At 48.0% G+C, this 56,266-nt stretch overlaps 1 protein-coding gene across 4 annotated transcripts; it reads right to left on the bottom strand.

Moving 5' to 3' along the window:
- Window positions 1-1,498: 1,498 nt before the first annotated feature.
- Window positions 1,499-47,605, bottom strand: LOC138924258 (neuroblastoma breakpoint family member 6-like). Of its 4 annotated transcripts, XM_070267935.1 has the most exons (24): window positions 47,271-47,605; window positions 47,044-47,192; window positions 44,873-46,145; window positions 44,079-44,198; window positions 43,358-43,528; window positions 42,806-42,978; window positions 42,580-42,724; window positions 38,412-38,466; window positions 24,122-24,331; window positions 22,042-22,144; window positions 21,023-21,237; window positions 19,903-19,954; window positions 18,231-18,406; window positions 17,125-17,179; window positions 15,907-16,082; window positions 14,801-14,855; window positions 13,585-13,760; window positions 12,479-12,533; window positions 11,263-11,438; window positions 10,157-10,211; window positions 9,112-9,284; window positions 5,519-5,755; window positions 5,040-5,214; window positions 1,499-2,681 (listed from the first exon to the last, which is right to left on the bottom strand). In XM_070267935.1, the coding sequence occupies exons 9-24, from the start codon at window positions 24,297-24,299 to the stop codon at window positions 2,660-2,662; spliced, it is 2,079 nt and encodes a 692-aa protein (XP_070124036.1). In that variant the 5' UTR covers window positions 24,300-24,331; window positions 38,412-38,466; window positions 42,580-42,724; window positions 42,806-42,978; window positions 43,358-43,528; window positions 44,079-44,198; window positions 44,873-46,145; window positions 47,044-47,192; window positions 47,271-47,605; the 3' UTR covers window positions 1,499-2,659. The 4 variants fall into 4 exon arrangements, with proteins under 4 accessions (XP_070124036.1, XP_070124035.1, XP_070124034.1 ...); XM_070267934.1 differs by lacking the exons at window positions 38,412-38,466; window positions 42,580-42,724; window positions 42,806-42,978; ... (3 more) ...; window positions 47,044-47,192; window positions 47,271-47,605 and adding an exon at window positions 24,432-30,891; XM_070267933.1 differs by lacking the exons at window positions 38,412-38,466; window positions 42,580-42,724; window positions 42,806-42,978; ... (3 more) ...; window positions 47,044-47,192; window positions 47,271-47,605 and having other exon boundaries at window positions 24,122-30,886.
- Between the last annotated feature and the right edge of the window lie 8,661 nt (window positions 47,606-56,266).

The raw sequence follows: 56,266 nt of genomic DNA, 5'->3' as shown, positions 1-56,266 counted from the left end.
ATCCCCCCAGACCTTATGTCCCTTAGAATCGCCCCAAAGAGAGAGACCCAGACCTGAGAAATCAACTTAGCCACTCAAAGCACCCAACCTTCCTACATAGACCTTTGGTTTCTCGTTCAGGGAAACTTAGGCATGTTGACATGCAAATCACACAGCAGACATGTGTTCCAAGGTGACAGAAGAGAAGAACAGAAATAGAGAGTCAAAAATTTCAGCTCATGAAAGGATTTCTCTCCAGATCAATCACACAGCATAGGAAAACTCTAAAATGACATACAATGAATCTGAGTTAAACGTGCCCAACAAAGCATTTGTACACACGAACAAAACAAAACCACATAAGAAATACACAACTCAAAAGAGAAGTGGACAAGAAACAGAAAATGAGAAATTAGACTTGGCAGAAATTAGGGAAAAATGGGAGAAAAAGAAAATTCTCTGAAAAATAGGCTAAATGACAAGGTTCATAAGGGCAACATATTTGTCTAAAAATACTATAAGGGACACAGAATAAAGAAATGGAAGCATCAAACAGAAGAGAAATGAAGAAAAGATGCTGCAAAAGGATCAGAGAGAAAGTCTAGATCCGGGGAGAAACAGAACTGGGGTGGTCAACGCTAAGACCTCGCCTCCTGGAACTGACAGATTTAAAGTAAAGGAAACAACTTCCTGCGAAGCTCCAGACCCCTCTGCTCCTCAAAGAAGCCAATTCACATACAATAGAGAGAAAATCAATCTATGTTTACACCTCAACAGAACAACAATGCGGGACAATATCCTATAAAAACTCAGGGACAGTCATCGTGGGCAAGTACTTCATAGTCACCCAGCTGTCCCTGTGTCAAGGCAGCAGAAAAGAGTGTGGCACATACAACACTCAGGGAGTCCTGCTTCCATCTTGAGGAGTCTTTTCAGGATGAACTCCACCCAACAAGAGAGGACTGAGGAAATTGGGACTTTTGAACAGCTGGTCGTCACTGAATGCATTTAACTGTAGATCTAAAGCAGAAATCTGGAAGGGGCCAAGGGGAGAAAAGCAGTGTGTCAATGGTATACCTTTAACTGGGTTGAAACAATTCTATGAGAAGTGGCCAGGAAGGATGGAAGAAAAGAGAAAAACAGAACAAATGTCCTGGATGGTCACAGTGGTAAAAGTTTGCAGTTGAAAGATGTCATTTCAAACTCGTAAAACAATTATTAGAAGTTTGACAAGTTAGTAAGGGACTAAGATATCAAAAACACTTAGTGAAATATACAGCACTAGCTACACAGTTCTTAAATATCAAATGAAACACACACACAGAAACATGGAAACAGAAAATAGTAAATACCATCTACTACAGGTGGGTAATACAGCCTAAAACGTATGGGAGACTGTAGGACGTAACTATGAAGGAGAGAGAGAAGAATGTTTATATTAATTTATATTTATATCCACCCAGTCAGTCATGATGATGCTGATTATAACACTGAATTTAAAAAATTCATGAGTCCACAGTGACAGTCAAAACAAAAATTTTAATAGCATAGAAGGGGAAGGAATGTTCTTTTTCATGGCACAATGCCAACAAATACAAGGCTATAGGTATGAACGGATTAGAAAATTTCCAATGTATAAATGCAAATATGTTAATCGACATACATCAGGGATCATTAAGGATGGTAAAATATTTAGAGAAAGATCTTTAGAAAAGAGGATGTTCACACACTCTCAAAGTACCACTCACCAAATTACTTACTCATTATAGAAAGGAAAAAATGTGCCCTTACAATGAACAGATCTCGTAGGCCCCTCCATGACAACGTGACCCATGCTAGTACGGCAGTCACAGTGATGGACACACCGGACATTCTTAGTCTCCAGGTGGGCTCCACTAGGAAGCACCCAGCACTAACTACGTAGGGCTCTTGGCAAGAGGGTCGGCCTGAGTTAGTCATGAGGAAGTGGTCAGACCAGTACACAATGTAGACCATTGAACCAGACAACTGTCCTGACCTCTACAAACAAGGCAATGTCACCGCCACCAAAAACAACAAAAGGTGAGGAGAGGTTTTTGGATCCAAAGGACTAAAGAAATCTTTTTAGTCGTTTAGAACCCCAAAAGTCTCTTCTCCTTTTTGTTATCTTACTTGTGGTGACGTTGCCTTGTTTGTTGAGGCGAGGCCAGTTGTCTTGTGCAGTGGTCTAGATTCTGCACTTGTCTCAGGACTACCTCATGACTGAATTCAGGCTAAACGTTGTCACCATAGCACTGCATAGTTAGTGCTGTCTGCTCCTCGCACAGCCCAGCTGGTGGCACAGAACGCCCGGTCTGTCATGTTGTCTTTTGCCAGTTGCTCCTGATTCTGCTGATGTGCAGGACGGGAACTGAGAGCAGCAAGGGTTAAGGTCTCTCATAACCGTGTGTGGGTCTAGGCGGTGGTCTCCTCAGTGACTTAGCGCAGTTGGAGGCCAAAGGGCTGGGATTTTTCCCATCAAAGCAGGCTTTGCAGTAAAAACCTTGGAGAGTGCTTTGTGGTTGTGATGTTGATCTTCAGCATAGGATCCCTTCACTGTTCTGTTTGGGTTTTAAATTGATTTGCTGTTTCAGATTTTTTTCATCAAGTGAAAACGGTACTTTTTGTGATGCGGTTTCTTTCAGATCAGTAATATCTTTCCTTAGATCCAGAGATCTTGGTATCTGAGAGACAGAAAGAGAAAATAAAAATGAAATGTGAGTCTTTGCAGGTCCCAATGATAGCTGAGCCTGGAGGGATGGCTATGTGGTGACAGAGGCCAGCAGGAAGCTGAGCTCCTGTTGAGGGGAGGAGCTGAAGGAGGAGCACAGGCCGCTGAAGGGGAAAGTGAGAGCCACAAGGTAGAAGAAACACCTCCCTGCACTTCCATCCAGGCTGTGGTGCAGCATCGAGGGACACCCTGTCCTCACCCCACCAGGAGCCTGGTGACATCCCAGCTCACAGCGGCTGCAGAGCCTTAGCCAGAGCCCTACCAGCCTTTCCTCAGCAGCCACTTCACTCCTGAAGCCCCTCAGTCTGGAGCAAAGTGATGGCTTTCCCACCCCTCCCAGGGAGGGATGTGCTTAGCATCCACCCCCCACATTCAGAAACAGACTGCTGTTGGAACGAGAGGACCCTGGGCAGAGAAGCACACCCTCTTTAACTCCACATCCCAGTGCTCTGAGGAGGAGGGGCACAACGCTTGAACTGGAACCCAGGCCTCAGGCCCTTTCCATAATTTGTGGAAGGTGAGAGGAAGGGCTCCGATCTGGAGGTGTCCACAGACCACAGACACTGTTGCATCACTTTGGCTCAACGGGAAAAAAGGTTTTACAGAGAAATTCTTCTCCAAAGAGACTGAGGAAAGAACCAAAGAAGGAGAAACTCAAAATGGAATTAACAAAAAGAGAGCAGGGACGGTAACCATGGCCCCATGCATTTTCCTTCATTCTTTAGCGTTGATTCCACACCAGGATACACCTTAGGGCATTTCTAGGAATATTCTCAACATCTAGACCAAAAACTCCGAAGGGGAAGCATGAGGCACCTGGTTTGACTATGTTCTCTCCCACCCCACCCCTTTATTCCCCACAAAGCACTGCATAGAGAAATATTCTCCTTTAGTCTTTTATGCCAGTGGAAAGAATGGCATAAGAAGCATAAACATGCAATCTTTTCCTGACTTTCAGCTGTTACTTACTATTATGTTCTCTTTAAGGGAATGAGCATAAAGATTCTCTTTGGGGCTTTTACTTAACGACAAAAATTGATCAATACTAAAATTCTCAAACTGTAGTGCTGAACGCATGGGACTTGAAATCAATTGGATGGAATAGGAACTTCTAGTTTTATATGAAAAATATTAAAGAAAATACTAAATTTTATGATGTGTAATAAGGGAGGTATGGTTTTCTGTGCACTGTTTTTCAATGAAATGCTCGTTTGCTGTTTTATCTTGTCTTCAGAAAAGTGGGGGAAACTCTCCTCAAAGAAGGGAGGTCAGAAGTCTAATCCATTCATCTACCTCTTTTATCTTCTCACTTTTTTCCACGTTGTACAAAGAGTGCTGTTGAGAGAGGCATACAAATCCCCTCAATGGCTGATGGATATTCAGGCTTTTTAATGAAGCAGCCACACATTCTGGGCATTTCTATTCTGAACCTGAGATCATCGTAGAGGAATGGTCCTTGTCAAGTCTAGCTGCATGTTAGAATCCCTGGGGAGCTTTTGAAATCTACTGAAGCCCAAACCCCACTCCTGACAATTTAAATGAGAATCGCCAGCTGGGAGGTCAAGGCACTGATCTTAATTAAATTTTCACCAGGTGCTTATTACAGGGCAGTGTTAATGCCAGCTCCAATGAGGCCCTGAGGTGAGGATGCTGAGTCCCTGGAAGCCCCATGCACATTAGCACAGGCCTGCACATGTGGGCCGAGGAGAAAGCTGGCTCCAGGCCAGTCCAGCACTCCCACCTGTGACCCAGGTTCTCATTTGGTTTTTGTCATCTGGGCTCTTTGTCCTCAGTTTTAACACTTCTTCTTCTTCTTCACATGGAGAAGTCCACGGTTAAGGGTTGTCCTGGGTCAGATTCCCAAAATGACTCAGGAGGAAGATCCATGTGTGAGTGATTCATTGAGAAGAAAGAGGCAGTGGAGTTGGGGAAGCTGGGAAGGGAAGGCAAAGAAATGAAGAAAGTGTGTGATTTCAGGCAAAGTGCCTTGTGTTCAGCGGCATCAATGATGCTCTTGTGATGAGGAGGACCATGGGCTCAGGCTTCCCCGTGGCTAAGATGAAAGCAGAGAGGGAATATCAGGACAGCAGCGGCAGGAACACAGCAGAGTTCAGAGAGCAAACGAGATGGAGCTGGAAGGGCCTGGCAGGGTGGCAGCCCCCATGGAAAACAGAGGGAAGGCCAGACAGAGGTCGCATCAGCTGTTGGAGTGAACAAATGAGGAAGAGAAGACACAGCGGGAGATTTAGCTAGAATCTTAGCTAGAGAGCCATGAGGCATAAGTGCATCTAAGAGCCACCGATGTGATTACCTCAGTACCCTCAGCTGAAGGCTGGGGAAATTGCATGTTATCCTCCACTTGTTGAAGAGCAGTTTTCTTTTGATAATCTTCTGTTTCTGGGCACTTAAGGCAGCTGAGCCCTCAAGAGCATCACCCTCCAGCTTGGGAGGTTTCTTTCCTCTGAGGGAAGCATCGAAACCCAGTCCTGAAAAATAAAACCACAGCCAACAGGATCCATTGTCATTCATGATCGTACTGGGACTTAATCCTCCACCCAGGAGGGACATCAAATAAGCAGAGTGGCCAGAACAAGAAAGGCCACTGAAAGTCCATGGGTGAGGTAAGGCCAATGGCGACACTTTCATATTTTCTCTTTCTTTGATCTTACTCACACTACCCAGTAGTGATGAGATTGCCAGGAGGTGTGGGAGAGGCCCATCACCTCCCGGCTCCCACCCTCTGACGACTAACAATGGACCAGAGCTTCATATTCCCCTTTTCTCTCTCACCTTGGAAGAGCGGCCACTGATTTCTGAAGGGATCGTGGGCTCTAAAGCTCCAGGTGGTGGAGCAAAGGCCAAGCCTGGCTTTGCCGGCACCACAGTCCAACTGGTCCAGCTGCAGCAGCAGATAACTGGTCACCTGGGTGCCTGGCTGCAGCTGTGTCTGTGAAGCTTGCAGCTCTGGCCTTTGGAAACTCCAGTTTGTCCTCAAAGGCCCTCGGTGACCGGCCTCCAGGGTGGGAGCTGAAAGGAGAAGAGGGCTCAGTGAGACCAATCCCAGCTTTCCTTTCCTCAGCCCTGGGAACCCACCCATTTCTAATGTCCATGCCTGTCAGGGAGACCACCCAGTGTCCCAAAGAAAAAAGGCAGACCTCATGTACATGAAGGAGCTGTCAGCTTCACATGTGTCCCTGGGGATGCTGAGATGGCAGGTGACAGGATGCAGTGTCCCAGAAGTGAGAAACCCACTGAGTCCAGAGGACTTTGGATGCAAGGATGAAGTCATGCCTGTGAATCTGTTGTCATTAACTTAGTCCTATAGCTTAGAGAGAAGGTTCTAGAGAGGCCTTAGGACATGGGGGAGAAAGCGATGTTGATGTGTACCCACAGTAGAAAAGAACAGGGAGAGAAGGACGGCCACAAGTCTTCAGGGCCGGTAGAAGACACAGTTGGGAAACCGTAGAACAGGGACCGAGTTATCCGAAGTTTTGTAAAGTTCTGCGGCCTTTTGAGCAGCTTTGTCTGTAATTTTTGACTGCCCTCCACCCACCCACACATGTAAATATCTATAGCCACGCAGGGCACCGGCAGCTACAGGACATGTAGTAGAGGTCTGAGTCCCCAATTGGAAACTTAGGGACAGAGAAGTGCTACAGAGTCAGACTTTGTGGTTCTTCAGGGAGGTAAGAGAGCGCTCAATCCTGTGTCCCACACCCCTCGGTGGGGGCTGGGCAGTTCTCCCTAATAAACGTGTATATTTTGACTGTGAAATGAACACATACTCTCAGAAAGGGGGCTAACAAAGACTTCAAATAGCCTCAGGCCAGTCCAGGTCAGACTCAGGCGGGCTCCTGGCCCGCAGGGCCTGCTCTGCACTGCGAGGGCTCCCCTCTCTCCTGCCCTCTAGCCATCCTCATTCTCACCAAGGGTTCACTGTTCCATAGAAATGTCTCTGTGTGTCTGTTGCCATTTCGTCTTCCAGATCACAGACTCTCCTGACTCCTGTCCGTGCTCCATCCAGCCTCCCTCAAGGTGCGTTCCCTGGTTCCATCCTCTCTCACCGGCAAATGTCTCACCCGCCTTCTTACCCCAGATCCTGCCCCATCCTGTGCCTGCTCTGCTGGGGGAACTTCCTCTCCCCTCTCTGCTACACACTCTCAACTCTGCACCTCCTTTGCACTCCCTCCTTCTCTCTTCTGGCCCCTCTTTCTTCTACAGCATCGCTTCCCACACCTCCCTTAGATAAATCCTCTGGAATCAGCCTGCCCTCCAGCCCCCACCCCAGCCCTGCGCCACATGCCTCTTCTGGCTTCCAGGTCTTTTTCCACAAGGACTTCTCTCGGGCTGTACCCTGTACTGCCTGTAGCCCCTCTGCTGCCATACACACTGTTTACATGTTGTCATCAGCGAACCCCAACACAGGACGGGTCCGTGTAGAATTTAGGTGATCTCTTCACTTATCTCAGCCCATCTGCATGGGGCAATTTGTCCTTTCCTGCTGCATTTTGAACGATGGCCTGGCAAGGCCGTGCCCCATCACACACATCTCACTTCTGAGGTGTGTCTGAGCATTTCCCATCCTCCTCATGGGGACCGAGACCTGGCTGTCAGGGTAACCGAGACAGAGCTATGCAGCTTTACAACGGCGGCAGGACAACTCTAAGTGAGAGCAGAAAAGCCCCGAGGGCAGGGGCTGGGGAGACAGATCTCTCAGCCCTGGCTGATTTTCCACGGAGAGAGCTCCTCATGGAGCTGCAGCTCCCCTGGGAGGGCCTGGGTGAGCCGCTGGCTCTGCTCACAGGACGGAGTGCTCTGAGAGGGTAGGAGCTGGCAGATCGGCATGAGTGGAAACAGGAGTTCTTTGGATGTCTTCCAACTTTTCTGTTTAAGTTTAAAATTGTTTGACATAGTTTGGAACAAAGCACAAGGAAGAGGGTGAGCACCATCCCCGCTTAGTCCCTGATGTTCTGACTGCTGAGAGCAGGAGACAGAGCCTGAGCAGGGGAGTCAGGCCAAACGGGGGCCACAGTCCCACTGTGCACTGACTGGGGGTCTGGGGCTAGCAAAGTGACCTTGCTGAGCCTCAGTGCCCTCGGCTCCAACATGAGATACCTCACCTATTGAGAGCGGCGCTGTGAGGACCGAATGGGTTATAGTGTCCACGGAGCTCACTTGCTGAGGGGCGTGGCACACAACAGACACAAAAGACCTGTGTGACATTTTCAGTCATGAATTGTTGTGATCCTCAGAAAGCCTTCGATTCTCTGCACCTCGGGAAGAACGGGAAACAGGAAAGAGGACGGTCCAGTGTGAAAAGGCCCTTACTGACCCGAAAAGGTTGAAGGACAAGTTGTTCATGGTCGATTTCACTATAAAATAGTCAGAGAGAGTCAGGAACACCACAGAGTTCCTGGCTCTTCCTACAAGATGATTTCATGAGTAAAGGCTCCTAACAATCCAACCACCTCGCCCAGAAGAGAAGTCCGGAAGATCGCCTCTGGGAGAGGAGATGAAAACTGTGTTTGAATCTCCCGGCTTGAGGAAATGGCGGCCCCAGTGGGATCTTGCTCACCAGGGAGGACTTTTCTGGAGATAATGGATAGGGAAGCTTGTGTGCTTTGCTCATAAATTAGGCCAATACCCCCATCAGGTACACAGGCTGTTGATAGTTTACATGAGATGATACCGCAGAGACTAGACACGTGATTGAAACTACAACCTCCACATGGAATAAATCAATGGTGTTGCACAAAGGATGAAACCCATGGCCATTGGTGGAGGATGAAAAATCAGAATGAGAGCTTTGGCTTCATTGAAAACACAGAAACAGGCAGGATTTGGTGCTCAGGATCTCGTATCCAAATGCTTCAGAAGCGGGTAGGCAACCCAGGGGAAAAACTTTGAGCTCCGGAACCATGTAACACATGTTGCAAATATAGAGCAGAAAGCAAATCTGTGTGGAAAGCCAGAGAGTTTGTACAAAACTACTGAGGAAATACAAGTAGCAACATCATTCCATGAGTATGAGAATTCTTAGGGTGAAAAAGAGAGGTTTTTCACAAATTCCTCCAGGTAACAAAATGATGGCTGAGACTTTTCCATTATCCCTCTATTTCCCCTCTTGAACCTGACTTGATAGGAACAGTCTGCAGTTGTGAGAAATGCCAGGTGACAGCAGTTGAGACTAGAAGAAGAAAATTATCCGACCACAGGATGCTTCTTAAAATTAACTGCAGGAGCACAACTCAAACTAGAAGGAGTCTACAGAACCCATTGGCAGGGATGCACCTCTCAGCCAATGCAGGGTGCTGGATTCAAAGAACATAGACATTACCAGAAAACCACAAGGAATTTGTGCCATTTACAATGGGAGTACTCACCCTCTGCATCCAGGGTTTGGAAGATTTCGTGTCTGTCAAATGACAATGAAGAATCACTGTAAGGTCTGTAGGAGGAGGACAGGTCATGTTCAATGCAACGAGAAAAAAAATATTTATTCACGGCGTCCTTGGGGAATCCATTATCTTTCATATAGAGCAGATTGCTGCTGAGGCTGTTGGGGTAGAGATGAGTGAAGATAAAAAAGGCATTAGGAAAGACAAAAAACAAGGGACGGTTTGGATGGGAAGGATGAGAGTGGGATCACCTAAAACAGAGTTAAGGCACCCATCAGGAGAGAAAAAGGAAACTGGTCCTGTCTAGGAAGAGAGTGTGGTTGGAAAGTGAACAGGAGAGAGAGGGAGATCATTAGGGAGAAAAGGAGAAAGAGGGAAAGAAAGTGGAAAAAGGACCCAGCAGAGATAGCTTAGAGGATGGAGGAAAAGAAAAGATCATGAGAAAGAGGGAAAAAATGTGATGAGAGAGAGGATTGAGTATACCAGGAGACGAGAGACATGAAAAAGGTAAACTCAGAAAAGAAGAAGGGTGGCACGAATAGTATTGAATAGAGTGGGCAGGAACATGAACGAAGCACAAAAGGGTAAACTGACTCTGGCATGAGGGTAAACTCAGAGAAAGCTGGGCTTTCGGGTGTATTTTATTCCGAATTGTGGCATGATGCGGACTTGGGTCACGAAGGACCGTCTTGGCCGGGAAATAGCCGCCACCGTGGGAACGGCAACCGGGCAGAGGCAGACATGCGTCCCCCGCTGGGTGACAGAAGAAAGAGAGAACGGGAGAGCGCACGCCATCCGCCGACAGATGAGCACACCTCCGGCATCTGACCGCACGTGACCACACTGGAGAGAGATCACGGAATTGGCCCATCCGAGGACCACGGTGAGAAACACAGAGCACTCTGGGAAAGGGACACTTGGCGGTTGCGTGCGTGGGGGAAACGGGGATAGTCAGCGCTCGCTGAACTCCCTCGATCGGAGATGCCCAGATGGCCCCTTCCAATGGAGTCCCGGGATTCTTCCGAGTTACCTGCAACACAGGCCGTCTTGGACGCCCCCGTCGTCCTCCGGATCGGTGTGTTGGCCTGGAAAGAAATTCGCACGGGGCCAGTCACACTAAGCAGATCCCCACTCGACCCTTGGGAATCCAGTGTCCAGTCCCAGCCCAGGGACCTCCACATCCTCAGTGTGACAACGGCAGACGGGAAGAGCAATCTGCCAGGAGACCTCAGGCGGTGTCTCGTGAAAGCGCCGGCCTGGCTTTGCTGAGCCAGCGGGCCGCGTCTCCCCGATCGGGGAGGCCCTCAGCCCAGGATGCTCTCCCGAGTCTGGGAAAACAGCCAAAGAGGCGTGGGGCTCACACCTTCTGGGGCACCAGCCTAAGTGCCCGCTCGCACAAGTGCCGCGCTACTCAGCCTTCTCTGCGCGGGGACGCTAGTTGTGGAGGCTCGAGTCGAACTCATCGCCTGAGGGGAGAAGGCCGGCTGCACTCTACAAACCCTGGCATCCAGAGGCATCGTCGCCCCCTGCTCCGCAGAAACACTGGCCACCCTGTGGGCTGGGAGAAGGCCAAGGCCTAGGCTCGCACGGGGGAAACACGGGAGCACGGGAAACGGGACAGGTGGCTAGGGGCGTTCTTCCGAGGACTGCTTCGGAAGAGAGGCCAACGTGACGGAGACGGAGAGTGGGGCCCACAAGAGTGAAGCCCGGGAGGCGTCTCGGAGGCAGATGTCCACAAGGAGGCCAGGCGCACGGGGTGGGCCTAGAATCTGGAGGGACACGCCTCAGGCGTGAAAGTTAGAGCACTGAAGGTGCGAGGAGACATTTCACGCCAGCGGGGATGTTTGACAGACACCTGCCCTGGCGCTACGTGCGGCACAGGGGAGCTGAGTTTGTCCTGCCGGCTTTGGGTCCCGTGATGGGTCACTGGGGCCAGGGGCACCTGGGCGCATCCTGGCAAGAAGGAAGGGAGCGCAGCTCCCTCAAGCGTCTCCCGTCTGTGCTTCCAACTCTGTCCTCCAGCCTGATTCCCTTCAATGTGTCTGTCTGCACAGCCCGAGGGCTGGCATGCCAAGGACACGGACCGCCCAGGGAGTCCAGCTGGAGCCTTATCCCCTGCACAGCGGCAATACTCACTGGGGGTGTCTGCCAGGGAGGAGACGGCCAGGCCCTGGAAGCAGAAGACGGCACTGCTCGACTGAGTCCAGCAGGACTCGGACTGGCCGACGTCCGTGGCGCAGGTCCAGGAGTATTCCTCCAGGCACGCTCTCGGGAGCGGAGGCTCGACCGTGGGCGGCACATCCCTGCCGAGCCTGTGGGCGGAGGGAGGGCTCAAGTGGAGACAAGCGGCTTTGGGAAACACACATTCCTAGAGCTGCTTTCCCTGGAAGGTGGAAGGGTCTGCTCACAGAAGAGCAATGGGAAGGGCTCAGCCAGGGAGATCACACAATCCTCCTCTGGCTGGGGCCAGGCCGCAGTTGAAGTGGGAACAGGAGAGAGAGCTGGAAAAAGACAGAGACAGAGGCAGAGAGGGCCGGGGGGGTGGGGCGCGCAGGGAGAGAGACAGAGAGCGCGAGAGAGCGAGCGATCCAGCGTGAGCCGACGAGAGACAGACAGACAGACACAGACACAGAGACAGAGACAGAGACAGAGACAGAGAGACAGACAGAGAGAGACACAGAGAGAGAGAGGGAGAGAGACAGACACACAGACAGAGACAGAGGAGGAGAGAGCGAGCAGAGCTTGCTCAGAGCACCGAGCAGAAAATGAGCTCTTGAGCAAGGAGGACGAGCGCCTCCACTCCACAAGAGTCATCACACACCCACACACTCAGAGGACCCTAAAGGCGGCGTCAACACTCTTGCATCCAGTTGGTGGAAATGCACAGACAGCTGCCAAGTGAACCCTGCCTGGCTCTGGCACCACTGTCGACTCCCAGAAATCTGGAAGCTGCAAGGTCTGCCTCTCTCCCTACTGGGGCATGATGCGGACTTGGGTCACGAAGGACCGTCTTGGCCGGGAAATAGCCGCCACCGTGGGAACGGCAACCGGGCAGAGGCAGACATGCGTCCCCCGCTGGGTGACAGAAGAAAGAGAGAACGGGAGAGCGCACGCCATCCGCCGACAGATGAGCACACCTCCGGCATCTGACCGCACGTGACCACACTGGAGAGAGATCACGGAATTGGCCCATCCGAGGACCACGGTGAGAAACACAGAGCACTCTGGGAAAGGGACACTTGGCGGTTGCGTGCGTGGGGGAAACGGGGATAGTCAGCGCTCGCTGAACTCCCTCGATCGGAGATGCCCAGATGGCCCCTTCCAATGGAGTCCCGGGATTCTTCCGAGTTACCTGCAACACAGGCCGTCTTGGACGCCCCCGTCGTCCTCCGGATCGGTGTGTTGGCCTGGAAAGAAATTCGCACGGGGCCAGTCACACTAAGCAGATCCCCACTCGACCCTTGGGAATCCAGTGTCCAGTCCCAGCCCAGGGACCTCCACATCCTCAGTGTGACAACGGCAGACGGGAAGAGCAATCTGCCAGGAGACCTCAGGCGGTGTCTCGTGAAAGCGCCGGCCTGGCTTTGCTGAGCCAGCGGGCCGCGTCTCCCCGATCGGGGAGGCCCTCAGCCCAGGATGCTCTCCCGAGTCTGGGAAAACAGCCAAAGAGGCGTGGGGCTCACACCTTCTGGGGCACCAGCCTAAGTGCCCGCTCGCACAAGTGCCGCGCTACTCAGCCTTCTCTGCGCGGGGACGCTAGTTGTGGAGGCTCGAGTCGAACTCATCGCCTGAGGGGAGAAGGCCGGCTGCACTCTACAAACCCTGGCATCCAGAGGCATCGTCGCCCCCTGCTCCGCAGAAACACTGGCCACCCTGTGGGCTGGGAGAAGGCCAAGGCCTAGGCTCGCACGCGGGAAACACGGGAGCACGGGAAACGGGACAGGTGGCTAGGGGCGTTCTTCCGAGGACTGCTTCGGAAGAGAGGCCAACGTGACGGAGACGGAGAGTGGGGCCCACAAGAGTGAAGCCCGGGAGGCGTCTCGGAGGCAGATGTCCACAAGGAGGCCAGGCGCACGGGGTGGGCCTAGAATCTGGAGGGACACGCCTCAGGCGTGAAAGTTAGAGCACTGAAGGTGCGAGGAGACATTTCACGCCAGCGGGGATGTTTGACAGACACCTGCCCTGGCGCTACGTGCGGCACAGGGGAGCTGAGTTTGTCCTGCCGGCTTTGGGTCCCGTGATGGGTCACTGGGGCCAGGGGCACCTGGGCGCATCCTGGCAAGAAGGAAGGGAGCGCAGCTCCCTCAAGCGTCTCCCGTCTGTGCTTCCAACTCTGTCCTCCAGCCTGATTCCCTTCAATGTGTCTGTCTGCACAGCCCGAGGGCTGGCATGCCAAGGACACGGACCGCCCAGGGAGTCCAGCTGGAGCCTTATCCCCTGCACAGCGGCAATACTCACTGGGGGTGTCTGCCAGGGAGGAGACGGCCAGGCCCTGGAAGCAGAAGACGGCACTGCTCGACTGAGTCCAGCAGGACTCGGACTGGCCGACGTCCGTGGCGCAGGTCCAGGAGTATTCCTCCAGGCACGCTCTCGGGAGCGGAGGCTCGACCGTGGGCGGCACATCCCTGCCGAGCCTGTGGGCGGAGGGAGGGCTCAAGTGGAGACAAGCGGCTTTGGGAAACACACATTCCTAGAGCTGCTTTCCCTGGAAGGTGGAAGGGTCTGCTCACAGAAGAGCAATGGGAAGGGCTCAGCCAGGGAGATCACACAATCCTCCTCTGGCTGGGGCCAGGCCGCAGTTGAAGTGGGAACAGGAGAGAGAGCTGGAAAAAGACAGAGACAGAGGCAGAGAGGGCCGGGGGGGTGGGGCGCGCAGGGAGAGAGACAGAGAGCGCGAGAGAGCGAGCAATCCAGCGTGAGCCGACGAGAGACAGACAGACAGACACATACACAGAGACAGAGACAGAGACAGAGACAGAGAGACAGACAGAGAGAGACACAGAGAGAGAGAGGGAGAGAGACAGACACACAGACAGAGACAGAGGAGGAGAGAGCGAGCAGAGCTTGCTCAGAGCACCGAGCAGAAAATGAGCTCTTGAGCAAGGAGGACGAGCGCCTCCACTCCACAAGAGTCATCACACACCCACACACTCAGAGGACCCTAAAGGCGGCGTCAACACTCTTGCATCCAGTTGGTGGAAATGCACAGACAGCTGCCAAGTGAACCCTGCCTGGCTCTGGCACCACTGTCGACTCCCAGAAATCTGGAAGCTGCAAGGTCTGCCTCTCTCCCTACTGGGGCATGATGCGGACTTGGGTCACGAAGGACCGTCTTGGCCGGGAAATAGCCGCCACCGTGGGAACGGCAACCGGGCAGAGGCAGACATGCGTCCCCCGCTGGGTGACAGAAGAAAGAGAGAACGGGAGAGCGCACGCCATCCGCCGACAGATGAGCACACCTCCGGCATCTGACCGCACGTGACCACACTGGAGAGAGATCACGGAATTGGCCCATCCGAGGACCACGGTGAGAAACACAGAGCACTCTGGGAAAGGGACACTTGGCGGTTGCGTGCGTGGGGGAAACGGGGATAGTCAGCGCTCGCTGAACTCCCTCGATCGGAGATGCCCAGATGGCCCCTTCCAATGGAGTCCCGGGATTCTTCCGAGTTACCTGCAACACAGGCCGTCTTGGACGCCCCCGTCGTCCTCCGGATCGGTGTGTTGGCCTGGAAAGAAATTCGCACGGGGCCAGTCACACTAAGCAGATCCCCACTCGACCCTTGGGAATCCAGTGTCCAGTCCCAGCCCAGGGACCTCCACATCCTCAGTGTGACAACGGCAGACGGGAAGAGCAATCTGCCAGGAGACCTCAGGCGGTGTCTCGTGAAAGCGCCGGCCTGGCTTTGCTGAGCCAGCGGGCCGCGTCTCCCCGATCGGGGAGGCCCTCAGCCCAGGATGCTCTCCCGAGTCTGGGAAAACAGCCAAAGAGGCGTGGGGCTCACACCTTCTGGGGCACCAGCCTAAGTGCCCGCTCGCACAAGTGCCACGCTACTCAGCCTTCTCTGCGCGGGGACGCTAGTTGTGGAGGCTCGAGTCGAACTCATCGCCTGAGGGGAGAAGGCCGGCTGCACTCTACAAACCCTGGCATCCAGAGGCATCGTCGCCCCCTGCTCCGCAGAAACACTGGCCACCCTGTGGGCTGGGAGAAGGCCAAGGCCTAGGCTCGCACGCGGGAAACACGGGAGCACGGGAAACGGGACAGGTGGCTAGGGGCGTTCTTCCGAGGACTGCTTCGGAAGAGAGGCCAACGTGACGGAGACGGAGAGTGGGGCCCACAAGAGTGAAGCCCGGGAGGCGTCTCGGAGGCAGATGTCCACAAGGAGGCCAGGCGCACGGGGTGGGCCTAGAATCTGGAGGGACACGCCTCAGGCGTGAAAGTTAGAGCACTGAAGGTGCGAGGAGACATTTCACGCCAGCGGGGATGTTTGACAGACACCTGCCCTGGCGCTACGTGCGGCACAGGGGAGCTGAGTTTGTCCTGCCGGCTTTGGGTCCCGTGATGGGTCACTGGGGCCAGGGGCACCTGGGCGCATCCTGGCAAGAAGGAAGGGAGCGCAGCTCCCTCAAGCGTCTCCCGTCTGTGCTTCCAACTCTGTCCTCCAGCCTGATTCCCTTCAATGTGTCTGTCTGCACAGCCCGAGGGCTGGCATGCCAAGGACACGGACCGCCCAGGGAGTCCAGCTGGAGCCTTATCCCCTGCACAGCGGCAATACTCACTGGGGGTGTCTGCCAGGGAGGAGACGGCCAGGCCCTGGAAGCAGAAGACGGCACTGCTCGACTGAGTCCAGCAGGACTCGGACTGGCCGACGTCCGTGGCGCAGGTCCAGGAGTATTCCTCCAGGCACGCTCTCGGGAGCGGAGGCTCGACCGTGGGCGGCACATCCCTGCCGAGCCTGTGGGCGGAGGGAGGGCTCAAGTGGAGACAAGCGGCTTTGGGAAACACACATTCCTAGAGCTGCTTTCCCTGGAAGGTGGAAGGGTCTGCTCACAGAAGAGCAATGGGAAGGGCTCAGCCAGGGAGATCACACAATCCTCCTCTGGCTGGGGCCAGGCCGCAGTTGAAGTGGGAACAGGAGAGAGAGCTGGAAAAAGACAGAGACAGAGGCAGAGAGGGCCGGGGGGGGGTGGGGCGCGCAGGGAGAGAGACAGAGAGCGCGAGAGAGCGAGCGATCCAGCGTGAGCCGACGAGAGACAGACAGACAGACACAGACACAGAGACAGAGACAGAGACAGAGACAGAGAGACAGACAGAGAGAGACACAGAGAGAGAGAGGGAGAGAGACAGACACACAGACAGAGACAGAGGAGGAGAGAGCGAGCAGAGCTTGCTCAGAGCACCGAGCAGAAAATGAGCTCTTGAGCAAGGAGGACGAGCGCCTCCACTCCACAAGAGTCATCACACACCCACACACTCAGAGGACCCTAAAGGCGGCGTCAACACTCTTGCATCCAGTTGGTGGAAATGCACAGACAGCTGCCAAGTGAACCCTGCCTGGCTCTGGCACCACTGTCGACTCCCAGAAATCTGGAAGCTGCAAGGTCTGCCTCTCTCCCTACTGGGGCATGATGCGGACTTGGGTCACGAAGGACCGTCTTGGCCGGGAAATAGCCGCCACCGTGGGAACGGCAACCGGGCAGAGGCAGACATGCGTCCCCCGCTGGGTGACAGAAGAAAGAGAGAACGGGAGAGCGCACGCCATCCGCCGACAGATGAGCACACCTCCGGCATCTGACCGCACGTGACCACACTGGAGAGAGATCACGGAATTGGCCCATCCGAGGACCACGGTGAGAAACACAGAGCACTCTGGGAAAGGGACACTTGGCGGTTGCGTGCGTGGGGGAAACGGGGATAGTCAGCGCTCGCTGAACTCCCTCGATCGGAGATGCCCAGATGGCCCCTTCCAATGGAGTCCCGGGATTCTTCCGAGTTACCTGCAACACAGGCCGTCTTGGACGCCCCCGTCGTCCTCCGGATCGGTGTGTTGGCCTGGAAAGAAATTCGCACGGGGCCAGTCACACTAAGCAGATCCCCACTCGACCCTTGGGAATCCAGTGTCCAGTCCCAGCCCAGGGACCTCCACATCCTCAGTGTGACAACGGCAGACGGGAAGAGCAATCTGCCAGGAGACCTCAGGCGGTGTCTCGTGAAAGCGCCGGCCTGGCTTTGCTGAGCCAGCGGGCCGCGTCTCCCCGATCGGGGAGGCCCTCAGCCCAGGATGCTCTCCCGAGTCTGGGAAAACAGCCAAAGAGGCGTGGGGCTCACACCTTCTGGGGCACCAGCCTAAGTGCCCGCTCGCACAAGTGCCGCGCTACTCAGCCTTCTCTGCGCGGGGACGCTAGTTGTGGAGGCTCGAGTCGAACTCATCGCCTGAGGGGAGAAGGCCGGCTGCACTCTACAAACCCTGGCATCCAGAGGCATCGTCGCCCCCTGCTCCGCAGAAACACTGGCCACCCTGTGGGCTGGGAGAAGGCCAAGGCCTAGGCTCGCACGCGGGAAACACGGGAGCACGGGAAACGGGACAGGTGGCTAGGGGCGTTCTTCCGAGGACTGCTTCGGAAGAGAGGCCAACGTGACGGAGACGGAGAGTGGGGCCCACAAGAGTGAAGCCCGGGAGGCGTCTCGGAGGCAGATGTCCACAAGGAGGCCAGGCGCACGGGGTGGGCCTAGAATCTGGAGGGACACGCCTCAGGCGTGAAAGTTAGAGCACTGAAGGTGCGAGGAGACATTTCACGCCAGCGGGGATGTTTGACAGACACCTGCCCTGGCGCTACGTGCGGCACAGGGGAGCTGAGTTTGTCCTGCCGGCTTTGGGTCCCGTGATGGGTCACTGGGGCCAGGGGCACCTGGGCGCATCCTGGCAAGAAGGAAGGGAGCGCAGCTCCCTCAAGCGTCTCCCGTCTGTGCTTCCAACTCTGTCCTCCAGCCTGATTCCCTTCAATGTGTCTGTCTGCACAGCCCGAGGGCTGGCATGCCAAGGACACGGACCGCCCAGGGAGTCCAGCTGGAGCCTTATCCCCTGCACAGCGGCAATACTCACTGGGGGTGTCTGCCAGGGAGGAGACGGCCAGGCCCTGGAAGCAGAAGACGGCACTGCTCGACTGAGTCCAGCAGGACTCGGACTGGCCGACGTCCGTGGCGCAGGTCCAGGAGTATTCCTCCAGGCACGCTCTCGGGAGCGGAGGCTCGACCGTGGGCGGCACATCCCTGCCGAGCCTGTGGGCGGAGGGAGGGCTCAAGTGGAGACAAGCGGCTTTGGGAAACACACATTCCTAGAGCTGCTTTCCCTGGAAGGTGGAAGGGTCTGCTCACAGAAGAGCAATGGGAAGGGCTCAGCCAGGGAGATCACACAATCCTCCTCTGGCTGGGGCCAGGCCGCAGTTGAAGTGGGAACAGGAGAGAGAGCTGGAAAAAGACAGAGACAGAGGCAGAGAGGGCCGGGGGGGTGGGGCGCGCAGGGAGAGAGACAGAGAGCGCGAGAGAGCGAGCGATCCAGCGTGAGCCGACGAGAGACAGACAGACAGACACAGACACAGAGACAGAGACAGAGACAGAGAGACAGACAGAGAGAGACACAGAGAGAGAGAGGGAGAGAGACAGACACACAGACAGAGACAGAGGAGGAGAGAGCGAGCAGAGCTTGCTCAGAGCACCGAGCAGAAAATGAGCTCTTGAGCAAGGAGGACGAGCGCCTCCACTCCACAAGAGTCATCACACACCCACACACTCAGAGGACCCTAAAGGCGGCATCAACACTCTTGCATCCAGTTGGAAATGCACAGACAGCTGCCAAGTGAACCCTGCCTGGCTCTGGCACCACTGTCGACTCCCAGAAATCTGGAAGCTGCAAGGTCTGCCTCTCTCCCTACTGGGGCATGATGCGGACTTGGGTCACGAAGGACCGTCTTGGCCGGGAAATAGCCGCCACCGTGGGAACGGCAACCGGGCAGAGGCAGACATGCGTCCCCCGCTGGGTGACAGAAGAAAGAGAGAACGGGAGAGCGCACGCCATCCGCCGACAGATGAGCACACCTCCGGCATCTGACCGCACGTGACCACACTGGAGAGAGATCACGGAATTGGCCCATCCGAGGACCACGGTGAGAAACACAGAGCACTCTGGGAAAGGGACACTTGGCGGTTGTCTACATGGGGAAACGGGGATAGCGAGCACTTCCTGATGTCCCTATATCTGAGATTGTCACATTTCCCCTTCAAATGAAGTCCCTTCTTGTTTCATTGTATAATCTCCATGATGGTCTGCATTCTATGCTTCCTTCTCTGACTGTTTACAGAACAGGTACATTTTTCTCATCTCACTGCATTTTTGTTGTTTAATGCGGTTTATCATCCCTTTAGTTTTTGCACTGCTAGTTTACTTCCTTCCAGAGACCATCATTAATGTGTAGCAGTTAGATATGCGTCTCACCCTGATTTTTGTTGCAGGAGAAAATAGACCTTTTCTCTATGTGCATGATGTCCTAAGGGTGTTGCGTTCTCTTGTGTCACACTTACAGGTCCATAAAGATGAGTGACATTGAAGTTAACAGAGCCTTTTCCTTGTTGGTTGAGTGAATTAAATCATTACAACCTCCACGTTTCCTTCTCTTGCCTCTGGCATTTGTGACTTTGTTCCCCTCACTTACTCTTCTTTCTGATACTGTCTCCACATTTTCCCTGCCCATTACCGGCACCAGATTATTCATTGTCACCTGTGAGTGAGTGTGCCTTGTGTCTTTTCGTCTTCCTTGTCTTCGTTATTCCCTGCAAATAAATTCAGAAATGTCCAGTTAGCACTTTCCCACTTTAACCTCTATAAACGCAGTGACTTCAACAGCCATAGAGACATAAATATCTATGCAGGAGTCCGTATGGTCTTGAAGTCCTAGTGCATTGTCTTGAAAGCATTGCCCCAGCATGGGTTTCTGATTCATCAGGCGGTGTGTCTGTGATCCACTGGATCTCCATCATTGCAGACTCTGCCTGAAATTGGGCAAAAGTTTAAGCTGTCTTTTGTTCCTCATATCACTGGATACTTGTCCAGCTTCCATCTTGAATTTTGTGACTGCGTGCTCCATTCTGCCACAAATCCTGCCAAAGGCACAGGCCCTATATCCCTTCCCAGCTCTCACAGAGAACCTCGTCCTTTCTCTAAGGAGACAAGAAAGAACCCAAGCCAACATCCCTCATCTGGGGACTTTAAGGGCCCTCCAAGTTGGCTTCTGTGTGTTGTGGAGGGAAATTCTCTCTACGGAAAGGTCTCCAGTCTAAACTCTCTACCACCAAGTTCTACCACATCCAGTACCTTGCCCAACCCCACAGAGCGAGGGGCTTGCTTTGTTCGGAAGTGTATTCATAGACATTCCTGCGTTTGATGACTACAGCTACCGTGAACAGATTATTGGATCCATTTTACTGCTGAGGCGATTGATACGGATGAAGTAAAAATCAATCTCTCACCCAGTGTTAGTACCATCAGCTCTCAGGCTGGAGCCTGGGAATGGCCACCCTTAGTCCAAGGCTCTTTTCACTCAAACAAGCTGCCTCCTGTCACGTCCTCTTTTGTGTCCTCTGACAGTAGGTAGGTGTGGCCTCCTGCCCTAAAGGTCACAGTCCATCAGGAAGGAAGCCGACACTTGCACCACTATGACCTCCACCCTGGGCATATCTGCTCTCTGCGCCCACCTAGCCAGTCCTGGTCCTACCACGGTCCCAAGTGCAACACGCAAACTGGGACAGCTTGTCAAAACATTACGAGGGGAGGTGTGGAGGGTCTTGTGAGCCAGGCACCTTGGAGAATTTCAGTGCAGTGAGGGCCTGTGGCCACCTTACCTGGGCCGAGTATGTGGGCAAGGTGCGTGGCCAGCCTATATCCCTCAGCCAGTTGCTGGCGGAAGGCCTGCCCTTGGTGGTCGTCAGAGCCGTTGTGTGTCAGCAGGTCATTGAGGTGCTGACTCAGCAGGGCCCGCACTTCTCGCCCTTCCTGTAACTTGTGCCGCAGATAGGCCAGTTGCTGCTCCTGCTCTTGAATTAGGAGATTGGATTCCCTAAGGTGGGACAGAAGAGAAGACTTGAGAGTCCAAAGGGATGAGTGACAGATTCTAAAGATTTTCAAGATTTCTGTGAGAACTGCCCCCAAGGAGTCCTCAGAGAATTCTGGCCGATGTGTGGCGACTTGCCTGTGGCAAAGAGAAAGAGGAAGGTAAAGCACAGGTTTCCTCTGTATCAGAGAGAGCTCCCGTCAGATTCCTGGACATCCTACTCATCGTTTCTGCTGTCAACAAAACCAGGTGTCTTCCTAAACCTGTTTTAAAAACGTGTCTCTTCAGTTAACCCCTTCAGCCATGCCCGCTTCTATGTTGAAATACACATGGTGCATTCTGCAGTGAATGGACACAAAGCCAGACACAGAAATGTGCATGAGCACAGCTGGGTTAGCTGGAAAGAACACGAGAATGACAGGGTCAAGGAGACAGAATTCTTTAGAAAGAAAACACAACAAGCCCTCGTGAGACAGGCGGTGATTGTGATTAAAGGGAAATGAGCGGGTGATGGCACAACACTGTCAACGTACTAAATGCCACTGAATCGTTCACCTCAATTTGTGCAAATTCGTGTTTGGTGAGTTTCAGTTCAAAAATTTATAGTTTTGAAAAAAAAGAGTAAGTGAGCCTCTGAATAACTGGAGTCCATAATTTTCCAATTATTTTTACCTAGTTGCTTTATAAACATTTGAACACAAGCGCCTGCCGTGTACATTTCTGCCTTCTCTTGGCCCAAAGTTGCTCCCTGCCCCACTTCAGCTTTTCCCACAGCTACCCACCAGCCTACCCCCACACAGCCCTCCTTACCTGAGCTTCTTGGCTAGCGTTGACTTCTCTGCCAGCTTCCCCTCCTCAAAAGGCAGCTTGTCCCCAAGCACGGATTCAATGATGTCTTTGCACTCTCCACACTCTGAAAAAGGACAGAGAGCCCTGCCTCAGTGGAAAGCTGGCCATGCTGCTGTGGTCACTGCCTTCAAGGGAGGAAGCAGGGTCCATGCCCAGTACCAGGCTCCACACTGGGATTTCCGCATCTTATTCCTCGGCCTCCAAACTACTACACAGCATTGGGTTACTCCCCATTTTAGAGCTGAGGAAAGAGAAGCTCCAAGGCACAGAAAGTAATTAGATACGTTAACTTCTATTTGACAAAGGCAGAATTCCCATCCCCTGAGACTGACCCTGAGTCGTGGGCCTTAGTCACGTTACCAAGCCTCGCAGCCTCTTAAGTGAAACACCAAGCAGGCGCGTGCAGTAGTGATTGCCTGTGTGCTTGGGAAGGCCCGGTGGACTCTACTGACTGTTGGTTCCCTTGAGCTCAGAATTTCAAGGTCAAGTACATCCAAGATAAAGACGTTTATATGGATTCAACCCTGTAAAATATTATGCATTTGCCCATAAATTTCTGAAGGAAACGTGCACAGATACTAAGAAAGTTTGTGTTAAATTAAAAGCAATAGAAGGAAGAACTAACAAATAGTGTTGACCCTGTGACAGGGACTTACAGAAATCATCCATGTGATGCATTGCAACAACTCAAACAAGTAGGTACCATGACAGCACCGTATTACCAGAGGAGGAAACTGAGGCACAGAAAGACACACAGCTTGGATTGGAGCCCAGAAAGACTGGCCCAGAGTCCATGCTCTTCACCACTGCACCGTGTTACATTGACACCCAGGTCTTAAGTGATATCTTTCTTCTTCATCAGCTTCAAAATGTGTTTCCTACAGTTACGCTGTGATTCTAAGGCAGGATGTAAATAAAACTTCGTTTGTCCTTTCCTGAAAGCTCATCTCTTCACTTTTTAAATGGCAGGCTTTGATTTTCTCTGTGTCAGTCATTTTAGTTACTCCCCCCTCAATGGCTTATTGAAAAGCAATTGTAGGTAACGACCCCAATTCAGGCTCCGAGTTGTCAAGATCCTTCTAAACACTCTGCTGTGCACATGCCCTGGTTGTCACGGTTCTTGTCGTCACTACAGCCCAGTCTCACTGAGCAGGCAATCGAGCTTCCAGTTTTGAGGCTGACTGGGGCAGGGAAGGGCCTGCCTCACACACTGGCTTGAGTTTTCCTGGGGCTAGTGGTCTCCCCCACCTACCTCACTTTGTGGCCTCAATTTGGCCACAGGTCTCATAGCCCAGACTCTCAAGGTCACCTGGACCTGTTGGTTGCCCTGCATCCCTGAGGGTTCACCAGCTGAGCGGGAGACACAGGTGGTGGGACAGAGTCTCTGGTTTCCATAGAAACAGCCCCAACCTTACCACAGGGTGTCAAACGTCTTCCTCAGACTCAGGAAGAAGAGCCCGTGCCCTGGAAGAGAGGGCTTCCCTCTCACCAGGGCATTCCCTGTCTTGATGGTGTCACTCCTGGATAGCACAGTTTCGGTGAGGAGCATATTCATCTTTAAGCTCCTATAAAGCAGCTACTATCATCTGTTTTCCCACTGTAAGTAGCACAGTGCTTTGCCCATGGGACCTCAGAGAAGCTTGAACTGAGGGAGTTCACTCGTCCCAGACATTTAGGCCCAGAGTGATGCAGGATGTGGTAAAGGACAGAGAGGATGCTGAGAGAAACAGTGCAGCCCTTTCCTGAGAGGAAGACGCAATTGTGTGGCTGCACCAGCAATCGATGTCTGGGACTCGAATTCTAAAGCCGCCGTATACCACACTGCAAATCTGAAAAAGTGGCTAAACTCTTTGTGCATCAGTTTCTCCATCCCCAGCAAAATGAGGGCAAAATACCTACCTCTGACTTTCCTGGATTGTGGTCAGAATGAAAGTTATTTTGACAAAGGGACCAGAGGATAAAGTCTGGAGAAATTTTAGTGTCCTAGAGGGCAGACAGGGATCACTCACCCATCTGGGGAGCACAGCCCTGGGAGACTTACTGTGCTTCTGCAGCTCGGTGGCCAGGGAGTAGGCAGCAGCTTCGGATACAAGGAATTCCTCCATGAGGGCTTGGAAGTCCTGCTTGCTTTGTGCCAGCTGTGAACGCAATTCCTGGTTGGACTCCTGGAGGGTCACCTCTGCCCTCGGATCAGACAAAGCGTGAGGACACACGGCCATGGTGATGTTGGCAGAAGAGGTAGAGCCAGAGGCTGGGCAGAGAAACCCAAACATATAATGAGTGAAAAACAAGCAAAGACAAAAAGATTTCACCAGGCCAGAGGGGTGTTTACACAGGAATCCTTAACTTACCGTTGGGGACAACTAGATCAACACTCTACAACAGCTGAGGGTCCGGAACTGCCAAAACAAGGTTCAAGATGACAGAGCTCAGAGCCACAGGCACCGCCTGCAGCTCAGAGTCAGACAGGAGTGATGGAGAGAGGCCCCAGCGCGCCAGTTAACGGTCTGGCGTTGCAATAACAGAATTGGAAGGTGGAGGTGTCATGGAATCTTAGGAGCCCCTGCCTTCCAGTTGCCTAGGCCCTGCTGCTACCCCAGGCTGCCCGGCCTTTTCTGAAGGCCACTGCTGATGGGCATCACCCCAAAGCAGCTGTCTACTCTCGTGGTGACGCTACCGACCTGTCTCTTTCCAGAAAATATCTAAGCATAGTTCTCAGTGCCCATTCCTGTGTGCATCTCAAAACAGAAAGAGAAACCAGTGTCCCAACAAAGTTTGTCTTCTGAAGCACCGTCACGAAGTCACCCCACTTTCTCTCTAAATGTAAACCGATCTTAAGGTTTTCCCATACGTGAAAGATGGCAAACTTTTAGACTCTCATGCTGCTATTCGCTGGGCTTTCTCCAGTTTTTTCTACATCCATTAAAAGGGACAAAAGCAGAGTGTAATACTAAGTGAATGAATACTTCGTTAAAAAATTATTCTCTGTCCTGACTCACAATACTCCTCTTGCTGCATCCCTGTGTTGTGTCGACTTCTTGCCCCTCACTAGGGCAGCATGTTCGCTTATCTTCAAACTTAAGTCAGTGTGACATCTCTACCTCCTAAAATCCTTCTCTATGTGTGGGCCGCTTTTGTGGTTGTTACTTTTTAAGTGTCCGTAAACACTATCTTTCCTACTTGTTGGTTCCGGATATCCACATATTATGCCTTCTAGTCCCACAAGAGCTCTTTTCCAGCTCTGAAAATGATTACAGTGGTTTATGAGTATATCCTGAATACACGTAGTGGCCCTTTCTTTTGCAAACACTTGTCACCCTGATGCTATTTCTTGTCGTCATTCAGTTCACTCACGTTTGGAACAGATCAGGGATGCGGAGCAGTGTTGATGGATTGTTGCTGGACAGATCCCTTCGAGCTGTCGTCATGCTACTGACCTGCGGTTATATTCCTCTACCAGAACGTGGAATTTCAAGGTCACGGTTCAGGGATGGTGGATGACCCACAGTGTTATGTGTGTGATGGGGTTCAGTGACAGAGAAGCTGAGGTTGACAAGAGAGGCACAGGCAGGCAGGGGAAAGTGGTGCCCTGAATGCCCTGCTCACTTTCTTGTCATCTCTTCCCACCCGGGTCTTGTGAAGAGGAGACCTGGGAGACCCCCTGTGGCATTGGTCTCTTCAGTTTAGGTGCTGCACTCGCCCGAGCTGAGGGCGCGATGGGTCTGGCCATGTACCACCGAGCTTTCATGTCAAGGTAAAGGACAGAGGACCGCATCAACCGCTTTTGAGGCTCATCTCCTCCCCACGCCACGCCATCCTCCAACGACACTGTGGAATGCTATTGGTGTGTCAGAGCCATGAAAAGCTTTAAAGAAATCTCTCTTTTGGTGTCAGTTGGATGTGACATTCTTTTCTTTATGTCTCAAAGTCTGTGGTCTAGTGGGCCCAACTGTCCTGAACTGGAATGGACTTGCCAACTTTCTGGTGTTTTGTTAGGTGGCTAGAATATTTATAAGATTTTCTGAGTTCAAACCTCACTGTTGAAGTTTGAATGAAGAATGACAGGACTTACTTTGTAAAGTGAGAGACTCAGAGAAGATTGGTCTCATCGATGAGCAGAAAGAGTAAATTTCACTTCTACTCAAAGCACGCTAGAATTTGAAATTATGGCTCTCACTGTTGTCAAGGTGGAGTGCCGGGTGCCTGAGGCGTATGTCCCTAAGGCCTCATGTCTATGCTATAAAATGGATGAAGTTAAAATGCAGTCAGATGGCCCAGGTCCCCTTCCATTCTAGAGTCCTCCAACAGTTTCTCCCCTGCTTTAGCGACTTGATTGAAAGTATCCTTGTTGTTCTGCTCTGTCCTGCTTTTGTCTTTTGCATAAAAGTTATACAGCTCCATGTTTCCTACCCCCAGGTCAATCATTATAATAAGCACCTGCATCCAAAGCAGTCCTGAGACAAAAGAAACAAAGCTGGAGGTATGGTACTCCCTGATTTCAAAATATACTACAAGCTCTATTAATCAAAACATTATGGGGCCAGCCCGTTGGCACGCAGAGTGCTTTGAGCTCACATGTGCCACTTCAGCGGCCCAGGGTTCGCCAGTTCGGATAGCGGGTGTGGACCTACTCACTGCTTAACAAGTCATGCTGTGGCACCGGTCCTACAGAAAAGAAAATAGAGGAAGATGTGCATGGATGTCAGCTCAGGCCCAATCTTCCACAGCAAAAAGGTGAAGATTGGTGGCAGATGTTAGAAGAGGACTAAACTTCCTCAAAAAAAAAAATCATGATACTGGAAAGAAAACAGACACAAAGATCAATAGAACTGGAGCTCGATCCAAGATGGCGCCATGAGTAGTCCTCTTTGTCTCTCCCCCTTCGAGTCTACAATTATTTGGACACTTATCGCTTAACAAAGGATATCAAGACAGCATCTCAGGACGTCTGAGAGACCCACGCGACTATACATCGAAAGGCGGACGGACTTTCCTCCAGGAGGATGTGGAAATAGGTGAAAACTCTCCGACCCCGACCCAACAGCCTAGTACCCGCAAGCGGCTTTCTTCCAACGGATGCCCCCAGAAGATCAACACACATCTAGGGCAGGAGCGAGCACACAACAGAGGAGCGACGGTGGAAACAGGTGACCAGAACCCTACCTAAACCTCCTGCCGTTACTCCTAAAGGCAGAGGGAAACTTTGGAGTTGCACACCTGGGCCAGCGGGGAGAGTCTCTCCCCGCCATTGGCGGGGAGATCCCGCCTGGTGCTCACGGCGCCCGGAGGGTCCCAGAGAGAGTCTCTGAGGGTACGGAGGTCCCCCGGCTGCCACTGCCTGCACGGTGGGGCTAGGGAGTGCCGGAGATCTCCGAGCAGACTGGGGCTGGGTGAAGCTCCAGGGGCCGGCTCTGCGCCCTGGAGGGGAAGCTCTGGAGTTCTGCCTGGGCAGCAGACAGGGCTCTCTGTCTGCCATTAGTGGAGGGGCCATGCCCAGCATTCACAACTCCGGGAAAGTCCCGGAGAGAACCCCAGAGGGCGAAGTGACCTCCAGCTGCCATTGCCCGCCCCGTGGGGCTAGGGATTGCTGGAGATCTTGGAGAGGACTGGGGCTGGGTGAAGCTCCAGAGGCCGGCTCCGCGGCCCGGAGGGGAAGCTCCAGAGTTCTGCCCGGGCAGCAGACAAAACTCTCTGCTATTAGCGGAGGGGCCACGCCCAGCATCCACAATACTGGGAGGGTCCCGGAGAGGAGAATATCAGGCAGGGCAGCAGCTGACCAGCTACCACTGAAATCAGGATCTCTGGCTATCCCCCAAGACAGGGCAAAGGGCTCCCCGAGTTCCTGGGGAACAGGACTGGGGCTGGGGGGAGTTCCAGCGACCCAGCTCCATAGCCTAGGGGGAAACCCTACAGGCTCACAGCAGCCTCAGGGAAAGCCTCTGCACAGCACTAGTAGAAAGCACCCATCCGGCAGCCACAAGGCTGGAAGAACCTGGGACAAAAGCAGCATAGCTAGGTGAACTAACCACAGACTGTAGAAGATGCCAATAGCTCTCCTGCGACCCATAGTGGACAAGTGAGATTTTGTGGGTGCTGACAGCGACGGAGTGACAAATATAAGTGATCCCACCCCTGGCCGCTGGAAAAGCCCATAACACCGTTGCAGACACCAAGGAGGGAGCACGTCTACGTGGGCTGCAACAGTAGGCACCAGCAGCCTGAAGCCCCCCGAGACAGCCCCCAAGGCAGAGGAGGGAATCCAAAGGACCACTGTGACTACGAGGAGGGGCCCAGGCCCAGTTAGCAACTGCAGATAGGGTTCCTGGTTGGTGCAGTATAAACAGCTGCTCCCCCACCGCAGCAGCAGAAACAAGTGAAAGGAGCAACTAAACTCTATCTCTATGCGGAGGCACAAATCAACAACATCAAGCAATATGAAAAAATACATTAAATCTCCAGAACAGAAAGAAAATAACAAACACACAGAAAACAATCCCAAAGAAAATGAGATATATAACCTAAATGATGATGACTTCAAAACAGCCATCATTAAAATACTCAATGAGTTAAGAGAGAATTCTGACCGACAACTCAACGAGTTCAGGAGCTATGTCACAAAAGAGTTTGATACGATAAAGAAGAACCAAACAGAAATACTGGAAATGAAGAACACAATAGAGGAGATTAAGAAAAATCTACATGCTCTGAACAGTAGGGCCGATAATATGGAGGAAAGAATTAGCAATTTGGAAGATGGCAATATAGAATTGCTGAAGGCAGAGGAGGAGAGAGAAGTAAGACTAAAAAGAAATGAAGAAACTCTCCGAGAATTATCAGACACAATTAGGAGATGCAACGTAAGGATTATAGGTATACCAGAGGGAGAAGAGAAGGAGAAAGGGGCAGAAAACCTATTCAAAGAAATAATGGCTGAGAACTTCCCAAATCTGGTGAGGGAGATGGAGCTTCAGGTGACAGAAGCCAATAGATCTCCAAACTTTATCAATGCAAGAAGACCAACTCCACGGCATATAGTAGTGAAGCTAGCAAAAGTCAACGACAAGGAGAAAATACTAAGGACAGCCAGGCAAAAGAAACTAGCCTACAAAGGAACCCCCATCAGGCTATCAGCAGATTTCTCAGCAGAAACTTTACAGGCTAGAAGAGAGTGGAATGATATATTCAAAAATCTGAAGGACAAAAATCTACAGCCGAGAAGTCTCTACCCAGCGAAAATATCCTTCAAATACGATGGAGAAATAAAAACTTTCCCAGATAAACAAAAATTAAGGGAGTTCATTGCCACAAAACCTCCTCTTCAGGAAATCCTCAGGAATACCCTCATTCCTGAAAAATCCAAAAAAGGAAAGGGGCTACAAAACCAAGAGCAGAGGAGATAAGTAGAAGGACAACAACAGAGAGTAGCAGCTCTACTTCAGAACAGATTAAACCATGGGACGAGAAACAAAGGAAACTGAAGAAAACCGGAAAACAAGACACAAAATGGTAGTGGTAGGCCCCCACATCTCAATAATCACTCTAAATGTAAATGGATTGAACTCCCCAATCAAAAGACACAGAGTGGCAGGATGGATCAAAGAACAAGATCCAACAATATGCTGCCTCCAGGAAACACACCTCAGCCCCAAAGACAAACACAGACTCAGAGTGAAGGGATGGAGAACAATACTCCAAGCTAATAATGAACAAAAGAAAGCAGGTGTCGCTATACTAATATCAGACAAGGTAGATTTCAAAGCAAAACAGATAAAGAAAGACAAAGAGGGACAGTATATAATGATAAAAGGGACTCTCCACCAAGAAGACATAACACTTATAAATATATACGCACCCAACACAGGAGCACCAAAATTTGTAAAGCAACTCTTAATAGAACTAAAAGAAGACATCAACAACAATACAATAATAGTAGGGGACCTCAACACACCATTAACACCAATGGACAGAACATCCAGACAGAAAATCAACAAGGAAATAATAGAAGTAAATGAAAAATTAGACCAGATGGACTTAATGGATATATAGAGAACACTTCATCCAAAAACAGCAGGTTACACATTCTTCTCAAGTGCACATGGAACATTCTCAAGGATTGACCATATTTTGGGAAACAAAGCAAACATCAATAAATACAAGAGAGTTGAAATAATATCAAGCATCTTTTCTGAGTATAATGCTATGAAACTAGAAATCAACTACAAGAAAAAAGGAGAGAAAGGTGCAAAAATGTGGAGACTAAACAACACGCTTCTCAACAAACAATGGATCATTGAAGAAATTAAAGAAGAAGTCAAATATTATCTGGAGACAAATCAAAATGAGAACACGACATACCAAACCATTTGGGATGCAGCAAAAGCAGTCCTAAGAGGGAAATTCATCGCAATACAGGCTCACCTCACTAAACAAGAAAAAGCTCACGTAAGCAACCTCAAACGACACCTAACAGAACTAGAGAAAGAAGAACAAGCAAAGCCCAGAGTCAGTAGAAGGAGGGAAATAATAAAAATAAGAGCAGAAATAAACGATATTGAAACAAAAAAGACAATAGAAAGGATCAATGAAACAAAGAGTTGGTTCTTCGAAAGAATTAACAAAATTGACAAACCCTTAGCCAGACTCACCAAGAAAAGAAGAGAGAAATCGCAAATAAATAAAATTAGGAATGAGAGAGGAGAATCACAACAGATACCAATGAAATACAAGAGATCATAAGAGAATACTATGAAAAACTATATGCCAACAAATTGAACAACCTGGAAGAAATGGACAAATTCCTAGACTCCTACAATCTCCCCATACTGAATCAGGAAGAAATGGAGAATCTGAATTTGCCAATCACAAGTATGGAAATAGAAACGGTAATCAAAAACCTCCCCCAAAATAAGAGTCCAGGACCAGACGGCTTCTCTGGAGAATTCTACCAAACATTCAAAGAAGACTTAATACCTATTCTTCTCAAACTGTTCCAGAAAATTGAGAAAGATGGAGTACTCCCTAACACATTCTATGAAGCCAACATCACTCTGATCCCCAAACCTGACAAGGACAACACAAAGAAGGAGAACTACAGGCCGATATCACTGATGAACATAGATGCAAAAATCCTCAACAAAATTTTGGCAAACCAAATACAGCAATACATCAAAAAGATTATACACCATGATCAAGTGGGATTTATACCAGGGACACAGGGATGGTTCAACATCTGCAGGTCAATCAACGTGATACACTACATCAACAAAATGAAACACAAAAACCACATGATCATCTCAATAGATGCAGAGAAAGCATTCGACAAGATCCAACACCCATTTATGATAAAAACCCTCAATAAAATGGGTATAGAAGGAAAGTACCTCAACATAATAAAGGCCATATATGACAGACCCACAGCCAACATCATACTCAATGGACAAAAACTGAAAGCCATCCCTCTGAGGACAGGAACAAGACAAGCGTGCCCACTTTCGCCACTCCTATTCAACATAGTACTGGAGGTGCTGGCCAGAGCAATTCGGCAGGAAAAAGAAATAAAAGGAATCCAAATAGGTAACGAAGAAGTAAAACTCTCGCTGTTTGCAGACGACATGATCTTATATATAGAAAACCCCAAAGAATCCATAGAAAATCTATTAGAAATAATCAACAACTACAGCAAAGTAGCAGGGTATAAAATTAACGTGCATAAATCAGTAGCATTTCTATACACTAACAATGAACTAACAGAAAAAAAACTCAAGAACTCAATCCCATTCACAATCGCAACGAAAAGAATAAAATACCTTAGGATAAACTTAACCAAGGAAGTGAAGGATCTATACAATGAAAACTACAAGACTTTCTTGAAAGAAATTGACGATGACATAAAGAGATGAAAAGACATTCCATGCACATGGATTGGAAGAATAAACATAGTTAAAATGTCCATACTACCTAAAGCAATCTACACATTCAATGCTATCCCAATCAGAATCCCAAGAACATTCTTCACAGAAATTGAACAAACAATCCTAAAATTCATATGGGGCAACAAAAGACCGCGAATTGCTAAAGCAATCCTGAGCAAGAAAAACAAAGCCGGCGGAATCACAATCCCTGATTTCAAAACATACTACAAAGCTACAGTGATCAAAACAGCATGGTACTGGTACAAAAACAGGTCCACAGATCAATGGAACAGAATTGAAAGCCCAGAGATAAAACCACACATCTATGGACAGCTAATCTTCGACAAAGGAGCAGAGGGCCTACAATGGAGAAAAGAAAGTCTCTTCAACAAATGGTGCTGGGAAAACTGGACAGCCACATGCAAAAGATTGAAAATTGACCATTCTTTTTCACCACACACCAAAATAAACTCAAAATGGATCAAAGACCTAAAGATTAGGCCTGAGACAATAAGTCTTTTGGAAGAGAATATAGGCAGTACACTCTTTGACACCAGTTTCAAAAGAATCTTTTCAGACACTATAACTCCTCAGTTGAGGGAAACGATAGAAAGAATAAACAAATGGGACTTCATCAGACTAAAGAGCTTCTTCAAGGCAAGGGAAAATAGGATTGAAATAAAAAAACAGCTCACTAATTGGGAAAAAATATTTACAAGCCACTTATCCGACAAAGGGTTAATCTCCATAATATACAAAGAACTCACACTGCTTAACAACAAAAAAACAAACAACCCGATCAAAAAATGGGCAGAGGACATGAACAGACATTTCTCAAAAGAAGATATGAATATGGCCAATAGACACATGAAAAGATGTTCATCATCGCTAATCATCAGGGAAATGCAAATCAAAACTACACTAAGATATCACCTTACACCCGTTAGATTGGCAAAAACATCCAAAACCAAGAGCGACAAATGTTGCAGAGGTTGTGGAGAAAAAGGAACCCTCATACACTGTTGGTGGGAATGCAAACTGGTACAGCCACTGTGGAAAACACTATGGAGATTTCTCAAAAAGTTACAAATAGAAATACCCCATGACCCAGCCATCCCATTACTGTATCTATACTAAGAACCTGAAATCAGAAATCTCAAGAGTCCGTTGCACCCCTATGTTCATCGCAGCATTATTTACAATAGCCAAGACGTGGAACCAACCTACATGCCCAGAAACTGATGATTGGATAAAGAAGATGTGGTATATATACACAATGGAATACTACTCAGCCATGAAAAAAGACAAAATTGGCCCATTCACAGCAACGTGGATGGACCTCGAGGGTATTATGTTAAGCGAAATAAGCCAGTCAGAGAAAGATGAACTCTATATGACTCCACTCATAGGTGGAAGTTAGTATATTGATAAGGAGATCTGATCGGTGGTTACCAGGGAAAAGGGGGGGTGGGGGGAGGGCATAAAGGGGGAAGTGGTGTACCCACAACATGACTAACAAAAATGTACAACTGAAATCTCACAAGGTTGTAATCTACCATAACATTAATAAAAACTAAAAATAAAAAAAAAGATCAATGGAACGGAATGGAGAGCACAGAAATAAACCCTCACATCTATGGACAGCTAATCTTTGACAAAAGAGCCTAGAACGTACAGTGGGGAAAGGAAAGTCTCTTCAATAAATGTTAATGGGAAATTGGACAGCCACATGCAAAAGAATGAAAGTAGACCATTATCTTACACGACACAGAAAATTAACTCAAAATGCATTAAGGACTGGAATGTAAGACGTGAAACCAGAAAATTAGAAGAAAACATAGGCAGTGCAACTTTGACATTGGTCTTCACAGTATCCTTTGGATTATCATGTCTCCTCAGGCAAGGGAAACAGAAGCAAGAAGAAACAAATGGGACTACGTCAAACAAGACTTCTTAACTCACGGTGGAGAACGACTTGATCAGCACTCCACAACAGCTGAGGGTCCGGAACTGCCAAAACAAGGTTCAAGATGACAGAGCTCAGAGCCACAGGCACCGCCTGCAGCTCAGAGTCAGACAGGAGTGATGGAGAGAGGCCCCAGCGCGCCAGTTAACGGTCTGGCGGTGCAATAACAGAATTGGAAGGTGGAGGTGTCATGGAATCTTAGGAGCCCCTGCCTTCCAGTTGCCTAGGCCCTGCTGCTACCCCAGGCTGCCCGGCCTTTTCTGAAGGCCACTGCTGATGGGCATCACCCCAAAGCAGCTGTCTACTCTCGTGGTGACACTACCGACCTGTCTCTTTCCAGAAAATATCTAAGCATAGTTCTCAGTGCCCATTCCTGTGTGCATCTCAAAACAGAAAGAGAAACCAGTGTCCCAACAAAGTTTGTCTTCTGAAGCACCGTCACGAAGTCACCCCACTTTCTCTCTAAATGTAAACCGATCTTAAGGTTTTCCCATACGTGAAAGATGGCAAACTTTTAGACTCTCATGCTGCTATTCGCTGGGCTTTCTCCAGTTTTTTCTACATCCATTAAAAGGGACAAAAGCAGAGTGTAATACTAAGTGAATGAATACTTCGTTAAAAAATTATTCTCTGTCCTGACTCACAATACTCCTCTTGCTGCATCCCTGTGTTGTGTCGACTTCTTGCCCCTCACTAGGGCAGCATGTTCGCTTATCTTCAAACTTAAGTCAGTGTGACATCTCTACCTCCTAAAATCCTTCTCTATGTGTGGGCCGCTTTTGTGGTTGTTACTTTTTAAGTGTCCGTAAACACTATCTTTCCTACTTGTTGGTTCCGGATATCCACATATTATGCCTTCTAGTCCCACAAGAGCTCTTTTCCAGCTCTGAAAATGATTACAGTGGTTTATGAGTATATCCTGAATACACGCAGTGGCCCTTTCTTTTGCAAACACTTGTCAACCTGATGCTATTTCTTGTCGTCATTCAGTTCACTCACGTTTGGAACAGATCAGGGATGCGGAGCAGTGTTGATGGATTGTTGCTGGACAGATCCCTTCGAGCTGTCGTCATGCTACTGACCTGCGGTTATATTCCTCTACCAGAATGTGGAATTTCAAGGTCACGGTTCAGGGATGGTGGATGACCCACAGTGTTATGTGTGTGATGGGGTTCAGTGACAGAGAAGCTGAGGTTGACAAGAGAGGCACAGGCAGGCAGGGGAAAGTGGTGCCCTGAATGCCCTGCTCACTTTCTTGTCATCTCTTCCCACCCGGGTCTTGTGAAGAGGAGGCCTGGGAGACCCCCTGTGGCATTGGTCTCTTCAGTTTAGGTGCTGCACTCGCCCGAGCTGAGGGCGCGATGGGTCTGGCCATGTACCACCGAGCTTTCACGTCAAGGTAAAGGATAGAGGACCGCATCAACCGCTTTTGAGGCTCATCTCCTCCCCACGCCACGCCATCCTCCAACGACACTGTGGAATGCTATTGGTGTGTCAGAGCCATGAAAAGCTTTAAAGAAATCTCTCTTTTGGTGTCAGTTGGATGTCACATTCTTTTCTTTATGTCTCAAAGTCTGTGGTCTAGTGGGCCCAACTGTCCTGAACTGGAATGGACTTGCCAACTTTCTGGTGTTTTGTTAGGTGGCTAGAATATTTATAAGATTTTCTGAGTTCAAACCTCACTGTTGAAGTTTGAATGAAGAATGACAGGACTTACTTTGTAAAGTGAGAGACTCAGAGAAGATTGGTCTCATCGATGAGCAGAAAGAGTAAATTTCACTTCTACTCAAAGCACGCTAGAATTTGAAATTATGGCTCTCACTGTTGTCAAGGTGGAGTGCCGGGTGCCTGAGGCGTATGTCCCTAAGGCCTCATGTCTATGCTATAAAATGGATGAAGTTAAAATGCAGTCAGATGGCCCAGGTCCCCTTCCATTCTAGAGTCCTCCAACAGTTTCTCCCCTGCTTTAGCGACTTGATTGAAAGTATCCTTGTTGTTCTGCTCTGTCCTGCTTTTGTCTTTTGCATAAAAGTTATACAGCTCCATGTTTCCTACCCCCAGGTCAATCATTATAATAAGCACCTGCATCCAAAGCAGTCCTGAGACAAAAGAAACAAAGCTGGAGGTATGGTACTCCCTGATTTCAAAATATACTACAAGCTCTATTAATCAAAACATTATGGGGCCAGCCCGTTGGCACGCAGAGTGCTTTGAGCTCACATGTGCCACTTCAGCGGCCCAGGGTTCGCCAGTTCGGATAGCGGGTGTGGACCTACTCACTGCTTAACAAGTCATGCTGTGGCACCGGTCCTACAGAAAAGAAAATAGAGGAAGATGTGCATGGATGTCAGCTCAGGCCCAATCTTCCACAGCAAAAAGGTGAAGATTGGTGGCAGATGTTAGATGAGGACTAAACTTCCTCAAAAAAAAAAATCATGATACTGGAAAGAAAACAGACACAAAGATCAATGGAACTGAATGGAGAGCACAGAAATAAACCCTCACATCTCTGGACAGCTAATCTTTGACAAAAGAGCCTAGAACGTACAGTGGGGAAGGAACATCTCTTCAATAAATGTTAATGGGAAATTGGACAGCCACATGCAAAAGAATGAAAGTAGACCATTATCTTACACGACACAGAAAATTAACTCAAAATGCATTAAGGACTGGAATGTAAGACGTGAAACCAGAAAATTAGAAGAAAACATAGGCAGTGCACTCTTTGACATTGGTCTTCACAGTATCCTTTGGATTATCATGTCTCCTCAGGCAAGGGAAACAAGCAAGAAGAAACAAATGGGACTACGTCAAACAAGACTTCTTAACTCACGGTGGAGAACGACTTGATCAGCACTCCACAACAGCTGAGGGTCTGGAACTTCCAAACAAGGTTCAAGATGCCAGAGCTCAGAGCCACAGGCACCGCCTGTAACTCAGAGTCAGACAGGAGTGATGGAGAGAGGACTCAGTTCGCCAGTTAATGGTCTGGTGTTACAATAACAGAATTGGAAGGTGGGGGTGTCATGGAATCTGAGGAGCCACTGCCTTCCAGTTGCCTAGGCTGTGCTGATGCCCAAGGCTGCCTGGTCTCTTCCAAAGGCCACCACTGTTGGGGACCACCTTTCAGCCACCACTCCCAATAGCTGTCTGCCCTTCTGCTGATAGCGACCTGTTTCCAAAAAATATCGAAGCATAATTCTCACCGTTCTTTCTTATGTGCGTGTCTAAAAACACCGAGACAAAACTGTCCCCCTTTTATTTCTTGGGATATTAAGCATGGCAAGGGATACCATCAACACAATGAAAAGACCATTACCAACTGGGAGAAGATATTTGCCAATCATAAATCAGATAAGGGGCTAATATGCAAAGTATAGAAAGAACTTATACAACTCAACAACAACAAAACAAACAGGAAAAACCCAATTAAAACATGTGCGGAGGATCTTAGATAGTTTTCCAAACAAGGTATTCAGGTGGACAATAGGCACCTGAGAAGACGTTCTACATCACTAATTCCTAGGGAAACGCAAATCAAAACCATAATGAGATATCACCTCATGCTTGTCAGAATGGCTATCACGAAAAAGAAAATAAGTGTTGGAGAGGATGTAGAGAAAAGGGAACCCTCATATATTACTGGTGGGAATGTAAACCGGGGCAGCCACTATCGAAAACAGCATGGAGATCTCTCAGAAAATGAAAAACAGAACTACCATATAATCCAGGTAGTCCACTTCTGTGTATTTATCCAAAGAACACAAACTCACTGATTCCAAAAGATTTATGCACCCCTATTTTCATGGGAGCATTATTCATAACAGCCGAGACTTGCAAGCAACCTAAGTGACCATCAACAGGTGAATGGATAAAGACGATGTGATACACACACACACACACATACCATGGAGTACTACTCAGCCATAAAAAGAGGGAATCTTGCCATTTTTGACAATGTGGAGTGAACTTGAGAGTATTATGCTAAGCGAAATAAGTCTGACGGAGAAAGTCAAATGACATAGGATTTCACTCATACATGGAAGATAAAACAACAACAACAACAAATAAACATATAAACACAGAGAATAAATTGCTGTTTCCCAGAGGCGAAGGGGGGAGGGGAGAGGGCAAATGGGTAAAGGGGCACATATGCTGGGTGACTGATGACAACTAGACTTCTGGTAGTGAATCTGATGTAGTCGATACAGAAGTTGAAATATAATGATGTACACTAACATTGATATAATGTTATAAACCAGTATTACTGCAATAAAAATTAATTTAACAGAAAAAGGAAATATATGTCAAGCAGAGATGGAATACCTGTTGCGAGAAATTAGAGGTCCTCTGCCGAGGCATACCCTTGCAGCGTCTAAATTTCTGCCATTAAAAATTCACCTCTTCGGATCAAAACATCCCACAGGAATACCCTGTTAAAATGTTAAGCTTACCTGGAATATTAATTCTATCAGCATCATAGGCTCACAACAAGTGGTAAGAAGATCACTGGAAAACCAAGAAGAATGGATTTGACCGAAGACTTATAACAATATTACAAAGATGAATGTTCTTGGCTGTACTCCTACCAATTTCTTAAGAACCCCAACTCTCTTCAAATTCCTTTGAAATAGCTCTGGGAATCCCCCAAGGGGACTGAAATCTGCATTCCAGAAACTTCTCTGGTCACCAAGGTGCACCTGCCATTTGGTCATCTGGTAGCTGCAGATAACCAAAGGGGCAACTATGCTCTGAGGCCACCAAGGACTCTATGATGAAGATCTCTGCCATCTCCGGTGCCAGCTCTCCTGCCAGTGCCTTCCACTCTGTGGCTGCTGAGGCCCGACGTGGAAGGAATTCCTGTCTCTCCCAGGAAGCCATCTTTCCTCTCAGCCCAAACTCTAGCCCACCGTTGCTTCTTATGTCTGGAGCCTTCCTGTATCGACATTTTACCACTTTCCTCACTATTTCATTAGAACTCCTGTGTATCAGAGTTCTGAGTTGAAACATTTGATTTTCATAGATGACTCCATGGTCAAATGTAAAAACAACTTCAACAACCTTGCATTTAGTTTTATTGGGTTTGGGGAATTAAACCTATTTAAATTAAAAAAAAAAAAAAAAAGCATCACCTGGGAGAGTTAGTACAAATACAAGTCCAGAGTCTTCATCTGTAGTGACTCTGATTCAGTGGGCTGAGGGGGCCTGGAATCTATTGTTAAAGTTGCTCAGATGTACAGTCAGGTTGAGGACCTACTGATAGCATCGACCTTCCTCACAGTTTTGGGGATGAGCATTTCACGTACATACTACTTCTAATCCTCACGATCGATCTGTGAGGAGAGCGTGGCCTTTCCCTGGTTTGCGGATGAAGAAACCAAGACACACAGAGGGTCTGAGACTAGCCCAAAGTGCCCTCGCTCTAAGTGCTGGAGCCAGGTGTCAGGTAGAGTGCCCCTCCACCCCAAACCCCCTCCCACATTTTCCACTTCACTCTGTGTCAGGTCTTTCCACGTACATGCTTCCTGCCTATACCTCATTTCTACCAAAAACTTCCTGATTTTAATGTTTCCATCCGATATATTTCCATCTGACATATTTCACAACAGGCTAACAGCATCCTATCCTGGCCACTGACTAGTAACTTGGGACACGTTGCTAATGAAAATACAGGACGTGGGAATGTGCAAAGACACATTGCTTTACGATGATGATGTAATTTTCAGGCTATAAAATTCTCCGTTTTGTGTACAATTCAGTGACTTTTGGTCTATTTACAAGGTTGTGACACCATCACCACCATCTCATTCTGGAGTATTTTCTTTACCTCACAAAAGAAACCCCGTCCCTATTGGCAGTCACTCCCTATTCCTCACCTTCTTCCAGCCCTTGGCAATTGCTAATCTACTTTCTCCCCGTATGGATTTGCGTACTCTGGACATCTATTCTCAATGGAATCATAAAACACGTTGCCTTTGGTATCTGGCTTCTTCACTTGCCATAATGTTGCCAAGGTTCATCCACATTTTGGCAGCTATCTGTACTTTATTCTTTCTATCCTTGAATAAGACTTCATTTTATGACTATACTCCATTTTGTGCATTCTTCAGCTGAGGGCATTTGGGTTGTTTCCACTTTTACTACTATGAGTAATGCTGCTGTGAATATTCATGAGCAAGTTTGTTTTTGACCGTGGGTTTTCAATTCTCTTGCTATGTACCCAGGAGTAGAATTGCTACATCTATGTCAACGCTGTATGTAACTTTGAGGAACTGACATGCCGTTTTCCAAAGCGTTTGTGCCTTTTTACATTTCCACTAGCAATGCATGAGGATTTCAATTTCTCCACATCCTCCTCCACACTTGTGGTTGCCCATCTTTTAATTACAGCCACACTAGTGGGTATGAAGTGGTATCTCATTGTGGATTTCAGTTCTGTTTTCTTAATGATCAATGATGTTAAACATCTTTTCATGAGCTTCTTGGCCATTTGTACATCGTCTATGGAGAAATGTCCATTCAAGTCCTTTTCCCATTGATAAATTGGATTGTCTTTTTATTATTGACTTGTAAGAGTCAATACTAGACACATGTCAGATATCTGTTTTGCAACTGTTTTTTTCTGATTGTGTGCGTTGTCTTTTCACTTCCTTATTAGCATCCTTTGAAGCACAAAAGATTTCAGTTTTGATGAAATCCAATTTATCTATTTATTCATTGACTGTTCTTGCTTTAGCTGTCACATCTAAGATATCCTTATCTAATCAAAGACTACAAAGATTTACACCTATGCTTTCTTCACCACATTGCTTTGAATAAGAACTTTCCTGGGTTAGGGTACAGGGATATTTTTGAATTTTGAGTCGTATAAATTGATATGGATCCCTCCTGACCGATATTCACAGGTCTGCCAGTCACTTCAAAGGAACATCCCTGTGCCGTTGCAGAGATCTGGGAAATCGTATTTATGACTATCCTGGCTTTGACTCAGGTGAGAGTCCTGGTCATGTGCTTCAGTTTCTCCTTGACCTCTCCTGGTTTCAAAATTTGTTCAATATCTTTGGAGTTGAAGAACTGATTGAGAGTCTTTCTGAGGAACACTCAAGGGTCCAGGTTATTCTGAACCTAGTGGACTTCCTCATTCCACTCCAGACAGAGAAGACTGTGGGGGTTGGTTAGGGTCTAGAGTTCCATCTCTGGTCTTAGAGAGAAACTAGCCTTGCTTCTGGGTTTGCGGATGGCTGTCGAAAAGACTCTTGCCCCCCTCTAATTCTTTGTAGTATATACATGACTTCTTTCTAGAAATGGTGGGAAAATACTTATTTTAGAACATCTTGTCTGTTCTCTGCCAATTGCTTTCTGTCTACACATTTAAAGTGGGTAAACGAGGACTCAGAGACAAATTTGTTCTTAGCGGCTATTATTGTTCAAGTGACCGTATTTAATCCTATGCACTATCTTATTAGCCAGGTTTTATCCTTTTCCTTTTGAGGAAAAAAGCTCAAAAAGGTTAAAAAATACTCCAAGCTCACAGTCTAGGGAGGAGAGGAGTAAGCGTTAGAAACCAGTTTCGTTTGACCTCAAATTTTCATCCACGGTGAGTGTCTTGGTGTTATGTCTAAGATTTCTTTGCTTATTCCTTGTTCATGAGAATATGTCCATTTTTCCTCCAAAACCTTTATAATTTCAACTTTCACATCTCCAATTAACTCAGTGTGTGGTAGAAGGTAGTTGTGAATATTAATTTATTTCTAAATAATTACTTATTCATTCTAGAGCTTTTTACCAAAAACATCTTTCATTATCCCAGTGAAGTGTCTTGGTGACTTTATTTTAAAAAATCTAATAATTGTATTGTGGGAGGCAATTTCTTACACTCTGCTCTTTCACATGATACATTTGTGTGGTGTCTACTTCCACCCATACGATAGTGTGTTAATTACTGTAGCTTTAAAGTGAGTTTTGAAATCCAGTAGAGTGTGTCCTCTCATTCTTTTGAAATCTAGTAAGTGTGTCTCCAGTTAATTCTTCTTCGAGGTTGTCTTGACTATTACAGGTACTTTGATTTCCATATACATTTTAGAAATAGCTGGTAAATCCCCTCCCAATGCCTGCTACAATATTAACTGGTACAATCTTGATTTGACATTCTTACAATATGGAATCTTCCAATCTATGAAATTGATATATATTTTTCTCTTTATCTAGTGTTTTTTAATTTTTCTCAAAAGCAGTTTTCAGGGATCTTCACTATATGTGTTCTTAGGCATTTAATGACTGTGAATGTGTGAATGTTAATCTCTATTGTGTTTTATTGAATTTCATTTTCTAAATACTCAGTGCTAATGTGGAGAAATACAGTACATTGCTATATGAATGCCATTGAGGTACAACTTAGGTACAATAGACCGCACCACTTTAAAGTACACAATTCGGTGCATTTCAGCAGCCATAAACACTAATGAAACTACTGCCCCAATCGAGGTGGAGGGCATTTCCATTATCTCACAGCATTCCTTTGTCCCTTTGCAGTCCATCACCCTCTCAACCCTCAGCTCCAGGCAACCACTGTCCTTACAGATGGCTTGGCACTTTAACAACTTTATGTAAATGGAGCCATACCTGTATTCTTTCATGTCTGCGTTCCTTCATGTAGCATAATGACTTTAAAATCCATCCATATGTATGGTAGCGAATGGAAACCTTTTGGTGGTGAACACGATGTAGTATATACAGAAGTCAAGTTATAATGATGTATACCTGAAATCTATAAAATGTGACAAAACCAAAGTTACGTCAAGAAAAAATGAAAAATAAGAAATAATAAGAAAAGGACGGAGTAACTTGCCTCTTTATTTCTGCAGCTGGCCAGGACACAGTCAGTAGCTGTGACATCAGCTGTTTCCTCTGGAGACTTTGGCAGTGTTGAGGGCTTGGAGCCAACATGGAGTCCAAGCACTGGTTCTGAGAGGCTGCAATCTGGCTGAGGTTCAGGGTCGTGGGTCAGGACAGGTCATCCAGCTGTCAGAAAAAGCAGAAGGGGGTCCAGGAAAACCACTGAGGTCATCTCTGGGTAGCACTGGCCACTTCCTCCAAGGAATCCACCACCACTACACTTCTCAAGACTTCCTGGTACTAGACCGAGAGCTCCGGGAAGTTGGGATAATTTTGATTCATCTCTGCGTTCATGACCCCTAGCACCGAGTCAAGCACTCGAGGAGGCTCTCAGCAACATTTGTGCAACGGATTGAACAAAAGTGGCTGGAAGTCGTCAGTCATCTCAACAACACTCCTGTCCCCAATGTCCTGTCAGGGATGCTCTGCTTTCTCCCAAGATGTAGCAAATCACCTTGCTTAGGATGGGGTATGCCCTACACTCTCCATGTCTGAGGACACTCACCTGTGGTGAGCTCTGATGAAGAACGGATTGTCCTGAGGGATTCCTGACAATCGTTCACTCTGTCATTAGGAAGAGATGGCCTTGGCCTACCCTCCCATCATCTGGGCTGCCGCAACTCCCCAGTTGGTTGAAACCATCTGTTCGTGTTCTTCCTCTCACTGCTTTGATTTCCTTAGGGAAATATTACCAATAGGTGAACTCCCAGTCCTTATCACAGCATAAGGAAAATGAGGCACTCAACAAATATTTAAGAGATATTGTGGCTAAAGCTTTATTCAACTATAAATGCAAAAGAATATTACTATCACTGCTTCAGATGCAAGGGTCCCATTACCCTGGCCCCTCCTGACTCGAGGACACAACTGCTTAAGGTAAGAATGGACATCTCCAACCCTTCTCCAAACACCATTTATCCCTCTAAGCCCACATTTACTTGGAGGGCGTCCACTGTGAGGGCAGCACTGAGGTCAAGGCTGGGGGGTCTGGCAAAGAGCCTTGGGGGTGCCTCCCTCCTCCTCTTGGAATTGGTGCTCCCCAGCAGGAGAAACCAAACCTGATCCATCCTTGGTCTCCCTGGCTGTTGCACAGGTTACTCTCCCAGTCCTCACTGCTCAGCTTAGGTTGCTCCTTGAGGAGTGGAGGATGCTGTACTCATTCCTCAGTGTCCCTTGATTTCTCTGAACTCAACTTGTCCTTATTCTCACCTCCTTTGCCAACGCACCTCCTCCTCCAGCACCTTAATCTTCTTTGGGTTATCATCATCCTCCAAGCCTGCTGACTTTCTTTCTTCCACCTGCTCCCTCAAATCTGTGTTTTCAAGATGTGGTCTCAGCTCAGGCTCCTACAGGAGACACACAGAGAGGGGACCAAGGCCAGGTCTCACCCGCAGTTCCCAGGGCACATTCCACATGCATCTCAGTCTCCCACACACTCAGAGAAAACTGAACAGGAAGGGACATTGGAGAATTTGACTAACAACCTTATCTTACCGATGGGGAAAGTGAGGCCCGGAGGGAATAAGGGATTTTCCCACACTGCCTCAATGCTTGACAACAGCAGAGCCCACACATAAGCCTTGGTCACAAGCTTCCCATCCAGAGTGCCTGCCACACCCTCCAGGAACCCACGGCTGAATTTCAGGAGCCAATGGATCAAACATGAGGATTTCCACTGTTCAAACAAAAACGGCTGAAGAACCTTTCCAGGGACAAATCTTTTACCACAGTTCTTTAGTCCTATTATTAATATTCAGTCAGTTTTCACACCTGGCTGACACCATGGGACCAAGGAACACAGAAATATTAAATAAAATTTATCACAGCCAAAATTAAAATCTATTTATATGATTATCTGTAAAATGTCTGGCTCTCGTGCCAGAAGCTCATCTTCCAGAGAGCGGGCACTCTGTCCACCCGTTTGCCCCATCTCCCCAGTGCCTCCACAAGGGCCTGACAGAGAAGCCATTCAGTAAATATTTATCAAATGGGTAAATAACAGTTTCCAAGAATAACTAACCCTCCCTGATGCCTTCGACTCCAATCACATTTCCACACAAATCCTATTCCAGGTGTGAGCGGAAGCAATAAAGGCACAGCCTGAGGAAAGGCAGCGGAAGATTCAAGCACCAGCTCCACCGTGGACCACACATGCTTCAGTGGATGATTTCATTGCCTGCTTTGAGCACGTCTATCCCCTGTACAAGAGAGAAGAATGTATAATGTAAAGTCCAGAAGCTGCATTGACCACTACAGATTTGGATGATTGAACGTGATATCAAGCAGCAGACAGGGCTCTAACCCCTGGGCACCAGCTGCAGAGCTAAAGAACCCCTACGTCAGAGTCAACGCGGTGCTTGTTCAAAACTTATGGGGACAAGGCCCAAGAAACTACATTTCAGACAAAAATCCCAAGGAGATTCTCATACAAGGAAAAAGCCTCATCATTTAAAAATTTTAAAAAGCCTAGGATGGAGACTCTGAGACTCCCATTGGTAAGAAGAATGACTCAGCTTTGAGCACAGCAAGTCCCTTGTCCAAGGTCACCTTTCAACGGGAAATGTCCTCGTGTCCAGGAAGAGTTCCTAAGTGATGTGGGACGCAAAGAGGACTCTGCTTCCCAGTCTGGACTTTTAGTGTCTCCCTTGTCCTTTGATTTTCTCCTCTGCTCTGATCACTGGGGGATGTCAGCCCTCATAGGGGTCATTTCTTGATGAAGACCTCTGTTATTTTAGCCTCCTCTTGGAGAAACATATGGCAGAGGTCAATTCTGGGGCTCCACAGAGCTAGGCTTTCTCCTAAGCCACCTTGGTGAGCTGAAAGATGCCGTGACTGCTAGAAATCATATTAATAAAGAGGGACAGGGATAAACAGGGGATCATGAGGGCAGCCTCTCAGGTGACATAGAACCACAACATGATCAATATCAGACCTACTCAGGTGGGGAGGACATACCGACCAATTCTGTCAGCAGAGAGCGCAGCCACATCCTTCTAGAATTCTGATCCACAGAACTGTGAGACAACAAATGTGTGATGTTTCACACCACTGTTTTTGTAATCTGTTAATATGCATCAATAAGGAACTAATTCAGATACTTACCTCTACTCTCCTGACTTTTCAATTTTCAGAAACATGTATGCTAATCCCTATAAAGTAAAAAAATCAAAGACCACAGTAGAAATGGTGTGCTCACTCCAGGTGACTATTGCCAAGCTCTTGTAATGGGAACACACTCTGAAGGGGATTTCAGGTACTGGACGAACGTCTCTTTCACGTTACCAAGCAGACCTCTAAAAGAATAAAGAGGGTACAACACTTAACTCCACGTAACATTGTCTACGAATCCATCAGGTGTCTCTGTTTCCTACTGCAGATTATGTTTAGCTCCTTGTTCTCCTGAACTCACCAGACAAGGTGTTATAGCAAGTGCCAGTTACCAGCATGGGCGAACCAATTCAAGGAGAGCAAGAGAGCCGCCGCTAGAGTAAGTTCCCCAGACAAAGTCCTTTGAATGCAATCTCCCCACTTATTTGGACTGGGAATACAGAAAAGATCTATTTTTTAAAGTCTCATTCTAATGAAAATTCAAACGTCTCTGTTTACCAATTTGTATTTTTCTCAAGCCCCATCGTGGAAACCTCACTTTTCAGAATGACTGAGTTCCCAATTGCTCGAGCCTGGCCTGTCTGTCAAGGGAAGTTAGGTAAGCCCAACCTCAAACCTCTCCTGTGAACCAGCCCCTCACCCTCAAAATCCAGAACAGCGTGTGAACCCACAGGCAGTAGCATCCAACAAGTAAGAGGGATATGTTTGCACTGCTCTTGGCCCAGATCATCTGAGAGAACACAGCAGTCAGAAAACAGAAGAGCATAGAGAAAAATCATATTGATTTCAGCTTTTCCAGGATGTTAGATAAGTTATGCCAATGAGAGTGCTTACTGGTTAAATCTCTAAATAAGGGGTTAATTGTTGGCAAAAATAAGTGATAGGTGTTGGCAAAAATAAATGCTATCCAGTGTTGGCAAGAGGGTGGAGACAAGAATATTCTCCTAAATGATTCGGAATACGAATTGGTAAAGCTTCGCTGCAAGGCCATAGGGCAGGAATAAACAAAAATTAGGTATGTACAAACATATTTCTAAACTGAGCAATTCTCTTTCCAGGAGTATATACTAGAGAAACACTTACACAGGCGGTGATGGAGATGTATAAATACAGATATACACACGTCCACTGCAGCACTGTTTGTATAAATAGACACTGGAACCAATTTCATGTTCCTCAGTTGGAGAACCTTGACTCGTCACACTCCATCCGCACCCTGAAAGGGCCCGCAGCTGTTCAAAAGAACAAGGCAGATCAAAGAAATGCTGATAGGGATGGAAGGCAAGAGCTAGTATGTGCTGAGTACTCACTATGTGCCAGGCTCTGGGCTCCATGCTTCACCTGCACGTCTCATGTAAACCATGCAGGAAGAACTCCTATCCGACACATGTTAAAAGGAGAAATCGAGCCACAGACAAGTCAAGAAACTTCGTCAAAGTCACACTGTTACCCAGCCAGGTTTGCCCCTACAGCTTGTGAGACTGGAGTGTTCTGCCTTCTTCTCTATTTTAGGGATTTCCAGTGAGAGAGACAATACCAGCTTCTGCTGCTCAGCTGCACTGCTCTGACACACAGCCTGACTGTTTAGTTCTCCTGTCGGAAATCACCTCAGACGTAGAACATCAGCCTCACACAAGATTACTCCGAAATCTAGATAAAAATGAGACAAAACAATGCTATCTCATAATTCTGTCCAGGCACAGACAAAGGCAAGGTCACTGTGCAATCTACAAAATCCCAAATACCCTCCTCTTTCCATAGGAAATGACTGTTACCTCTTTACTCCAATCATAGAACTGCCCGTGCGGACCACACTATTCACTAGGGGGCACACTCTGCTTCCTCCCATCCTCCCCAAATCACCCAACCGAAGCCCAAGTCCTTTCATAGGTTAGACCATGGGGTGTGTTTTTTCTGGCTGCAAGGAATAAAAAATGCAACTTGTTCAATAAGACATGTGTTCCCGATGATTTAACTTAAGGGTATTGACATCAGGTTTCCAGAAACGAGCAGCTGTAAAAACCCAGCCTCGGGAAGAAAGATTATTCACACAGTCTGTAAGAAACGTAGGCTCTGGAACTCCAAAACTTGCTGTTACCCCTAAAACAAAATTCTTTCTACCAAGCCCCTTCAGTAACTAACATGAACCTTGCAAGTTCAACCAGGAGTTTTCCACGTCTGATTTAAAGTACGGAGATTGAGGATAAGGTTAAGAGACAAGCTAGTTAAGAGAGAATGTGCAGACCAAGCATATCTTAAAAGAACCTGGAATCGGTCAAAACCCAGTATGACCAACTGGGCTTCAACCACCAACCCTTCAGTTAACAGATGAAGGAGCTCATGGATTACCCAGATGAAGGCAGGCACTGATCCTCTCGACAACGTCTCTCTAGCCCCAAGCTTCCTCAGCCAGGGCTCTTCTGCCTTGGCACATTTGGCCAGCTCCAGAGAAAGAGCCCAAGAATCCTGTGGACATATCTGTAGCTACCATAACGTGATATCATAAGAACTGGAATTTTTTGTTGGTGACAAAGTTACAGTACTCTCATGTACCCACATTCAAAAGGAAGTGATTTCACTCATATGTGGGAGATAAACTAACAAACTCATGGATACAGAGAACAGACTCTTGGTTACCAGAGGGGAAGAGGATGGAGAGAGGGCGAAAAGGGTAAAGGGGCACGTGTGTATGGTAACGGACGGCGACTAGACTTTCGGTGGTGAACACGATGTAGTCTATACAGAAGTCAAAATATAATGATGTACACCTGGAATTTACATGATGTTATAAACTAATGTTACCACAATAAAACAATTAATTAAGTGTTAATTTCTTAAAGAGATTAATCAAAATAAAGATATTATCCCACCCAATTTAAATAGTGTTTTAGAATGTTTTTCTCTGGATCCTGTAGCAAAGGCCTTTACCTGGTTTTGGTGCCCAGCAGCCGAGGCCAAAGGCATGGAGGACTTGGCATGCTCTGTGGGGTCTCCTGCCACAAAGATGTGTGGCCCTTCCCTCCCTGCCTCTTCCCACTAAACTGTGGGATGCTGCTCCCAATTCCTCCTCCGTGGTGAGCTTGTGACTGTGGTAACAGCTCTTTCTTCCTGGAAATCCTGTTCCTCAAACCTGGACTTACCAGACCCGCCTTTTGCGAGTAGCTTTCTTCCCCTTTTAGTCCCTTAAAATTTTTGCTCTGATCTCTAGCATACGTCCTTGGCATGATCCTGCAAATCTTTGTTGTTGTTGTACTTACGCTGCTATTGTGCTTTTCATTTTCAAGAGCTCGAGCCCGTTTTCAAAGTTTATCTCTGGATGAAGAGAAAACAACGGACACGAGGCCTTACCTTCCACAGGCAGCCTAAACCTGGAGGGTGAGGACGTCACTTCCTGTTATGTCTGCTGACCGCCATTGGCTGGGAGGGTAGAGTGGGCGGGGAAGTTGTGCGCAGGGGGCGGGGCATGGGCCGGAAGGAAAGTAACGCCGGCGCTGTCCTGCCTAGGGCGTGTCTCATGTGGATGACGCGGCTCCGGGGCCAGCTGTTTAGAAGTCCGTTACTCCTGCTCTAGGAGACTTCCTGAGCCACTGGGACCGAGTCAAGGACTGTTGCATGAATTTGAGTGCAAGTTCTGTGTAGAGGAGCTCTGGGGGGCTACAGGGGGCAGGGCGGTGGGGGTGGTTCTAGAGAAGGTGAGTGGACGGCGTAAGGAATGTAAGGGTATGCCAGGGCGGCAGAAAGCAAGTTTTCAGATTCCCCAGATATCCCCCAAATGGCTGTGCTTCCTCAGGGTAAGCTGGTTCGATTATCCCTCATATTTTCTTCTCTCTGCCATTTTCCTGACTCTACCAAATTGACTTTGTAATATGTGGTGGGGAGTTATGGTGTATGGGTTTTATTCTATTTGGGAGTCCAGGAGAGCTGCCTTGATCCCGAGCTTCTAGCTCCGTTTTCTACTTTTTGGTTCTTCCCCATCTGTTCTTCCTTCCTTTCAAATTTACCTCTCTAGCTCTTCCGCTGACTCCCTGCTGTGGACAGTGAGGTTCTCTCCTGTATGTCGCGCGAAGCCTACCACAGACTTTAAAGGAGGAACAGCCTTGGCCAGGTCCATTGTCTCCACTGTCTGCTGCTTTGCTACTGTTGGCGTCAGCTGTTGTTTTTCCCTTTGTTGTCTCTCCGTGAGGGAGTGTGTGTGTGTTTCTCCCATGTGCTTCCACGGAGGGTGAGCTTTTGGGGACACCTGAGAAAGTGGCTGCTGGGAACCTCAGGCCATCTTCTGTAGGTTCTGCCTCTTCTCTGGCTGTATGTTCTTTCCCAGGTTGTTGACTTCTGTTGGAGGCCACCATCCCCTCACCTCTGCATTTGGGCATTGCTTGTCTAAGGGCTCTGAGATATTTGGAATGTTCTGGCAATCCTGCCCTTGAGGAGCTCTGCCCAACGGGCCCACATAATCCCTGGGGGTAACTGGGAAGTTCCCTTCTCTGCCATGGTTATCACACACACTTCCTGCTTTGAAAGCCTCCTCGAGTTAGGAAAATTCTCTATTCCTACCTCTACCCCAAAAAGCTTGGCACTTCATTCCATGGCTCTAGAATGGACTGGGTTCCAAGCTCCTCAGAGATACCGCTGTTGGTCCAGGGACGATAGGTCAGGGCTGTGGTTGCCAGCATTGTCTCTGTCAGACGTGGCCTCCTCCAGTCCTGGTGCCACCACTGGTCTGGTTGGGACAAGGGGCTACATCCTATGATTTCCTCGTGGGTCACGTGGCTGTAATGGTGCCCCACACCTCACAGTGTTGTGCAGATGAAGATAACCCAACTGCTCACTTAGCATAGTTTGTGCTTCCTGGCATGATGTACATTGACAGAATGATATTTTTTCTTTAATTGTGTAAAACAATATGCAGAAGGCTGCATAAAACATAAATGTATGGCTATAAGTTAACATAGCCCCCAACTAGATCAATACCTAGAACATACGAGGCTTCCAGAAGCTTCCCAAATGCCTCTTCCTGGTCACATCTCCCTCCTTGGCCTTAGCAGTAACCTCAATCTTATTTCCGTGATGTTTCATTCTTTGTTCACGTATTTTATAATTTTGTTTATTACACACTCCTCACAGGTCTGGATTTTAATCTGTAATCATATAGCATATATTCTCTCATGCCTGGCTTTGTTCACTAAGAATTATGGATTTAACAATCATCAGTGATTCTTCCATTGTGGTTGCTAATGAAATAGACCACAATTTAGTTATCCATTCTATTAATGGTGGACATTTTGGTTGTTTACAGTCTGTGGATCTTTCGCACAACAAGGCTATGGTCCTTCTTGTGCAGGTGTCCTGGGCACGGTAGATTACACAACAAAGAGTGGAATTCTGGGGTCCTGTGTTATGCCTACCCAAGACTTCTGAGGAAAAAAGAAAAAAGAAAAGAAAATGTATAAAGCAAAGCATACAGATTATCCAATTCATATGAACGGAATAAAACAAAACTGAATGCAGGCGATGTATTGGATATATAGATGGAAGCTTACATGTTAAAGTACTCATCAGTGTGTTTTCTGTGTCCCTTCTCCCCGCTCATTCAAGGTTGATGTCTTCACAGATCCAACTGGAATGAACTGGGATGGCTGGATTCAGTTCAGCAGGGGGACCCATGACTCCATGAGGAGACCTGGCCCACACTTCCTCTTCTCCTGGGAGGTGTTTATGCTTTGGACTCTCCAGAACTACAAGACAAGGGTTGGCAAGTAAAGGCCTGGAGAGACGGTGGTTGGGAGGGGACAGTCCTGCTCTGGGTGAAGGACTTGGGCCTAAGCTTGGGGAGACTGAGTGGAAAAGGAAAGAATCCTCAGGATCAGGGCGTGGGAGGAGGAATGAGAGGCTGCTCCTGTGGGTAGAAGGGAGGCTGGAGGAGGAGAGACCAGAGTCGGGGGGGGTGCAGAATCTGGTAAGGGGGAGTTCCAGAGAGACAGGGGCTGCCATTCTGGGGCCAGGGAATTGCATCTCCTTGGTATTGAGCTCTCCATGCTCTTCTGCTTCCTCTTCCTTTCGCCCCTCTTCCTCCTCCTCTGCCCCTCCTACTCTTCCCACATCCTCCCTCTCCACCCCCTCCCCTTCCTCCTCCATCTCATGATGGCACACAGGGGACCATAGGGATCCACACCAGAGGCACAGGAAAATGTTTGAATTTATTTTAAAATCAGATGAAAAGCAGTGTTCTTTTAGGTCAAAGACAATGTTTTAACATATAATAGTAATAATACATTTTTTTATACCAACAGTGGTAGAATATACTTTTTAATGGTTTATGCATGAAGGGACCCATGAAGACAAATTGCCCAGGGCCCTCAAAAGTTATAATGTGAATTATGTACTTGGTGTGCATGTATAGAGAGTTTTACCTGAAAGTAAAGACCTATACAGCAAACCAAACAAGGGAGAAGGACTCAGCAGTTGTAGTGCAAGTCCTTTGTCCCTGGTGGCTTCTGGCAGGAAGCTTCGCTCCTTCAGAGAAGGGATCCTACCGGGAGGGCCCAGAGTAGATTCCTCCATCTGAACCTTTAGCTCCTTCTGTCCAGCTCTGGTTTATCTCTTCTCATCTTACTGCTGGAGGTTCTCAGCACTCAGGGGAGGATTTCTGTTGTTGTTGTTGTTGAGGAAGATTGGCCCTGAGGTTACCTCCGTTGCCAATCTTCCTCATATTGCTTAAGGAAGATTCACCCTGAGCTTAACATCTGTGCCAGTCTTCCTCTCTTTTGTCTGTGGGGTGCTTCCATAGCATGGCCTGATGAGTGATGTGTATGTCTGCACCCAGGATCCAAACCTGTGAACCCCGGGCAGATGAAACAGAGCATGCGAACTTAACCACTACGCCACCGGGCTGGCTGCCAGAATATTTTCTTGGAAGAGCATAGTTACTGCCTCTTCTATGGAAAGAGATGAGGAAGAGATGCATGAGGCATCTTATCAATGACCCAGTTTTCTCCAAATCCATGTGGATGAGCTGAATGGAAAGAATGGTTTAAATAGGTCAGGTCACTAAAGAGGCCCCATCTGAACATGGTCCCACAAAGGCAGCTCCCAAGAGAAGAGCCAGCTCTACTGCATGGCGTCTGGTTAACCACTTCCTTAGTCATATGGGCCCTGGAGATGACTGTGGGTGGGAGGCAAGGAGAGATACAGCCTTGAGGAGGAAGAGGAGGGTCCCAAAGTGGGTGGGAGGAGAAATGAGTGAACAACAAAGCGATCTATTGAAAACAAAGTTGTTCTTAATAACGCTGGAGGTGAGGAGGCTGCGATTCTTCTATTCTGGTGGAAATAAGGTCCCCTAAAATGAGGTCATCTGGAAGTCAGGAAGCTTTATCAGACCCCACACCACCGTAGAGTCGCTGACCACAAAGCACAAGGCTCTCTATGCTGGAGCTCCAAGGCTGCCCTGATCCTCTGTGAAGGTCTCTAAGGAAGGAGACCATCCTTCTCAGCCCCTTTCAGCTTTTGGCTTCCCTGTGCTGATCCTTCCAAACAGTTTCTCAAATCTGAGAATTTCTCCTTGTTCAGGCTCGGAGGTGCAGAGAAAAACATTGAGGCAGCCACATTTCTCAGCATCTTTCTTTTACTGAGGCATCTATTGAGGTCATGCATCCATTGAATTGTCCTCGATGCTTTTCCTCAAAGAATTATGTAAAACTTTACTCATTTTTCTTTTACTCTCTACCAGTTTTTCATTCCCTTTGAAGAGTGTGGAGTCAATTTGAGACTATACTCTACTTAGCTTGTGATAAGTTAATTCAACCAAAGATATCTATCCCAACCACCTGTTAGTGTTATTCTTAACATATCCCATATAATGTTGACTCCATTTCCCCCCACAGCAACATTTTGGGTTTCATATAACTTGAAGTGAATTTTGGCATCTCCATCTACTTACTTCAACTTCCGTTGATATGTGTAGTTTGTTTTGATTTTTACTTTCCATAAAAATTGAATTCTGTGTATGTAACTTATGAGTTTCATTACAATTCCATAGGATCTCTTCTACTTGTCAAAGGCATATAAAAATTTCACATATATCTGCTTGAATACATGTAGTAAATCAGATGATGTAATTGTATCTGCCTTTGGACAAGCAATATATTCAACAGGAGTGGATGGAAGGGCAGTTTCTATGCAACAGTGTTGCCGGATCTGCCTGTGTAGGTACACACCAGTGACCTATGTTTGTGTTTGTCTGAAGTATGTGGGAAAATACAGGCCCTGACAAGGCGCAGAAAGAATATATGCCACACATGTACAGTGGTGTTTAGTGGCACAGCATCTGGGGTCAGGAAGAGAGGTGTGGCACGAGACAGAGTCATCTCCTAACGTACATCCTACCCACGGTTGGTGAGACTGAAATGTGGGATGTCCTCCTGATATGTGTGTCTCTGTAACTCTGCTGGGATTGTCTAGGCTGGTGGTTTCACAAGGGTGACGATGGCCACAACCTCCACGTGTTCCATTAAGCTTTCATGACTGAGTGAAGGAAGGACCGGGCAGATGACTTTTCAAAGTTGGGACCCCACCTCCATCACACCCCCATACAAACTGCAGGATGATGTTGCTGTGTGAGGGAGCTCAAAAGCATATTCTGTCGCAGGAAAAAAAGTTATCCAGATGCTTCTTAAACTGAGGTCATTGAAACCTAATAAAAGTTAAGTGACTTGCCTAAAGTCATATTGCAATGATTTCAAGTGCTATTAAAAATATCCTTAATACCAATGTCATACATTGAGTAATTATGTATCAAGCTTATTAAAAATCTCTGAGGTCCTAGCCAGAACTTCCTCAGTGGCGAAAAGCTAGTTTGCAGACTGATGATTTATTTTTGAGTTGCTTGTACAATGGGAACCATTTTCTCAATACAAATCAATGAAGATAGTCTATATTCTGTATAAAAACGTTACAATGAATCGAGAAATCACATGTTCTCTAGAAAAAAAAGGTAGAGAAAGAAATATAGTAAATACAATGTACTGTGCATGGTTAATATGGGCCAAAAGATATGGGTGAGTTTAGGATATAAATATGAAGAAGAGAAAGAATATTTATATTAATTTATATTTATATTCACCCAACGATTCATGATGATAATGATTTATAACAATGAATTTAAAAAATACACGAGTCCACAGTGATAGTCAAAACAAAAGTTTAATGCTATGGAAGGGGGAGGTAATGTGCTTTTTCAGGGCACAATGCCAGCAAATACAAGTTTATAGGAAAGACCGAATTAGAAAATTTTCAATGTACAAATATGATTATGACAATTGACACACAGGAGGGGTCATTAATGGATGGTAAAATTTTTAGAGAAAGATCTTTAGAAAAGAGGATATTCACACACTCTCAAAGTACCACTCACCAAATTACTTACTCATTATAGAAAGGAAAAAATGTGCCCTTACAATGAAGAGATCTCGTAGGCCCCTCCATGACAACGTGTCCCATACTAGTACGGCAGTCACAGAGGTGGACACACCGGACATTCTTGGTCTCCAGGTGGGCTCCACTAGGAAGCACCCAGCACTAACTACGTAGGGCTCTTGGCAAGAGGGTCGGCCTGAGTTAGTCATGAGGAAGTGGTCAGACCAGTACACAATGTAGACCATTGAACCAGACAACTGTCCTGATCTCTACAAACAAGGCAATGTCACCGCCACCAAAAACAACAAAAGGTGAGGAGAGGTTTTTGGATCCAAAGGAGTAAAGAAATCTTTTTAGTCGTTTAGCACCCCAAAAGTCTCTTCTCCTTTTTGTTATCTCACTTGTGGTGACGTTGCCTTGTTTGTAGAGGTGAGGCCAGTTGTCTTGTGCAGTGGTCTAAATTCTGCATTTGTCTCAGGATTACCTCATGACTGAATTCAGGTTAAACGTTGTCAGCAAGAGCACTGCATAGTTAGTGCTGTGTGCTCCTCGCACAGCCCAGCTGGTGGCACAGAACGCCCGGTCTGTCATGTTGTCTTCTGCCAGTTGCTCCTGATTCCGCTGATGTGCAGGATGGGAACTGAGAGCAGCAAGGGTTAAGATCTCTCATAACCGTGTGTGGGTCTCCTCAGTGACTTAGTGCAGTTGGAGGCCGAAGGGCTGGGATTTTTCCCGTCAAATCAGCCTTTGCAGTAAAAACCTTGGGGAGTGCTTTGTGGTTGTGATGTTGATCTTCAGGATAGGATCCCGTCACTGTTCTGTTTGGGTTTTAAATTGATTTGCTGTTTTAGAATTTTTCATCAAGTGAAAATGGTACTTTTTGTGATGTGGTTTCGTT

Source organism: Equus caballus, chromosome 5 (genome assembly GCF_041296265.1).
Source record: "Equus caballus isolate H_3958 breed thoroughbred chromosome 5, TB-T2T, whole genome shotgun sequence".
Taxonomy (NCBI): domain Eukaryota; kingdom Metazoa; phylum Chordata; class Mammalia; order Perissodactyla; family Equidae; genus Equus; species Equus caballus.
The sequence above is the reverse complement of the archived record's forward strand: the minus strand, read 5'-3'. Positions and strand labels throughout refer to the sequence as shown.

Coding starts and splice junctions, on each gene's coding strand:
- LOC138924258 (XM_070267933.1), bottom strand. CDS start 24,353: ATGTTTGGGTTTCTCTGCCCAGCCTCTGGCTCTACCTCTTCTGCCAAC. Junction 18,407..19,902: donor CAAGGCACACTCACTCACAG/GTGACAATGAAT, acceptor CTCCGCCCACAG/GCTCGGCAGGGATGTGCCGC. Junction 11,439..12,478: donor CAAGACGGCCTGTGTTGCAG/GTAACTCGGAAG, acceptor CTCCGCCCACAG/GCTCGGCAGGGATGTGCCGC.